Source organism: Lynx rufus, unplaced genomic scaffold (genome assembly GCF_022079265.1).
Source record: "Lynx rufus isolate CCGP_SWC_20201006 ecotype Redwood Valley unplaced genomic scaffold, mLynRuf1.p SCAF_1, whole genome shotgun sequence".
Classification (NCBI taxonomy): Eukaryota; Metazoa; Chordata; class Mammalia; order Carnivora; family Felidae; genus Lynx; species Lynx rufus.
Genome location: NW_025814823.1, coordinates 188,738,092 through 188,799,439, shown reverse-complemented (window position 1 = coordinate 188,799,439; position 61,348 = coordinate 188,738,092). Strand labels below are relative to the sequence as shown.

General features: G+C 45.4%; 1 long non-coding RNA gene across 4 annotated transcripts; it reads left to right on the top strand.

The window, feature by feature from the left end:
- Positions 1–914: 914 nt before the first annotated feature.
- On the top strand, positions 915–17,141 carry LOC124520694 (uncharacterized). 4 transcript variants are annotated; one of them, XR_006964377.1, is made up of 7 exons: positions 923–1,150; positions 4,431–5,001; positions 10,945–11,145; positions 11,331–11,443; positions 11,855–11,950; positions 12,464–12,896; positions 16,274–17,141. It is a non-coding gene; the product is annotated as an uncharacterized LOC124520694 (long non-coding RNA). The 4 variants fall into 4 exon arrangements; XR_006964379.1 differs by lacking the exon at positions 12,464–12,896; XR_006964378.1 differs by lacking the exons at positions 12,464–12,896; positions 16,274–17,141 and having other exon boundaries at positions 915–974; positions 11,855–12,440.
- The last annotated feature ends 44,207 nt before the right edge of the window (positions 17,142–61,348 follow it).

Here is a 61,348-nt window from a genome sequence, read left to right as displayed (position 1 = left end):
GTTTCCCCAAGATTTTCGTGAGTTGATTGATGGGTTATTATGGGCTCATTGCTGCCAATAATTGAAGGGTGTTGTCTTTGCTGGCTCGGCGAAGCTTCCAGATGTTAACAGAGTAGGCATTACTTGATGCTCACCCCACACCTGGCATTGGCTCCTGTAGTGGGTCCAGCCACTAATCGGGGACCTGGTGGTGTCCAAGGCAGACCTGTAGGTCACTTCCAGAGCTTTCTCTCTAGAGAGTGTACGTTACATGGCTCAAATGCCATCTGTTTTGAATCTTTTTCTTTCCCTCTTTGCCATTTTCTTTCCTCCTTTCTCTCTCTTTCCTGCCCTCTCTTCTCTCCTCTCTAGTTTTCTGGTGTTTTAGGATCAAAATAATGAAAAAGAATAGACACAATTTCAGCTCAGGAAATAACCCAAAGGTATAAGGAAGTCTGTACAAAGTTCACTGCTTGACTCTTCCCCATGCTGATACAACAAGTTTACAGCAAAGGAATCTTGTCTGGGGAAATGAGGCAATGAGAGGTTGAAGTAGCACTGTGGGGTGAGGTGTGGCAGTCTGCTGCTCCTAGATGTCACGGAACCAAAGAGAGAGGGAGAGAATGGCCTCTTCTGAGGCCTCGGGGATTACAGGTTTCAGGTCAACCACAGTCGTAATTCTCACATACATTGTCCCTATAAGAGGGATGGCAGGGAGACTCTGGGCCATAGTTTGTCCTTAGAAAAGGAGTGTGTTGGGCTTGGGCTTTCTAGATGCCACCACAGTGGGATGGGAAGCCAGAGTCTCAGCCTGTGCTAATAGAGGTCACAGCTCTTGGGAACAGGGCTTGCAACACAGAGGAAACTCCCCCTCCCTGCCCGTGACCACACCCTTGCTTCTCTCACATTTGGGCTTCCCAGTCAGACAGCTCTGGGGACGACACTGGCGTGGGATCATCGAGAAGACTGCTTGGGAAACCCAACAGGAAAAAGAGGTAGTTTGAGCCAAGAAAAGCCACCAGACTTTTCTTTTGGCTTGAGGCATTGTGTATACATTTGAATAATAAGAGCCAAATTAATGTTACAATTCTGATGTGACTGTTGAGCCACAGTGGTGTGCTAATCACAGTTTTCCAGGGATTATCTTCAGTCCTTATGCTAACTCTGCAAGGTAGGCTTAATCTACATTCTATAGGTGTTGAAATTGAGAATGAGAGAGGTTGCGAGAGTTGCCAAAGGCCAGAGTGTGTGTGGTAAGGTTGAGCTTCAAGGTCAGGTTCAGTTGATTTTAAAGCCTGTTTTCTCTTTCCCTCCCTCCTTCTCTTCCTTCCTCCCTTCCTTCCTTCCTTCCTCTTCTATTTTCTTTCTGCCCTGTTTGCTTTGTGTCTTTTTAAAAAGAAATACATTGTCGCATATGCAGCAGGAGTCCCTTTGTGTCCCTCCCCTGTCTCATTCTCCTCCCTTCCTCTCTGGAGGCAACCAGTCTCTCAATTGAGGTTGTCGAGTGGGAATATCCTCCCCACCCTTCATTACCTGTTCACAGCCATAAGCCATCTATAGCCTGGTGTGTTTTAAATGTTTACATATATGAAAAAGGGCTAAAAGTATTCATTTACAGAGGAAAAAAATACAAATGGCTCTTAACAAAAAAAATTCACAGTCTCATTCACTAAAAGAGCAGCACAGATTAAGATCACCTTGAGATACTGTTTTTTAACCTCATCAGATTGGCCAGTACTGACAATCTGGTAACTCACTGTGTAGAAGAGGCCACAGGGAAGAGGTAGTCCAATTTTGATTGTGAGTGAGTGAAGTGATGTCTTCTCGCTAGAGGGCGATTTGACAGTCTGCATCAAAAATGCAAATGCCCCAGGGAGCCTGGGTGGCTCAGTTGGTTAAGTGTCGACTCTTAATTTGGGCTCAGGCCATGATCTCATGGATCGTGGGTTAAAGCCCAGTATTGGGCTCTGTGCTGGCAGTGCGGAGCCTGCTTGGGATTCCCTCTCACCCTCTCTCTCTCTGCTTCTCCCCCTCTTTTTGTCTCTCTCTCTCTCAAAATAAGTTTTGAAAAAATGTAAATGCACAAAATTACAAGAGAAATTTCATTTCCAGAAATCTGTCTATAGGTATATGTGTACATCTTCAAAAGCACATGTGTTCAAGGTGATTCTTTAAAGTGTTGCTTGTAATAAAAAGACCGGGAATAATCCACACACCCATCAATAAGGGACTGGTTGAATACATTGTGGTACATCCCAACTAGAAAAAAGAATGAAGGTATTCTCTATGCCAAAGTGGAAATTTCTCCCACACATACTGACTAACAAAAAAGCAGAAGTGCAGAACACTATGTATAGTATGCTACCTTTGTGCAGCAAAGAGGAAAATTAAACTTATCTGTCCAGGAAGTTTACATATGAAAACTAGTAACAGTGTTGTATGTGGGAAGAAAGGAGGAGGATGAAAGAAGAAAGGAAGACTTTTAAATGTATTTTAAAATATTTTTTTTTTTTGAGCAACATGGATGGACTGTGTTACCTATCCCCAAAATTAAATTAAAAAACTAGAATGGCATTATACGGTATAAGTCATTCTGCATAACATTTTCCAGTCTGGTTTATGTTATTGAGGCCTATCCATGTGGTCATGACCTTGATCTTTCCATTAATTATGCTGCCTTGAACTGTAGACTCTTACAGCTGGACTGTAAGTCTTACTGTTGGAGGTCACCCAGCTCCCTACTTTCATGTTACTGGAAAGACACACGAAGGTGCAGGAATGGCAAATGACTCCCCCAGGCCAGCCCGGCAGGTTGGTGCCAGAACTGGGGTTGGCCTCAGATCTTGCAACCCTGGCTGGGAGTCTGGGGCTGCCTTTCTTCCTCCACCCCCAATGCCAAAACCACCTCCTGATTCTTACTGGGTGTTGGTAATATTATGTGTTATCCTTTCCTAGGGATGTTTGCCTTTTAAAAACAAAACAAAGATAAACAACCACATCAAACACAAAACAGTGATCACCATTTTATGCAATAGAGGTTATTTGGGGTGAGGGAAATGGAAGGGGGCACACGAATAGCCGTGGTGTTGTTAGCCAGGGTTGGAATAAATTTTGTAGTATCTCTTTTCCCATTTCTTCTCTGTAAATAAATAAGCAAATAAATAAAAGAAAAGAAAAAGAGAAAGGCGAACAAAACAAAACAACTAGGTCATCACTCTTTCACTTGTATGGTTGGTTCTGCCTTGAGCTCAGGAAGGAACTAATTTGTGGCTTGAACTGGCAATAACATTGTGGCAAATATTGTTAATGTAACAAAATGCTATTAGTCTTTTTGTTGCCATAGAAACAGTCAAGGCACTCATAAATCCCCTACAGTGAATGAGCCCTCTGCAGGTCAAGTCCCCTGGTCCTGCCATCATGCAGGACCCCATTAACCATCCTGACAGGGGAGGACCTTTCAGGATTTACCTTGATAAATAACCCCATTCCTTAGTAAAGCACTAGGTCACGAGTGGTAAGGATACAAAAATTCAGGTGGTTTCACTTCAAATCTAATAGCATAGATGGGTTTTTCCCAGAATTTTATACTAAAACATTTTAGCAGTGAGGGAGTCGGAACAATGTGAAGAGGTCCTACCTAAGCTTGGAATTTGGGTCACATTCGGGATTTTCAGTCACAATTTCATGCAAATGCTAGATTCCATTTTGCAAGATAAATGTGTTTGCTTTAAGGTACACATTTATATTTCATTAACCATTTTCCCCCCTCCCCATTCTTCAAATTGATGCTGCAAGAAGATACACTGTGGTGATCTGTGGCTTTGGATATCTTCTGTCTGGATCTTGGCAGGGATCTTTGTACACAGAGATCAAGTTTGAGAAGCATGGATTGGCCAGAAGTTGGAAACTGATTTTGTAAAGAGCCAGACAGTACATTTTTAGGCTTTGTGGGCCACGCTGTTTCTGTTAACAACGATTCAACCCTGACATTGTAGTCTTTTAGTAAAAGCAGCCATAAACAATATGTAAATGAACTGGCATGGCTGTGTCCCAACAAAACTTTATAAAAACAGACAGATTTGGCCCATGGCCTAAATCTGGCTTGCGGGTTATAGTTTATTAACGCCTTAGATGAGACAGTACATGCCCAGGGGTTTATAAAAAGGACATATTTTCAGCTAGAACAAATAAGAAAGAAGAATGGGAGTAGAAATTCCATTGACCATTGAAGGCCACCTGTTATTTCAAAGACCAGAGAGGAAATGATAGCATTATAGGCAGGAGACCAGTGTAATCAAAGGCAAAATTTTTAGGTTTATGTGTAGGTGGGGGACAGGGAAGACAGTAATTAGATCAGTTTGGCTGCAGGAAGGAATTCATGTCCAAGAGAAGCATGCTAAACCATTAGGCCTGGAAGGGACCTTTCTGATCATTTTCTTCTCATTTTACAGATGGGGAAATTGAGGTCAAGAGAGATCTCAGATCTGGAACAAGGCTGGAGAGCGGAGTGCCTTGAATACTAAACTAAGGGATCTCAGCTCTGCAATGCGGACCAGTGATGTTTCAACATTTCCTCATTTGAATGCTTATTCATTGACCCACTTCCTACATGCCATGTGACCAGATGTCCCAAGAAGAGTTCCTTTGGGATGAAGTTAATTCTCATCCTTTGTATACCATTGTGAAATAGCACTGCGAGATGGTGACAAGACACATCTGAAGCAATCACCTAGACGAGTGCCAAGGATCCAAAAGCTTTAGCTTCTCATCCTGCTGTTAACTTGTTCTGCTAGCCCAGACGGAATCCTGAGCTCTCCTATAGTTAAACAAGAAGGCTTCATCCTCAGAGCCAGTGGCTCTGGCCCCTTCTCCCACCATGAACTCGACGTAATAAATAACCAGAGGATACTGGAGTAAGAGGTGCCACAACCTTGTGTGACCCAGATACTCGTTCATTGATTTTTCCCTACTAATTATTGAGCACTTCAGATGCCCTGGTTGTTGAGGATAAGCAATAAAGAGGTAAGCAGGCAGGCTTCTGCCCTCATGGGGCTCACATTCTAATGGTGTGAGGAGGGGAACATAAACAACACACAAGTAAACAAAAAAGCAAACAAAAGAATTTCAGTTGTAGATAAGTGCTTCCAGCAAAATTGAACAGGGTGTCATGCGTTAATGGCTGGAGGGACTATTTTTTTGAGGAGAGACCTGAAGGTTGAGAGGAGAGCAAGCACAGGGCACTCCAGGCAGGGGGAAGAGTAGGAGGAAAGACCCAGAGCGTGCTGTTGGAGGAACAGAAAGAAGGCCTGAGTGTCTCCAGGGTAGTGGGTGGGGAAAGAGGGTTAGGAGACAAGGAAAAAGAGACAATGTAAAGAAATGGATGAATTTTAATCTGGTTGATTATGTGACTCAACTTGGTCTCTCTCTCTCTCTCTTTTTTAATGAATTCTCTTAAACCCATTGAGAGAAATGTGTGAAACAATATCTGCCCTTGTTTTTAAGAGGTGATTTCTGAGTATATCGTTCTTGGCTGTCGCCTGACTTCCACCAGCTGCCGTTGCCATCTCAGCTCTAATTGTCAGTCTTTTGTAGGTGACCTCTGTTTTCTCTGCCGCTTTTATAATATCAGGTCTTTGTTTTAGTGCTCCTTAGTTTATCTATAAATGTGCTCAGGTGTGGATTTAATCTTATTCATTCTATTTGGGGTTTGGTGGGGAATCCTCAGTCTGAAGCTTAGTTTCTTGAACCAATTTTGGAAAATGCAAACCTATTAACTCATTGAAAATTTCCTCTCTTTCCACTCTTTCTATTCATTTCTCCAGTACTTTAACAAGATGCATGTTAGTCCTTCTAAGCCTGTCATCCATTATTCTTGACATACCTTTCCTATTTTACCTCTTTTAGTCTAGTTACTCTGTGCTCAAGTTAGAATAATTTCAGATATATAGTCACATTTATCAATTCTCTTCAGCTGCACTTAACATTCTGGTTTCTATTTTTAAAAGAGCATCCAGGCTATTACTTGGAGAATGATTTGGAGGGATTATGAGTAGAAGTAAGATAATTGACAAGCCTAGTCCAGGTGGGAAATAATGGTGGCCTCTATCAGACAGTAGCAGTGGTGACTGAGAGCAGTGACTAGATTCAGGATGTATTTTGGAAGCAGAAGAAACAGGACCCGTTGAGTGATTGGATGTGGGGGTTTGGATGGTGCTGCTGGTGGTATTGGTGAAGTGAAAAGCAGAAATCAAGGATAACTCATCGGGGTTGGCACTTGAACAACTAGTAAATGGTGGTGGTTTTTTGTTGTTGTTAAGATTGGAACAGTGGGGATGAACAGTTTGAGTGGGGAGTGTGGTCAGTCCATAGGTCCATCCTGGGTGTGCTGGAGTGGAAGATGCATTTGAGGCCTCCAGGAAGGGATATGCAGTTGGCAACTGGAAGTACACTAGTTCTGCATCTCCAGTTAAAGGGCTGGCATTCTCTCTAACACCCAAATAACAATTGTTTATGACAGTTTGCATGACCACACATTTTATATCTCTTCCCCGGAATTTCTGGGGCTCCTTAAAGAAGATCTGTTAATTCCCTGGACCCATCCTGGTTCCTGCCTTTCACCTCCACTAGGCATTCTGTTCCCATCTCTCCTCAACCCTGTGACACCATACGACTTCTCTGCCCGAGACTGGACATGTTTAAGGGAACTGATACATGTTGTCAAATAGCTCTTCCCAGAGATTGTGCCCCTTATATTCCCATCAATAGAGAAGGCGTGTCCATTTCCCCACATTCTCACTGGTATATATATATATATATATATATATATATATATATATATATTAAAGTTTATTCATTTTATTTTGAGAGAGAGAGCAAGCACATGAGCGGGGAGTGGCAGAGAGAGAGAGGGAGAGAGAGAATCCCAAGCAGAGTCCATGCTCGCAGCACGGAACCAGACACGGGGCTCGATCCCACACACTGTGAGATCATGACCTGAGCTGAAATCAAGGGACGGATGCTAAACTGAGTGAGTCACCCAGGCACCCCACACTTTCCAACTTAATAGATGATAGAGGGTGACACATTTCAATTTGTATTGCAAACAAACAATAATGTACGTCTATAGATTTCAACACTCCAAATCATTCAAGCACTCATAATCACACATAATCATGCAGGAATTTTAGGGTGCAGATAACAGTGCTAGCTGAGAAGTGCCACTCCACACCAGGCTCTGCAGTTGTGGTACCTCTTTTATCCCCCATGGCATCCTGATGCAGTGTTATTATTATTTTTTAATTTCTTAATGTTTATTCATTTTTGAGACAGAGAGAGAGTGAGCATGAATGGGGGAGGGATTGAAGGAGGGAGACACAGAATCCAAAGCAGTCTCCAGGCTCTGAGCTGTCAGCACAGAGCCCGATATGGGGCTCGAACCCACAAACCGTCAGATCATGGCCTGAGCCGAAGTTGGACGCTTAACCGACTGAGCCACCAGGCACCCCATGGTGTGTTATTATTATCCCTCGTTTTCTACATGAGGAAACTGAGGCCAAGGGAATAAGTAACTTGTCCTAATGGTAGGGCTGGGATTGACATCTTAGGTCAGCAGGAATGCACAGCCCGAGCTCCTAAGCCTTGCCCTCCTCTCTTCTCCTGCCCTAGGAGGGATGCTGGCCCAGAACTGCTCCTTGCCCAGGACAACAGCATTAATCAAATTCCTTCTGGAAATTATTTTCATCTCTTAACCACCCCCTCTCACCTTCCTGCTTTTTTCTCCCAGGTTTCTAGATCCTTTTGGGGTTGACATGTGGGCAGTATAATCTTCTGTGATCCTACCTCAGCGAAAACATTCCCCTCATCTGTGGGCAGGGGTAACAAAGGCCATGAAACTTCTGCAGGTTTAGGGGTGGAGAGGGGCCTCCCTGCTGGGGGCCCATCTCCTCTGCCACCTCTTTCCTGTCATACAGCAGTGAGGTAAATTTTATTTTTTCCTGATAATAATAATGAGATAATATATATTTAGGGCCTACTATGTGCTTGTGTCCTGTTGTAAGCACCTTCATTCCCTGCAACTACCCAATGGCATACTTACCATTGTAAATGTTGTATGTGCTTATTACATAAACTTTGAATAATAGAGCACCTAAGGACTGCCATGGCTAAGATCATGGTGTGTTCCTTTCTCATATTCTTTCTTGGCTTAAGTAGTTTTTATATATTTTAATGGGCATCACATCACATGTGCAGTAAAGTTATACATGTTCAACTATACACTTTTGAGAGAGAAGAGGGAAGGAAACCAAAGAATTTTGGTGGATGCGCTGGAGTGAGCATGAGATGGGAACAGAGGGGGATTCTGCTGTTCCCTCCTTAGACCTCAGCTCCTGGGCCTCTTGTCATGTGAGTGTCTCACCACATAGGCTGTGGGCCTAGGTTTATTAAAGAGATGTGTTGGGGTTCAACATGGCACCTCATTGGGACCATCTGCTTCCGCTGATGGTCACACTAGGAGTCAAAGATCCATTGAGCATTTAGGGAAGCACTGGCTGATGAAACGTACTGAGAAATGTGCATCTCCCATATGGTATCATGCTAACGGGTTTCAACGGTATATCAACTTTTGATATTTCTACGCAGAGAACAAACCTGACAGGCTAACAACCCCTGTACAAGATGCCACTTTTTGGAGCTGAGTCACCCTGTACTTTGAGGTTTAAATCAAAGTGACTTAAGCTCTTTATCCTATTTTCTTTAAACCTTATCCTACTTGCTGGGATGTCTAATGTCCTCCCCCAGATTTCTGTCATCTCTGAAGTTGACATTGTTTTGGTTCATACTGGTTCCGGGTTTCTGCCTATGAGGAGCTCTGGGTTCACTTCTCCCATGAAAGGACCACACGCTGCCCTGCCCCCTGCATGGAGCCTGGCATGGAATTTGACTTCTACTTTTTGTTTTCACCCGGCCCTTCTCCTGAGGAGTGTGTGCTTAGTAGACTTAAATCAAGGTGTGCAGATTTGGGAAGGATTTTTAAAATTCCTAATAACACCAATAGATTAAAATTATTTTTTCTTTCACAATTTCTGAGCCATGAACCAGCAGAGTACCTGATGCTGTTGAGGCCTGGAGAAGGAGGCAGGAGATTGGGGCCTGTAGCCTCTCAGGTGTGACAGGATGCGTCTGTTCCCCCCCGCCCCGGGTTGACAGAACACCCTGGGAAGCAGGACTACACTTGCCATTATCCCTAAGTGGGTTCTGAGCGGATGAGATGATCATAGTAAAAGGGGATTGAGGGGTGGACTGTCTCTGATCGGGGAGAGAAAGGAGGGAAGCAACTAGAGCCCAAGCTGGTGCTACATACCAACACCTATGTAGGGGGATGGCCCACACATGTAGGGGTGGCCTCACAACACTCCACAACGAAACCAATGTGTGTTCCCCATGAGACGAAGCCTCACAGGGAGAGCCAAAGGCCAGTCCATGTCATTCAAGGAAACGACAACCCATGTAATGAAGAGGGCCAGTCCCTCACCAGGGGCAGCTAAGTAAGGGGACACCTCGGCCCTTCCATCCTTCTGTCCTGCTTCAACACCAGAGGACATGTGTGGAGGAGACAGGGTGGTGACAACAGACCCTACTCCCCTCCCTGCCAAGCTCCTTAGAGACACAGGTCCAGTGTTTGTGTATGTGTTTGGGGTTGGGGGCAAACACTGTCAGGGGATGGTGGGGAGAAGAGAGTCATTGCTTGAAAATAAGCTCAAAATGTGAAGGAGTAACCCCTAATAACTGGAGATAAGTGGTATTAGACTAAGATGATGGTAAGCATTGCTAAAGAGAGTTTGAGAGCACATGGTGGCACTTTTGTGTTTGAAACACTGTTCCTTAATAAACTGGATTCCATTGTAGTTATTGGGCAATGGCCTTTTAAAGATTCAATTTTCATAGCCAGTATGCCTTTCCCCAGCTGCTTGTATCTGCCCACTTCATGTGACAACTTTTTTCAGGCCTGGAGGGTGCCATCTCAATACATTGGCCATCGAAGGTAATGATCCAGGGGAGAGAAAGGAGGATGTCCCCAGAAAACCTTGCAGGTTCAGTAATTTGTATGGGAGTGAGCAAGAGGGTGTGATTGTCCCATCTTACCTCTAGGGGTAGGAAAAGGTTATGTTCAGATCTGGTGTGTAAGAATATCAGGCCTTTTTAACCCACATTTACTGCCAAATCCTTCCCTTCTGAGTCTGAGTCACGTTCCAGCCACCTGCTCCTTGTGGCCACCTGGGAGTCCTAAAATCATGGAGTCTAGGATGTCATCCTCACTCCCATCACCTAAGGCACAGTTGTGTCTGTAGAGCAGAATGAAGTAGAGAGAGAAAGTAATATTGAGGACTGAGAGGGAGGAGAGACTCAGGAAGATGGGCTATTTGGAAATGAAAACTGCCTTGGATTCCATCATAGCCTCTGTTCTGAGAACAAGAAGAGGAAGAGAGGCTGACAGGGGAGGTTAGTTTTTAGCAACTGTTTTAAAATTGACAACAGAGGAAGAGAGACCAGAACCACAGACAAAGTTAACATTTTGCACTTCAGCATCGTTTGATCTTTCAAAAAGTCCCCAATCTTCAGAGGGGTTGTCCCTGGATAAGAGGTTCTGTTCTGAACTGGAGGAAGATCTCGGTGAAACAGGGATGGAGTTTATGGTCCCTTCCCCAAATCACTCCCTATCAGCATCCCATAATATTGGAAATCCCCGGGGTTAACTTTGCTTTCCTTCTGGCCACACTTATGAAGCTCATTTAATGCATTCCATAGTGGTGTCTCAATTTATAGATGAGCTAATTGAGGCTTGGATAAATTAAACAGTGGAAACTCATACAGCTGGTAAACCACACATCTCAAGATTGAAGCTCAGGCTTGTTTGATTCCAGACTCTATCACACTAGTGGCCCCACTATATGTTCACTCTTATAGGATCGGGACCTGCTCTGTCAACTCTGTTACGTGGTTTACTGACCAAGGTAACCAGGAGATCAGCCTGTGGAGTTTGGGGGTCAGGAGGGCTTGAGTTTGAGTCTTGAATCCATCATTAATCAGTTGTGTGACTTTGGAAACTCAGTCTCTTCAGTTCACTCAAAAGGAGGCTGGGCTATGAGAAGTCCAACAAAGCACATGGTAAGCATTTTACTAGATGACTGTTAATTTTTTAAAGCTATATATTCTTTGGCCATGAACAAGCAATGAAAGAGAACAAACAATGATCAGAATGATAGCTAACATTTATTGAGTGCCTAGGATGGATTAGACACTGTTGAAAGATCTCTCCATGTACTAAATTAATTCTCTTCACAATCAATGAGGTCTGTACAATTAACGTCAGTGTACAAAGAAGAAGCACATCCAGCCACAGGTAGAGGAGTCAGGATTTGAACCAAGGTGGCTGAACTTGAGCGCTTGCACTCACCAGCAGGAGGTAAGCTTCGTGTGGGCCTTCTTGGGAAGTTGGAAGCAGAGGGTGATGCTTAGGGAGGGTGAATAGGAGGCTTTGGTCCTGGGGGCAGCATGTGGGCTTTGGGCTTTGGGAAGAGGGCAAGACAGGATGACCATGGACATGGAGTTGGGTGTTTGAGACAGCTGTCACCTGTGGGATCTTGAAGACTGAATTCTAAAGGTGAATCACACTGTCAGAGCTTCTGTTTCCTTAGAGATGGTCTAGACTCATCTCATGCTCTTTTAAACTGTGCCCTGTGGACCCTTAGAGTTCTCCAAGGAGTGGGTAGATGGGGTCCTAGGTGGGGGCTCAGCACATGGGTCTTTAAGACCCTCTTCCTTGCTTCAACTAGAGCGATTTCACTTTGCTTTTCACTTTTTTTTTTTTTTTTAGGTACAACTTACATACAGCAAAGCGCACAAATCTCATGAGAAAGCTTGATGAGTTTTTATATATGTATACATCCAGGTACCCATTACCCAGATCAAGGTAAAGAACATTCTCTGCTCCCTGGGGCAAGTTCTCTGCTGTCCCCTCCTAGTCAGTGCCCTCACCAAAGATAACCACCTTCTGATCTTTCCTGTTTTTGAACTTCATATAAATAGAATTATAAAGTTCATGCTCTTTTTGTGTCTGGCTTCTTTCACTCAAAATTATATGGAGACATTCATCCACATTTTGGAGTGTAGCAATGGTCTTTGTTTTTTCATTGCCATGTAGTATTACATTGCATGACAATATTACAGTTTATTGATCTTTTGTACTATTGATGCACAGTTGGGTTGTTTCTGGGTTTTGGTATTATGAACATAGCTGTTATGAACATTCTTGCACAAGCCTTGTGATGGACAAATGAGTGCATTTCTGTTGAGTGTATACCCAGGGATGGTTTATAGAGCTCTGGTGGGTAGAATAGCTGTTTTTGAATAGACATTTCATAAAGCGGGGGTCCTCATAAGATTTCACTTGGGACGTGTGGCTGCTTAAGATTTCTTTTTAAAGGAAAAAGTTTAACTTCCACGAGTTCAATCCTCTGCATTTGCCGATGATCAGAGGGAGATTCAGAGAAGACGGTGATTTGCTCAGACTTAAGCCACAGCAAAGCCATGCCTGGAACTCAATTACTAGATAGAAGTTTCTTATGAACTTCTGAGCTGTCTGAAATGGGTGCTATATATCACTCAACCTGGCTGCTGGTCAGATGTGGAAAGGACAATCTGAGTCAGAAGCCCTGGGTTCAAGCCCCACAACTGTTACCAGTGTGTGATGCATGGCAAGGTACTTGCTGCTGTGAACTAACTGGAAAGTGGATACCCCTGCTTCCCAGCATTGCCGGATTAAAGGAGATCACGATGCAGAGACACTCCATTGGTTGAGAAGCACTTAACATCATTATTATCATTACCATCAAAATATATTCTAAGGGGATGCTTTGGTTAGCATACTGTTTCCTTGTAATATTAATGCTTATAATAATTCACTACTTCACATTTTATTTTTTTTAGCCTGACTTAATAGTTTTTAATGAGAGCTTTCCCCCCTTCATTAAAAAGCTAGTGTGACAGATAGTATTTCCCAAAGATGGCCACACCAAAGTATACCCCATCCTATGTGCTGCTCTCTGATGGAACATTTTTATGTGACACATCTCCATTGAAGTTAACAGGGTCAACGTTCTCTCCCCTCAAACCTGCGCGGACCTTTGTAACTACCTCAACTAATGGAACTTGGCAGAAATGAGGATACATGAGGACAAATCCAGAGTTAGAAAGGAGAGGTCTACATTTTGGGGTGTTTCCTAGAGAGAACAGAAACAACCCCAGGAGGAGACACTGCATTGGGTTTTGCTTTTCTGATTTCACACTGTGGTCCTTTTCATTTCTCATGTCTTCATTTAAACTTTCCATAGCAAACACCCCCTTGAGTTAAACCTGAGATAAGAACTGAATTCTGAGTAGCTTCCAACTCAGATGGAATTGCAGTCGTTTGCAAGGAGCCTAGTGATTCCAGGAGAAAGGCCTGGAGGCCACATCCTCCTCTTGGGGATTGGTGGGGGTGGGGGGGAGTGGGGGGGTGGGTAGGGACAAGATTGTGGGCGAGAGCTCTCCTGGGAGGACGATAGCTCCCCTTAGCCTGAGAGGCAGATGGGCTCCTGGCACCCAAGCCCTAAAGGCAGAATGACACCTATGAGTATGGGTGGCTGGGAGAGAGAGAGCTTGCTTGTCGACTTGCCCCCCGAGAGGTCCAGATTTCTGTGAAAAAGGTCCTTCTGTCAAGACGGTTTGTATTACAAATGTAAAAATAGTATATTCTTCACATATGTAAATTGCTTCCCACATTGGAAAGCAGGTTCACATGCATTTCTTATTTGATTTTTCCAAAGGCCATGTAAAGAAGCTAGAGAATGTATCATCACCATCATCACCATCCTTCCTCCTCCTTCCTCTTCTCCTCTTCCTCCCCCTTCTTCCTCTTCCTCTCCCCCTTCTCCTCCTCCTGCTTCTCCTCCTTCCCCTCTTTCTCCTCCTTCTTCTCCTTCTGCCTCCTCCTCCTCTTCTTCTCTTTCTCCTCCTCCTTCTCCTCCTCCCCCTCCTCCTCCTTCTCCTCCCCCTTCTCCTTCTCCTTCTTCTTCTTCTTCTTTCTCTTCTTCTTTCTCTTCTTCTTCTTCTTCTTCTTCTTCCTCTTAATTTTATATTTAAAAGAACTGAAAGGGTAAGGGCTTTGCCCAAGATCACACAGCTAGCAAGCAGAAATGCCAGTGAAAGAATTGGGTCTTCTGGCTTCTGAGAAAATTTCCTTTACTGCATGGTAGACTTGATCCATGTGGGAGCAGGAGTTTTGGGCACCATAGCAGATCAATGGCAGAGCTAACTTGAGGCGGGGGTACTCTTCACCCTTTTGATTGCCCCAAAGCTCTTTTCTATATGCATAATACTGACTCTATGTGGGATAAAATGCCCCTGTGTCCCCTGATGACTTTCCTGCCTCTGTCAGAAAAGAACCACCCTATCAGTCATTTACATTTTAGTGAGAATATAAGGACTTATGTTTCCTCTAACAGAGATATTTGTGTTTTACATCTTATCTCGCTGTGATGATTGACCCTTGGAAAAGGCATTCCCAGCATCAGTAAGAAGGTAGAAGAGGCATTTTCTCAGGGGCAGGGGGGGGGGGAAGCTAGCAGGAGAGATTTTATAGACTCCCCCCAACCCTATAGCATCATGTCAGCAGATGCTAATTACTTCAGTCACAAAACTTCAGTTATCAAATATCTGAGAGCTGGGTGCTGGGGATACAATAATGAGTAGGGTGTGGTCCATGGAAAAAGTCACAGTCTGGTGGGGGAGACAGGCAAGGATGCAAGTAACTGTAATATATAGTAAGTGCTATCACAGATGTAAGTGTTTAGGGTGCTATCAAAGCATGAAGGAACCAGGGTAAGAAGCAGGACATATCAGAGGTTTTTGGAAAAGGTAACATCAGTTGGGCTGAGTCTGGTAACATCAGTTGGGCTGAGTCTGGACAGGCAAATAAAACTGCCATCTCTTGAATATCTTAGTCCGAGTTGTGTAGAAGAGCAAATCTGAGGGATTATATGCTGATACTAGGGAAGAGTGTAACCCTAGGGAAAGCAGGCATGAAGGAAAGGGTAGTGAGTGGGCAGAGTGGAGAGTAATATGATGGAGTGCATTATTGCACCGGCCGCAGCTCTGTAGCAAGCCTGGATGATTGCTGCCTCTCACTAGACAGCCTCAGAGAGGCTGCATGGAAGGTGGCCGATGCAGTGTCCTGTCGGGGGTCAGGGGATGGAGAGGAAATGTATTTTCTGGTTCTCTCCCATTTCTGATCCCCCAGTGGCTCAAGCTCACCCCAGGGAGAGTTAACTCTCATGTAATTCCAGTTCAAGTCGCATGCCCTGGGGCTGGCAATTTATCTGAGTCCAAGTCTGGGAGTATTGAGAGGTGCAAGAAATCGCTGGTGGCAGCTGTAGGGGCAAACGCTGTGGCCCGGGTGCTGACAGAGGAGATCTGAGGTAGCCTAGAGGGGGGAGCACGGGGGAGCTAGCAGGGCGTTTACACACACTGGATTGTCTAATCCTCATGATAACCCTGTGTGATGGGTTGCATTGTGTGCCCCCAAAAGACGTGTTGAAATCCTAATCCCTGTTACCTGTGAATGTGACCCTACTGGGAAATAAAGTCTTTGCAGATGTCATCAAGATGTAAATGAAGAGGAGGTCAAAATGGAGAAGGGTGGCCCTTAACCCAATATGACTGTCGTCCTTAGAAGAAAAGAAGAGGCATAGAGACAGCCACATACCGAGAGAAGGATGGCAGGTGCCGACCTAGACAGGCAGGGAGATGCCGTGTGATGAGGCAGGGAGGCGTCCAGGAGCCAAAGAGCACCAGGAGTGCTGACAACAGCAGAGGCAGAGAAAAAGGCACAGAACAGATTCTCCCCTCCAGGCTCTAGAGAGAGCACAGTCCTGGGGTGCCTCAGTGGCTCAGTCAGTGAGCATCCGACTTCTGCTCAGGTCATGATCTCATGGTTTGTGAGTTTGAGCCCCACGTCAGCCTCTGTGCTGACAGCTCAGAGCCTAGAGCCTGTTTTGGATTCTGTGTTTCCCTCTCTCTCTGCCCTTCCCCACTCACATTCTGTCTGTCTGTCTGTCTCTCAAAATTAATAAACATTAAGAGACAGAGAGCACAGTCCTGAAGACTGCTTGATCTTGGACTTGCAGCCTCCAGAAGAATGATGCAAGTGCATACATTTCTGTTGCTTTAAGCCACCTGTTCGTGGTGCTTTTTGCAGGAGCCCGAGATGTAAGGTAGAGCTGAACAGAGGCATGATGCACAGATAACTGTGGCTCAAACCTGAAGAATGAAGCAGGGTGAGGCCCACGGTGTGGAGGCTGGCCAGAGCGGACAGTTACTGAGAACATTCTACGCGGTGAGCGCTGCTCTGAGTGCTCTTCCTCTACCCTCCCATTTAATCCTCACAAAACCCAGTGAGGAACAACCTGTTTATGCCTATTTTCCAAAGAAGGACTTGAGGCACAGAGCACTTAAGCAACTCGCTTAATGTCACAGTCAATGGCATTGAAACCCTGGCACCCCCAAGCGTATGGTCTTTTCGTTCACCCTGCATTCATTCACCCAAGGCTGACACAGTGCCCCCTCTGTGCTAGGGGGCGGGGTGCAGAGCTGAACACTTTGGTTCCCCCAACCTCACAGCCCTCACCATCTTTGTAATCCAATCCAGTTGGCACTCTCCCACACTTAACTCAAGAACTGCTCTGAAATGTAGCTGGTCTGAGCTTATGTGCTATATGTGTAGAATACACACCAGGTTTAGAAGACCTAATACAAAAAGAATGCAAAATATACCATTAATAATTTTTAATATTGACTGCATGTTGAAGTGACTGTGTTTTGGATATAAACTATATCATTAAGGTTTATTGTACCTTTAAGAAAAAAAAGTGGCCACCAGAAAACTAGAGTCATGTGGGCGTTCACATGCTATTTCTGTTGGATAGCGTTGCTCTAGAATGTGAAGTCCTTGAAGGCAGGGGCTGTCTCTGTATTGTTCACTGTGGGTCCCAGGAGACAGAACAGGGCCAGTACACAATGGTCCCTCAATAGAGTTGTTGGATAATTGAATAAATGACCAAATCCCATGCACCTTTGCCTGCTCATCTGTTCCCTGTGAACACAAGGTCAGACCTCACTTGTACCTTGCTTTGTCTCTCTGGGAAATCCCTCAGTTATTCTGAGGCTTAAACAGAAAACAGAGGCTGCTTCATGCCAAGAAATGGAGAGGCTGCATATGTGGTGGAATTTGGAAAATAAAAAGGGTCAGAGTATTTCCAGCCACAATGGCAGCTATCACTGACTGGATGCAAATTCTGTGCCTGGCATCATTCTCAACAATTTGTACGGAGTGAGTCATTTAATTCTAACGACCCTATGACATCCATCTTGCCATCAACTCCATTTGATAGATGGGGGAAATTAAAGCTCAGATAGACTAAGTCACACCCCTGGGATTGCAGGGCTGGATTTGTAACCAGGTCTGTTTGATAATGACACTTGGGTTCTCAACCACTCCCACAGAGCATAGGGAAAATGGGACTGGGATTCCCCCTCCCCCACAGAGTGACCCTTCACCAGGTCCCCTTTGTGCTGAGGCCCCAGAGCAGCCCTAGACAGCGGACGTCCTGGCTCTCCTGGGTTCTGGGGAACCTATCATCTGTGTGGTGTATTACCACATTTTCTGGGCATCTAGGCTCATTCTGCCAGTACATCCAGCCATATCTTGTCATGTATCTTCTTCACCAGATGGCTGGGCTGTTTGTGGGCTGGCTCCCCCACCTTCTGTACCTGTGACGTGGCCATGAGCCAGCAGGTGAGTGAGCATCTGGGGCAGGGGATAGCCCCCACCTGTGCCTTCTGAGAAGCCATCCCTTCTTGTCCTTTGGGACCTTGGCTTCTACCGATTCCTGGAGAGCAGAAACTCGCAGAGAGGCCCCAAACCACTTGTTCCATTGCCGCTGAAGAATGTGTGCTGATCTTCCATGTGTTTGTGTTAGTCCAATGTCCCTTCAGGTCAGGTGGTGGGCCTGCAGGTCATGAACTCAGGTGCTGGGATCAGGCACCGTGCCCTTCAGTTCAGAACATCACCTCTCTCTAGCCATATTGTTGGAGAGCTCATTCTTTCTCTCTAAGGCTCAGCCTCCTCTTCAGTGAAATGAGGTCAGTAAGAAACCACTTACTTTGCTATTGTTTCCTGTCAAGGCATAGCTCAAAGTCTTGACCCCCTGTCCTCTAAACTCATACCGCAGTCCTGACTCCTGCATGGATTAACACCCATTCATTTGTAATGTCACCTGGTGGTGTGCGTGCATCTGGCAGGTATGGTTCCCATGGTCTTCAAAGAGAAAATGCTTAGCACATGAGCTAGCACTACTGCCCGGTTCAGGTCCTGAGCCTGCTCCTTCTTACTCCCTATGTGGCCTTGGTGAGGTTACTCTACCTCTCTAAACCTCGGTTTCCTTATCTCTAAGTGGCGATAGTAATACCCCTCTTGAAAGGTTGTGGTGGGGCCATGTGGAACAGTCCTGGAAAACGCATGTAAAATGCGGTCATGACTTCAAGAGGGGCGTGTTCATGTCCCTGTCCATCCACACTCTACCTGACACCTGCTCTTCCCATGATGACCAGCCCATCTCCATGAATGCAACTCAGCTTTCCCTTTGCTGAAGCCAAAAAACTTGGCATCACCGTTGACTCCGTTCTTTCTCAAACAGCCGTGAAATACTGTTGGCGGGTTGTCCCGCCTTCACCTGCTCCACCCCTCTGCTGACCCTGGTCAAAGTCGCCAGCATCTCCTACCTGCATCTCAACTCCTACCTGGTCTCCCTGTTTCCATCCTTGACTCCACAGCGTGATCCTTTGGTGGGATTAGCTTGTTTGTAGATCGTTTTTATTTTTTTAAGCAAATACTTAAATGGTGCTCCCTGGGTGCCAGGCACAAGTCTGAGTGCTTTACAGATTTCAACTCACCTGGATTCTTACAACAGCCCCAGGAAGACAGTACTTAACTGAAGTCACCCATCTAGTCAGTGGCAGGGCTGGGGTGGCCATCTGGCTCCTGATTGGTGCTGCCAACAGTGATCCTCTTAAAACACGTCAGATTGTGTCCCTGCTCTGCTCAGACCCTCCAGTGGCTTCTCGTGGGCTCGGAGTAAAAGCCAAATCCTCACCATTCTGCTCTAGCTACGTTGGCCTTAAACACCGCAAGCCCACTCCTGCCTCAGGGTCTCTATGCTTGCTGGTTTGCTTTCATGTCCTCAGCCCAACCAGCCCTGATTTTCTCAGGGCCATGAGCTCTGTTAATGTCCATGAGTTTGGACATTATCTGAAGGGAATGAAGAATCCACTAAGGAGCATGGAAAAAAAGTCACGTAATGTGATGTGCTGGAGCTTGTACTTGCTCACCAGGGCCAGTTGTTAAATTTTTAGGAGATTCGCAAGCTGAGTATTAAATCATGGTAGCTTGAAATTCAAAAACAGGTGAGAGAGAGCATTTACACCATGGAAGTTGGCAAGCACTACAAATCATGGCTCCCCTCCCACCCTGCCTCCCCAGAGAGCTGTCGTTAAGTATTTACCAGCACGCCAGTGGCTTTGACAAAGGTTTGTATGAAGTGCAAGTAAGGTGTTAACTTACTAAGTCAGGACAGGCTTCCCAGAAGACCTGGCATATAAACTGGGTCCTGAGACATCAGAAGGCACTTGCCAAAGGTGAGAAGGCATCCCAGACTGAGCAAACCAAGTGAGGAAAAGCACAAAGGTATGAAATTTCCCTTTGGGGTTATTAAGTACTGCAGGGTGGCAATGGTGTGTGGAGGGGAGGAGGAGGGGGAAGGCATGTTGTATGGAAAGAGAACAGCAGAGACAGGCTGGAGGCAGATTGTGTGAGAACCTCAAGACCAGGTAAGGGGCTTGGACTCTCTCCTGGGGTCCTCGGGAGCCATGGCAGGTTGTGGAGCAGGGGTAGGTCAAGGCATTGCTGAACACTGCATGTTAGCAAGACTATTCTGGTTGTCGTGTGGAGAATGCATCAGAGATGGGAGGTCAGGCGCTGTTTGGAACCAGTTCACTTTGCATGCTTATGGTGAGGATTAGGAGTAGATGATACAGACAGTGCCTGCCTATGGATATTCCCATACAGCTCTGTGGGAAGACTTGTCCCATGGAGGTGCCATGAGCCTCTTTTTGGGGAGTTAGTTCACTGCCAATTGCAAAGCTTTCTGGGAAACAAGAAAATTGCAGTGAGTCCTCCTTGTAAGGGAGCGTGTAAGAGGGTTGTCATCCATCTGACCTTGGGACCTCCCTCACTTGGGACCCAGGCTCCATGCACAGTCAGTCCCGGGAAGGCCATAGGAAGTGGGTGGAAATAATAGCAAGTGTGGGCACTTTCTAATTGTAGACTGTTCAAGGCTCTTTACGTGTGTTAACGCCTTTGGTTCCCCAGTGTGCCATTGGGGGAGGAACAGTTGTCATCCCCATCTTACAAATGAAACAGAGATTAGGCAACTTGTGCGAGGGCCAGCCAGTGCACAGAAGAGCTGGACTCCAACCCTAGGGACCATCCTCTTTACTGCCATCCTATGCTGCCTCTCTGTTTTCAGATACAATGGTTCTTATTTTTGCAATGGCCACAGCTCCTACTTTTATTTTCCATTTTGTACGTGGAGAAGCTGAGGTTCAAGGAGATTTCACGGTTGTCCTGAGCCAGTGAACAGCAGAGCTGGCCCTCAAACCCTGTAGCCTGAGCCCCGCCTTCCAGGAAGGAGGGAGACAAGATGAGAGAAGGTAAAGATGGGCCCCAGAGGGCAAGAGTGCCCCAGCCTGTGAGGTTTGGGTCCGGTGCTTTCAAAAGGATGAGAATTTTTGTCTTCATAGTTTGGAAATCCCATAGGAGGACACAAACATCACCCACAATGGCTCTTTTCCCGCCACACCCACCTCCTCTCTTGGCCAAGACTTTGGTTCTTCCAGGATGTGACAACAAAATCTTGCCTCAGAGTTGGAGGATGCAAATGTCAGGGCTTCCCTCTGGGTCTTAGAGGATAGGTGTTTCGGGGAGTGGTTTCACTGGGAGTGAAGAAAACTGCTGTCCAAACCCCATGTCACTTTGCATTTTGAAACTCTGCCCGTAGGCCTTGGTGTACATCCCTGATAGTTAACACACACCAAGTGGTGGAGCCTGGAGAGGTGCCCGGTGCCCATCACAGCCTGGGGAAGCCCCAAGAAGCTGGCACATGATGAATTAGGAGTTACCCGGTTTACTGAGCAGCAGCAGCATCAACTTTGGGGGCCAACTTCGAGGAAATCCAAGGAGCCTGTAACAAGAACTCCCATTTATTGAGCACTCATTATGAACCAGGAACCAGGCTAAGCATCTCACTGACTACTCAAACAATGCTATGACCTAAGCCTTGGTTGAAAGATGGGAAACTGAGTTTAAGTGTCCTGCCCCAGGGCTGAGCTGACATTTGAATCCAGGTCAGACTCCATGTGTGCAAATTAAACACCTGCACCCTGACTGCTGTGGGGGAGCGAAGGCAGAAGCAGCAGGACCAGTGAGGAGGTAGACACAATAATCCAGGTGGGAAAAAATGATAGCTCAGACTAAGGTGGTGTTGGAGAAGTCGTAAGGGATGCTTGGATTCAAGGTGTATATTGAAGGGTGTTGATGGTTGGATGTGAAACGTGAGAAAGATATTAATCAAAAGACAAGACCTAGATTTTTGATCTGAGCAACAAAGCACAAGGAAGTGTCATTTGCTAAGATGGGGACCTCAAGGGCAGGGCAGGGTTTGGGGGTGAAGACGAAAACTAACCTGGAGGGTCAATTCAACAACTGAATGGAAACACCATCAGGGGAGAGGTAGGGAGAAGAGGTGTACATTTGGTTGTCATCAGTGTATAGATGCAGTTTAAAGTCCTGGGCTCGATGAGATCATCAAGTAAAGGACTATAAATAAGAAAATGGCCAAGGGCGGAGCTTTAGAGAGTCTAGCAATTAAAGGGTGAGCTGTGTGTGTGTGTGTGTGTGTGTGTGTGTGTATGGGGGGGGGTAGCTAGCAGAGGAGACTGAGCAGGAAAAAGCAGTGGGTAGGAGGACAACCAGGTGAGGGTTAAAGAAAAACATGTTTTGGGGTGCTTGGGTGTTTCAGTTGGTTAAGTGTACAACTCTTGATTTCGGCTTAGGTCATGGTCTCCCAGTTGGTCCTGAGATTCAGCTGGATTCTGTGATGGGTGTGGAGCCTGCTTGGGATTCTCTCTCTCTCCCTTGTCCTCTGTCCTTACCCTGTGCACACACACGTGTCCATACTCTCTCTTTCTCTCTGTCTCAAAAAATTAAAACCGAAAAAAGAAGAACATGTTTCAAGAAGGAGAGGTGATCATCAGGTCATTGCTGCTGAAGGTCAAATAAGATAAGGAGAGATTTGGCCATTGGCTTTGGCAAAGCGTAGCCCTTTATTGACCCTGATACCCTAGTGATGACAAACTCTTTAGACCTATCATGGTGGCTGCCCTTGAATTTCTGGGTAAGGATCCCAAGATTATGGAGCGTAGAGATGACAGAGCCACCATTTATTTAGACAGTCTTCTAAGTTTGGACTCTGGATCTGCCAGTAGCTGTGTGACCTTGGGTAAGTTGCTAACCCCCTCTGAACTTCACTTTCTTCATCTGTAGATGGGCAAAGATAATGCCTGTCTTATAAATTATGGTGAAGCATGGATTACATGAAATCATATATACAAAACATCAAATGCCTAGTAGGTAGTTATTATTATAATTATTATAATTATTGGTTTTCTTAATATTGTCAGCTTAAGAGTGGTACCTATATTTCTGAGAAAATCAACGTCCTAATTTTGAATGGGGCTTCATTAATGCTAAAGAAGGTGATGGAAAGTTCTTTGCAGTTTCAGACATTCTTCTCCCTGTGCCACTGCAAATGCTCAGCACAGAATTAGACCTAATCTGATTATATCAATCTCTGCTTTGAGCAGTTTGTTGTGCTCTCTGGGAAGAGACCAAGACCGCTTCCTGGACCCACAAGGCCTGAGTAGTCCAGGCCCCCCACCTTGTCTCACACCAGGTCACTTCTCCAACTCCTCATGGTTTCCTGAGAGTGCTGTTCTCTCTCCAGCAACAGGGCATTGCTCATGCTGTTCCCTCTTCCACAAATTCCTTCTCTTCCCTCTTCCCTGTGTTAAATTCTCATCTTTCTCCTCCCGGGCCAATGGTCACTCCCTTGGGAAGCCCTCCCTGAGCTCCTGGGCTGAGTCAATTTCTTTGCTAGAAGTTGCCGGAGCTCCTGTGCCTCCTTCATGGCCCTTACCTTATTTCTGACCCTCCATTCTTGGCATGAACCTTGGTGTAATACCTGACTTCACTAGACTCAAAGTGCATGAGGGCAAGGCCAGGCCTGCTCTGCTCACCAGTGCTTGTCTTGTGTCAAGCCCAGGGTCCGGCACACAGGGAAAATAAAATACAGAATTGTTGACTGAGTGAATGAGTAGTTGTTTAACACAGTGAATACGTGAACAGATGGCTTTCCTTTTGCAGAGCAATGCAGGTGTCTCTGAAAGGTTGTTTGAAAGGCAAATATAAAACCAAATCTTATTCCATTTACTTTAATTACAATACTAAGGAGTGGGAATAAATCTTGCCCTTGAAATATAATAAAGCCATACATTAAAACCTGGACTGTCATTTCCACTCGTTTCCTTTCTACAATGATAATCTCCTGATAAGACATAACTAATGGCACTTAAAATAGGTTCCCGACTTGGCTCGGCCACTAACTAGCTGCTGATCATCGACAAGTCACTTAAGCTCTGCGAGTCACCATTTACCTCATAGGGTTCGTGTGAGGCTCTGGGTTGGTGGTGTGAAAGCTCTTTGCAAGCAAGGTCTTATTTATTATCCATTATTCTCAAGAATATGAATAACAAGCAGGACAGGCTGCGTGCCAGAGATGGTTGAGTAGGTTTGCGGGGCTGGGGGATGGCGGCCACAGAGAAACATGGAAAGGAATGAGCTTGGTTAGGAAATTTAAGATGGGGATAGAGGGGTGGGGGATCAGAGATCATGAAAGCTGGGGGGTTATGTCTACCAGGCTAAGCAAAAAAAGGGGGGGTGTTGGTGTCTAAAGCTGGGGAAGGTGACCTGAATAAAATCACCCTGGTGGCTGAATTCTTGGAAGCCACATGAAGGAAGGAAAGAATAACCCTCACCCTTAGGCTTGCCATGTGGTTGCACAGGAGAGATGCCGGGTGTCCCCCAGGTGACCTTGGCCTCTTAGGGCCGTGACTCTGCGGACAGGTCTGGGAGGCTGTCCAGGCAAATTCTGCTGCCCATTGCAGCCTGAGTTCAGTCCCCAGGAGCCGGCATGGAAGCCCCCAAGCCCTGGAGTGGGAGCTAAGCCAGCAGGGCAGGGAGAGGAGGGGTGAGCAATCCAAAGCCTCCAGGGCTGGGCAGGAAAGCAGTAAATGTGAGGATTAGGCAGCCCCTGGAAACTCGAGGAGACCGGTGTCATTCATTCATTCATTCATTCACTCACTCATTCAACACATAATATTAATTAAACATCTCTCTAGGTGTCACACACTGCTTGGTGCTGAAGATAGAGCATTTACATTCCAGTGGGGGAGGCTGACTACGAGAAGTAAACAAACACAGAGTAAAGTGTCAGCTTGCGATGGGTGCTATGAATAAAGATAATGCAGGGAGAAGAGAGAGTGATGGAGGCAGTTATTTTAAGTTGGAGGACCAGGAGAGGCCTCTCTATCCTCCCTCCTCCCACACTCTCAGTGATTTAACCAGATTTCACAGGGTTTTCTGGCCTCGTTCATAGGTGCTAATGAGCAGCTAGGGGTTGGCGTGGCTACAGTGATAAAAAAGGGTTTCCCTGCACCCTCTGTATCCCTGGCCTCTGAAGTAGGCTCAGCCCCAGCCAAGGGGAGCAGGTGCAAGGCTCAAATCCTGATTAAGAATAAGTATTCCCATGTGTCTCTACAGCTGGAAACAGCTGGCCCTCTGAGTCAGCCGAGAAGGAGGCTGCAGGCTGCAGGCCAGTGGGTGGAGGGGGCGCAGGAGGGAAGCTCCAGGCTACAGTCGTCTGTCTCCTGCTCCGACAGCCTTACTCAGAGGGGAATAGACAGACACATGGGATGCAGTAAGTCAGGGTAGGTCTCACTGCCCCAAATATGCACCTGCCCCACACCCAGTCTCTGACTGAAATCTTACCATGAGATAGTCACTTTTCTGGAAGGTGCAAGGGCATCTCAAAATCTCTTTTTTTTTCTAAGACAGATAATGGCAGGGCATGTGATGACTTTCCATCTCAAAGAGAAAGCTCTTACTGTGACCCACAAGGAACTACATGATATGCCGTGCCTGCTTTTGGGGGCTGGCTTTATAATTTGGGGGGGGGGCCCAGTACAAAAGGGCAAATTGGCCCTGCTACATTATCGTGAGCTCCCTGAGGGTAGAGATTCTTATCTTTTTGTTTTGGTTTGATGGCCATTCTGTTGCCAACTCCTGGCACCCGACAGAAGCTCATTATGTATTATTGTTGAGTGAAGGTGTTTGAGTCATGATGTGGATGTGTTGGGAGGGCTTCTTTTAACTTTTAGGAAGTATTACTGCGCATTAAGCACTGGTCTACGGCAGCGGTTGTCAACCCTGGCTGCACGTGAGTATCACCGCAGGAATTCTTGAAAATCCCAATGCCAGACTCCCCGGGACCAGTTCTGTCAGAATCTAGTAGGGTGGGAATCAGAATTTTCAAAGATTCTAATGTCTGGCCAAGCTTGAGGGCCAGGGGGCTGCTGTGTCCCCCTTGCTGTCAAAGGCTGTTGGACATCCAAATCACCTGGCCACCTTGGTTACTGATCAGATACCTGGGACCGTTTTCAGAGATTTTGGACGAGTAAGTTTGAGAAGGGGCTGTCCTGTTAACAAGATCCCCAGGGGATTTTGCTTACACCGAAGTCCGAGAACCTGAATTATCTTGGATTCTCTGATTGTGCCCATTTTATAGACAAGAAAGAATAGACTGAGAGAGGCTGTGTAGTTTGTCCATGGTAACTGGCAGAACAGAGATTCGAACCCAGGGCTTCTGAAACCATGATCTGAGCTTACCCACTAGCTCCCCTGCCTTTCCTCCATCACAAAAACTAGGTGTGCTCCAAGAGTAGTGGGGCGATCTGGTTGTGAAAAACAAAGGTAAGATTAAATAAAGATAGGATGCATCTAATATTGTCTATTTTGAAGATGGACAAGTTGGTTACCAGCTCTGTGGTGATGAAACAAGTCTGGCGGGGAACTGACCTCCATCCCAAGGATCACTTGGGTTGGAAGAGCTAGGATTCCAACCCAGTTCTCGAGGCCTAGGATCTAGGCCATTTTCCCTAGACCCTCCCTCAAGTTCCACATTAGTAAGCAAATTGTTAAGTTCTTAGGGCATCCCAGAATCCTCGATGCTTGTGCTTGGCACACAGTAGGCTCTCAAGCAATGATGGCCAGAGGTATGGCTGACTGGATGGATGAATAGATAGGGGAGGCTGTGAAAGCGTCTGAGTGGCACACATCTCTTTGGTGGGTTTACACTCTATTTTCAAGTAGAGTTGCGACCACTAGAGGGCGATATCGGACAAGAGAAACAAAAGAAATGCTTCACCGTTGTTTCTAGGACTGGGGAAAATAATACATTTGTGGCTGTGGATTTAAATCAAAAGGAGGCTCTAATTCACAGAGCAATTAAAGTGAGCATTGCTTTACCCTGAGTTTATAGGCTGATGGGAACCTTTCTCAAGCCACAGTAACACATGGGGCCATCCCTGACCTTTCTAGATTGAAAATCAACAGATTAAGAGGGGAGGAGGGGAAATCTTGGCCATCTTGGCCATCAAGGATGTTTATAGATAATAGCAGGTTAAAAAAAAAAAGACATTTTGTAGCTTCCCAGACTTTTACAACATTGATGGGAGTTAATGTTTCGAGAAATGGTATTATGATGAAGTTGTATGCTGAATTAATTTTCCATAAATAAAACCATACATTTTCACAGATTGTTTTTTCTGCCCTATCATGGAGGTGTGTGCTGTCCGTGGATAAAAGTTCTCTCCCTTCTTTCTTCTGACCTCTCTCCTCTCCATGAGCCTCGGGGTAAGAGAGACCTGGGTTTGTATCTGAGCTGTGTTGCCACTGGTTGTGTGACCTTGGGTTCATCATTTTACTGCTTTGAGGTCAGAGTTGTCAACTAGAAAATAGCTGGGGGGGGGGCACTGAAGGTTTGTCATGAGGTCCAAAGAGAGAACTTGTGGAAAAGGGTCGCATGCGGAGCCCTCAACGCATGGGGGCCACCTTCCATATTATGCCCCCTTTTCCTTGGAAGATGCTCCTTCCAGCTTCTCCCTGCCCCTTCGCTTCTCTCCTTTTGCCTCAGGCACCAAAAGTTCTGTTGTCAAAAGAATAGCTAAGTCTTTAGGGAGAGTTCAGAGCCAATTGTTCCTCCCTGGGGCCACCACTACTGACCCAAGATCACAGTTGAGAAGAAACTGAACTGGAGAGAGACCCAGAGGAATGAATTCCAAATGGCAGCCTTTCAGACTCACGTCTACTTAGTACTAACAATCGTTACAATTATAGTAACATTTCCTGGCATATATGATGTGATATGCTCTGTGCCCCATGTTTTGTACGCATTATCCCCTTTAATTCTTACCACAAACTTATAAGCTAGGTGTTTCAGCATGTTCTTTTTACGGGTGAGGAAACTGAGGATCTGTTGAGAAGGAGGCCAGGAATAAAATGTGTCCTTCATTCATGTGATTCCAAGGCGACTTCATAGAAGGGTGTATGTAAGCGTGTCAGCAAGGTTGAAAGGAAGGCGAGGGCACATGACAGAGAGACCTGGGAAAACATTATGGTGGAGGAGTCATTTGAACATGGCCTTCTGGATTAGTTTGGGTCTCAACAGGCAGAGATGAGAAGGGAAGAAAGCATTAGAGGCTGGAAGGAACCACCAGGAGCCACGGCAGAGAAGCATGGGGTTTGTTTTGGTGACACGGACGTGTTGGTAATGCATCACCGTATGAGGTAGGTGCTACCTATCATTATTTGCATTTTACAGAGGAGGAAAATGAGGTACAGAGAGGGTGATTAATTTGGCTGAGGTCACACAGCTAAGCGGTAGAGATGGGATTTGAACTGCCATCTGTCTGACTCCAGAGCCTTTTCAGGGTGGAGATCACATATGGGTCTCAAATCAGTCAGCAACTAAGGGAAGGCTTTAGTATTTGCAGCTTCTGGGAAGATTCTAGGCCCAGCAGCCACCCATGCCCAAAGCAGCATACCAGTGCTCCTCCCCCCACCCCCAAAATTTGTGGGGGCCAGGAGGGAGAGAATAGTGGGAACAGGACAATTTTCAGATTCTCAGATAACTGCAGTGAGGCTGTACATTTGCAGAGCACCTACATTTTTCCTCCCTCCTTCCTGGGATCAGGTTACTCTCTTGCATTCTTTTACATTTCATAATAATGGCTTGTTAACCACATGCTGGATCCTGAGATGACAATGAGGTCTGGAGTTGGTTTGGAAGCCTGCTGGAGGTCACGTAGCATCGAGTGGTGGATGGGGGTTTCAATCCCAGCCTGAGCCATTCACCATGGCTTTGCTGCACCCCCCCCCATACCCCCTCGCCATGCTTCTTTTGCTTCTCACAATGGCCCAAGACAGGTCTTTGGGCTCAGTAAATCTGACCTGCTTGCCATGACTTGAGGTTGGTCAGCTAGCCCAGAGGCCAGATCCTGACTCCTGGTCCAGTGCCCTCTCTGCTGCCCCCACCTCCCAAGTCTGTCCTGAGGCAGCAGGTGCTGATGGACCCCAAGTGTCCACTGTACCTCCACAGTCAGGGTCTTGGCCTCACATTTTTGTCCCCTGGGAGCTCTGCCCAGAGAGGGCAGGAAACCCAGGTCACTGGTGGATCTGTTCATGTGGGTTTTAGGATCAATGGAATCCTGTCTCATTTCACGTGTGAACAGAACCCCCCTTGGCCCTGGAGGGACATTTGTAGAACTGGGGCAATATTCACAGATGGACCAGGGAATGATTTTAATGCACATACTGAAATCTCATTTAGAGGAAGGTAAGGTATGAGGGGCACCAGAGGGGATTCCCCCTGCGAATTTAGGGGAATTTCCAAGGTGGCAGTGAGAGTGGGGGGAGGACAGAAGGGAGTGTGTACATTCATTCCTTCATTCAGTTTTTCATCTCTTCGCTCAGCACACACACCCTAAGCAAGCTGTGTTCTATTCTGTGCCAGGCTGTGTTCAAGGCATGAGAGGAACAGCAGGGAAGAAAACAGACAAAATGCTCGCCCTCACAGTGCCCTTATTCTATTGCTGATAGCGGTGCGGTGGGGTAGGGTGAGCAAATACAATGAATACACAGTAAATTAGGTGATGGTGACAGTGACTTAACAAATCAGGGAAGGGAGGAGGGGAGGGCTGGTGGAGTTGAATCTGTCTGCATACGGACCTTCATTCTAGTTCCAGGTGGAGCTAGAATCAGGTTGTTTTTGTTTTTGTTTTTCTAAACAAGCAGGTCATTATTCAGAAAACCCAGATTCACCCTATATGGGTTAAATGCAGGTAAGTCCAACACCTGGCAGGGGACTCTCAGAGCCAAGGAGGGACTTAAGGGTGAAATTATTCTCTGCTCCATACAGGGCCAGTTCACGCAGAGCCGGGGACCCCAGGCTCACCCTTGACTGGTGGGTTGGGAACAGCACTGACCCGGGTGGTCAAGACCAGTATGGATGTGTGTTCTGCTGCCACAGGCTGCCCTTAAGAGACAGAGGGTATGTATGTATTTATTAATAGGGAGAAAGAGAGGGCAGGAGAGGAGCAGAAAGACAGAGAGAGAATACTAAGCAGGCTCTGTGCTGTCAGTGCAGAGCCTGATGCAGGGCTCGATCTCACAAACCGCGAGATCATGACCTGAGCCCAAACCAACAGTCAGACATTTAACCGACCAAGCCACCCAGATGCTCCATCTTGCTGGCCGTTATGGAGATGGCTGGGAATTCTGGGATGGGCTTTCCCCGTCATGAGGCCATAAACCTGAAGTGAGATATAAGCTCATCATGTTACATGTTAAACGCGGGTTCAGGGGCTGAACCAAATCTTCATCAGCACCTTCAGTTTAAGGTCCACAGACACCCCCTTCTTTTACAGACTATCTGGAGGCCCAAGAATCAGATTTATGAGACAATGGCTCTCTTTTGCTTGGAAACTTAGGTAGTCCAAAAGGAGCTGTGTTGGGATCTGTACTAGGATATTTATGAACTTTTTTTTTTTGAATGCTAAAAGTAGTTTTGTATTTTTAAATTATTTTGAATTTTTTGTGACTTTTCATCCACTCATGAAGTGCCAGTCATTGAAAAGGATTTATAGAGCAACTTCTAAGGAACAGATGCTGTCCTGGATGTCGTGGTCCCTGTGCCCATGCTGCTAACAGTCTAGTGACACACACAGATAAATAAATCAGTGGTTGTAATATGAGGCTATGAGGGAGGAACTTGAGGGTTGTTTTGGGAGATACTTAAACATGGAGGTCAGGAATGGCTTCCTGGAGGAAATAATGCCACAACTGGAAGGAGGTGACTGGATAAAGAGGCTTGGGAAGACCATTAGATCCTTGAGAAAGAGCAGGGCCAAGCCCGGAGCAGAGAGCAGGAATGTGTACAGCTGCAGCTGTATGGGGTGGGGGGGTGGTGAGGTAGAGGTGAGCGATGGTGCATTAGACAGGTAGGGTGACAAAGGACCAAACTGGGAGGCATACACTGGGAGGCATCTTTTTTTTTTTTTTAAGTTTTCATTTATTGAGAGAGAGAATGGAGGAGGGGCAGAGAGAGAGGGAGAAAGAGAATTCCAAGCAGGCTCCACACTTTCAGTGCAGAGCGTGATGTGAGGCTCCAACTCACTAACTGTGAAGTCATGACCTAAGGCGAAACCAAGAGTTGGACACTCAACTGACTGAGCCACCCAGGAGCCCCGGGAGGCAACTTATAAGGACACTAGTCACGTTGGATTCGAGTCTACTATAATGATGCCATTTTGACTTAATCACCTCTTTAAAGGCTCTGTCTCCAAATACAGTCCCATTCTAAGGTACTGGAGGTTGGGGCTTCAACATGTGAATTTGGGGGACACGATTCAGATCATAACACATGGGCAGTGCCTAGATCACACAAGGCCTGGGAACCGTGTTAAGGACTTTATCTGAAGACGAGGAGGAGTCACAGCAGAGGCTAAGGCAGGGTGACAGTGCCCGTGTTTGCATTTTACAGATTCTTACAGCAGCAAGGGGAAAGAGTTGGAGAAGAATGGAGATGGGTTTGCAAGTGGTTGGGTGACCCTCTAAGAGAATCTGGCAGAAGGAGAGACTCAGGAGATAGAAACAATAGGATTTGTGATGGACCACCTGTGGGGGCAGGGCAGGGGAGTGTCAGGGTGAGCTGGATTTCTGGTTTGGGCCCCTGGGTGGGCCATGGAAATCGTCACCGAGCATCCTGGAGGAGAGCCTGGTCCAGGTGAGGGGAAGGAGACAAGTCCAAGGTGGGGGGCAGGCTGGTTTGAGGGGCCTGTGGGACTTCTGAGTGGAGGCGGGTATCCAGCTCTGGAAAGACATCTGAAAGTCTGGTTTGGAGATGTGAATTTGGGACTCATTAGCTCTGGATGGTAATTGAAGCCATGGGAACGGATGAGGGAGGGGTGCTGAGCCATGAGTTTGAATATGCAGAAGAGAGGTGAAACTCCTCTTATTAAAGCTGGAGAGGTGTGTGTGTAGAATGACTAACTTCCCTGCTGATATGGAGACCCAGGTCATCATCCCGCCCCTGTTCTCCTATCTGAGAGCTACCGGGAGCCTGGGGTGAGGAGAGAATCTAGGGTCTCCTGGGTGTTAGCTCCCTTCCTGAGGCGTGAGGACATTTAATCAGCTTTTGACACTTAATGAGTCACTGGACACCCTCCCAGCTGAGTCAGCCCAGGTACCCCTCCTGGAAAGGACACGCTAGGAACTCTTACAGGCTGCACCACCTGCCTTGTTGATCAGAGGGGAGGGAGGGAGGGGGTGGAGTGTCTTTCCTGGCCAGCACACTGCAGCGTCCTGTCTACACAGGGATAGACAAGAATAATGACGCCAATGAACTAAATATGTTTGCCGGGCTTGAGGATGTGTGACACATGTTTTTGCTAATAGCAATAGATTTGTCCTTTTAAGATGTCTTTCCTGAGCCACTTTTAAAATAATAACAGCTGACATTTATAGAGTCCTCACTAGATTCCAGACAACGTGTGGGGCCTTTGACCTGTGTCGTCTCGATTCGTCCTCACAGGTGGGCGCTGTGGTTATTCCCGTTTTGCTGGTGAAGACAGCGAAGCTTGGAGAGGTGAAGAAGCTAGGTTGTGCAGTTTGTGAGCGGAGGGGCCCGGAAGGGAGCCCTAGCAGGCTGATGTCAAGCCCTCCCACAGCTAGTCATTGTGCCACATGGCCGCCACCAAGTGTGTTCCTTCGTGGAAGCGGGACCTTCATGAACCTCATGTGTTTCCCTGGCCTCATAGTCAAAACACCTGGGGCTCATCCCCAGCTCCTCCACAGGCTGGTGTGTGACTGGGGTAAGTTGCTCACCTTTCTGTATCTCGGTCTTCTATCTCCCGTAAGACGAAATAATAGTGCCTACTAGAACAGGATTTGGGGGTGGGTATAATGGCAATACATAATGGTTATGAAGCACTTATCTCCATGCTGAGAACATAGCAAGTGCCTGTGGTACATGTATTGCCCAAAGCTGTCCATCTCAATATCGACACCATCCCACAGGCTCTTTTACCCGTGTGATGGTGACACTGCTTCACTGACCGTTAGGTTTAGAGTCCCTCCTTTTGGACCAGGATGCGTCGTGGTAAATGCCTTGGCCAACAGAGTACAATGGAAGTAATACTATGTGACTTCTGAGACTAGATCATGAAAGTGTCCGCCTGCCTCTTTCACTCAATCTTGAGACATGTGCCCCGGGGAGCCTTGTGTCAACAGGTAAGTGGGCTGGTTAACCGGCCGCCATTGTGTTGGAGAGGGCATGTAGTAGGGAGACCCTCACAGAGACGGAGTGATACCCGGGAGCCCCAGCTCTTCCAGCTTCCCGCTGTGTGAGTCTTCTCTCCCTGGGCACCAGCCAGAGTGAGTGAGGTGAAGGGCCCCACCTCTGAGCCCAGTGCAGCTGATGCCGAGTAGACCAGAGACGAACTGTCCCAACCAAGCCCTGCCCCATTGCAGATTTGTGAGCAAAATAAATGTTTTTCTTTTAAGCCCCTATGTTTGGGGGTGGTTTCTTCTGCAGGTTAGATAATGAGAACAATGCCCAATAAATGGCTTTTGATGTTATTACTTCTGCCTGAATTAGTGCACTGTCACTATACATCAGGAAGATAATGTCCTGAGGTGGGGTAAATTTTGCTCCAAAGTGTGTCAACTCCTATTGGCTGTTTGGGGGTTAATAAGTGGCTATAAAAGCTGATCGGATTGGAGCGCCTGGGTGGCTCGGTTGGTTGAGTGTCTGACTCTTGATGTCGGCTCAGGTCATGATCCCAAAGTTGTGGGATCGAGCCCCACATCGGACCCTACGCTGAGCGTTGTGGAACCTGCTTGAGGTTCTCTCTCTCTCTCTCTCTCTCTCTCTCTCTTTCTCTCTCTCTCTCTCTCCCTGCCCCTCTCTCTCCCTCTGCTTCTCCCACCCCACTTGCTCTCTCTCTCTCTTTCAAAAAAAAAAAAAAAGCTGATTGGATCATCTGAGATCCAAGGGTTTATACTATGCAAATGAAAGACAGCCAGGATGAAATCCCTGTATGTGGCAGTGCAGGGAAAGGGTTCTTCTCTGTAAGCCTCCATAAGCTAAGGCAATACATCCTTTGGCATATCATATTAACCATTTTCTAATATTTTCCTGTCAACAATATCACTTCAGCCACAACATATACTTCCTAGTTGGTGTAGGACAGGGGTTCTTCACCCCACATTCCAGTTGGGCAAACTGAGACATAGTGAAGAGAGGTGACAAGACTCAAGAACATACGGCCAGTTAGGGGCAGAGCAAAGAAAGTATACTCTCCTTGCCGTTAGAGTCTAGCTCTTCAACCTGTTAGCTGTGTGACCTTAGGCAAGCTAATTAGCCTCTCTGTGCCTAAATTTTCTCATCTGTCAAATAAGGATAAAAATGGTACTCCTTCAGAGGGTTGTGGTGAGGATTAAATAAGATATGTCATGTGAAGTGTTTAGGATGCTCCTGGCATATAAGAAATGGCTAGGAAGTGGCTGAATTGGGGTTTTAGATTAGGTGGTCTAATTCCAGACTCCAGACTGGTGAGCCTACATCCTGGTAATTCTCATCAATCCCCCCAAAAGCTAGACAGCAAAATCCCAGGTATCCCACTGTTCCCCACAGAGCATGATTTGAGTTCTCCCTGGGCACTCTTCTGTGTGCACTGTGCCTTGAATACATGATGCCCTAAATTGAAGGAAGCACCATTCCCTCCTCTTTTATTAATGCAGCCCAAGATTACACTGCTATTTTGGCAGTCACATCATACTGTTGACTCATCCTGAGCCGACAGTCAAAATCCTAAGTGTTCCTTCCACCTGTGCCAGCATCAAGCTGCATTCCTTCCCAGCTAGGATCGGTGCAGTTGGAGAATTTAAAAATCTGACTACAGAATTGCGTAGCTTGTTAGCTTATGCTCAGTGCTGTAGCCAGTTTGAGAAAGAACCCAGGTGTGCTCCTCCTCCCTGGGTTCCTGGACACACCCCATACGCCTTGAATATACCCTCCCTTTTGTTCCTTAGTTAGTTTGAGTGCCTTGCTGTTACTTGCAGCGGGAAAAGCAAGTCACGGACTGGCTTCTGACTGGTCCCTGTGTAGGAAGACAGGAGGCATGGCCTGGGAGCTTGTGCCATGTGCTAGGTCCAAGGCCCAACTCTGATGAGTTGCCACCTGAATAGGACAGAGCTGAAGACAGAGGCTGTGTTCTGGGAGGACACTCACTGGCATAATGAATCAGGCTTCTAGCATATTGGTTGTTCAGATGGCTCCCAACCGCCCTCAATGTGCTGTCATCTAACCCACGTTTTTCCAGTGCCCACAAGGATGAAATGATATTTTCGTCATGTCTCATTTCTGGCTGAACTACAAACTGGTCTAGTTTGGGCCAGGTGTCTGCCTGTCTGTGCTCTGATCGGCTGTTGCAAAGGGCAGACTCTTCAGTTCAAACCTGTCCTCAGAGAAGTGGCTGTGGAAGTTGGGCAGGCACCCCCAAACGCTCGCGTGTAGGGGGTTAATCACATTCATGTTAGGATATTTCTTTGGTAAATCCCCCCAATTTAACTTACAGTTAATTTAATTTGTACCATTTGAAATTCTGAATCAGTGAAGCTAAGGCTAGAATTACTTTAGCAGGACCAAGCTGGTAGTTCCTTTTGGGAATAATGCTCTGCTGGGCATCTCGTGCATTATTGTCTGACATTCTTGCTTAAGATGGTCTAGATCAGCCTCAGCGTCCCTTCTTGGGAAACTTTACTTGACCTCCCTATAGGAAACAGTGTTACCTTCACCCCAAGCTAATGGAGGGGACTTTTCCGAAGGTGTGGGCAGAATTAAAGGAATCCAGCCAAGGAAGGTGATGCCTTCCTGGAGCTAGCGAGAGCTGCAAGGCTTACCCCTGCTGGGCTGGAATAGGCAGGGGAGGGCACAGTCCTTGAGGCCAGAAGGGTCATAGTTGCAGGGATTGTAGGAAAGGGCACCTGGCAGGATCTGCCTTATGTAGAGGGAGGCGGCCCACCGGTAGTCACCCAGCAGGGAGGAGCTGAGAAAATAAATACCTCAGCCTCATTTTCTCCTCTCCCTCAATCTCCTGCCAATGTCTCAATTGGCTGAATCTAACTGGGAGCCAGAGGGCAAGAGATCCTGTGGAAACAGTCCTTACATGCTAGCCTACTGCGGGCACCAAGAAGGATGGAAATACGTGGAAAGTGGATCTGGTGGCAGGGTGGGGCGTGGGGGTGGGGTGGAATGGAAAATATGCAGCTCATCCTAAACGAGGTCCCTGCTCTTTGCTCCCCAGATCACCGCTGTTTCTAATTCACTGCAGTTACCAGGAGATTAGCTATGTGGTGAGGACTGCATCTGAGTTGTTCATTGTTCTATTCCCAGTGCTCGACACTGGGCCTGGTTTGCTGTGGTGTGCAATAGAGCTTGGAAAATGACTGGGGGGATATACGTCTGGGGTCACCACATGGGCCATACGTGACTGAGAGCAGTGAATCACCCAGAACCCTGCTTGCACATGAAAGGGGCTGTTCGGGGGATTGGGGGGATAAACAGGTGCACAACTGAGTGAACAGATGAATTATATGAGTGGAACACCTTCAAAATCCCATGCTGCCAAGTCTGTGTCACAATTTGACCCCAAATTCATTAAATTCAGCAAGACTTGTTCCTTCCTTAGAGGCACGGCAGCATATGCATCTGTCATTGTCTCTCGCCCTGTGTCCACACCATCCCGTTCTGATAGCTTCTCCTCCATTTCTTCTGAAGCAGACCAGGGATGGTCACCTTAGGTCACCTGTTCAACCCTGGTCTAGGGGTGAGCTGTGATGAGGCCGAGATGATCAGACTGTCCGTGAGAATTGGCTGCAAATCCCCCAATGTTGAATAATATGTTGCTTCTTATTTTTCACTTTTTTTTTTTTTTTTTTTTTTTTGCTTAAGTGTCTCAGAGATAATTGTTGTTTATAGTCAAAGAACTGATGCACTCAGACACCCAGAGGAGAATTCCAGACTGACCAGGCTGTACCGTGATGTGGCCATAAACCATCTTGGGCTTTATAGCTGCACTTTTGGGGTTTGAATCTCAGGGCTGTCACTTCTTAGCTGTGTGACCTTAGGCAAGTTACTTATCTTCTCTGTGTTTCAGTTTCTTAATCCTCGAAATGGGAGGGTTAAAAGAGTTAAAGCACGCAAACACTTAACTCCAGCACCTGCAACATGATGAACACTCATTAAATATCACCAGGATCCTGACCATCCAAGCAATTTGAGAAGGAAAAGAAAAATTGATGGAATTGTACTTTCTTAAATAATGGAAAAAAGAAATTCACACTCATGGAATAAATTGGAATGAATTAGCTGTTTCTCAAGGGCCACTCATCTCTTCCTTTCCACTCTGATGTGGGGTGGGGATAGAGAAAAAAGGATCTGAAGCTGCGTCCAAAGGGGCCGTTCAAAAATGAGCTGGTGCTTTTATATTTTTCAAGAAAATCTAAAGACCAATGACTGTATCTGGTATTCTCTCTTCCTTTCTGAGAAAGTTCATGAGTTCTTCGCCCTGAATAAGCTTGGTTCTCTACGTCTTCCCACAAGGAAATTAAATTTTCAGGTCCTGCACAAAAGTTTAGTTATCACTAATATAATCATTGGTGCTGTCACTGTAGGGCTGTAGGAGCGGGAAGGGGGTGGAGGATGGATGTGACAGTGATGAGGAAATATTCCTGGCTCCCTTTCTCAGACATGCAGACACGGGGTTGTGTGCACGCACACACATATAATACACAATGTGAAACACTCCCTCAAGTATGTACCAGCACAACCATATGCATCTGTTCACAAAAAGATGCACTTTCTCATGAGCAGTTATTATCCTGAGTGTTTTTCAACAAACTCAACCCAACCCACATTTTGGTGGGGGTGTTTACTCAGCCAGAGCTAGGCATTGAGGGAGGCAGGGAGAAGGGCTTGCTACCGGCATGATTATGTCCTGGTCCTGCCTTCCAGGAGATTTCAAAGCAACGTACTGGGAGACAGAGACACTTCCCAGCAGCCGATAAAAGGTACACTGCGATAAGGGCTACACGAGAAACTAAGAAATTGCTAAAGATTGCTTCCTTTCTTTACCTGGTTTTTTAATGGGATTCTGGAGTTTCATACATTCTCAGTGCAGTTTTGGAGTCAACCAGCCTCGTTCTGCATTGGTCTGGATTTGAATGTTACATTTACTACTTCAAAGCAGTGACACTTTTGAACCTGGTTTCTTAGTCTGTCTACAGGATATTAATATTACCTGTGTGTGTTATGATAGTGTTCTGCTGCAAATAACAGAGATCGAATGGTAGTGGCTTAACCAAGGAAGAGTGTGTTTTTCTCACGTTAACAAGCAGTTCAGGGGTGGGTAATCCTGTATTGGTGCCATTGTTCATGGGACTCATCAGGGACCCAGGCTCCCTCTGTCTTGCTACCCAAGCACCCAGGGCCACAAGGTGGCTAAGACATGAGCATGTTGCATTTGTCTCCCTTTGAAGAGCTTTCTGGAGAGTCCCACTAAGTGACTCCATCTTACACTTCATTGGCCACAACTATGCCAGGATGACCAACGACACCTGCAAAGGAAGCTGGGATCCTGAGTATTTTAACTGAACACAGTGTTGCCTGAAACAAAACCGAGGTTCTGTGAAGAAGGAAGAAAGGGAGACCCCAGCAGTTTCTAACACACTGTCTCAGAGTTGTTAAGACGATTCCCTGAGCTTATTCATGTCAAGCTCAGTCCAATGCCTGACATGAGGTAACTATTGTTATCAGTCGACGCTCTCCCCAATGTCTTCTCTGAGGATCCCCTGGTGAGGTGGCCAATGGACACTCAGTCTCCTCACTGTCCTAGTGCTCCCCCGACCATAACTCATGCCTCATGACTCATGCAAGCTCAGCTTCTCCAGAAAGTCTTCCCTCACCTCTTCTGATCACCTCTCAGATATCATCTGCTCTTTTGCAAACCTGTAGCACAAAATGATTATATCACTCAGTTGTAATTTAACATAAATTTCCTGGTGTAACTAAGTCTGCATTTGTGTGTTTATTTTTTCCTCCCAACTTATAAGGCAGAAATTATATTTTATTCCTACATCACTGCCTCAAAGCTCTCATTACTGTTCTTACACATCGTAGGTGCCCACACTGAATAGATTATAGGGCGTTCTGAAGTAGCCAGCTTTGGTTCCAGTTGCTAGGAGGGCTGGGATGTGGTAGGCCAGGGATTTATTCACATGTGTGCAATAATACATCAAGCCCTTTTGGGCATTTGCTGTTCTGTCTATGTAGCTAAGATAGCCAGGTTGTAATCTAGTAAATGTGCACTGTGGTCACTCTCTGAACAAGACGGGGTGGGGGGGCGGGGAAAGGTGAGGCTTTGAATGCTATCTGAAATCAAGAAATCATTCATTCCGTCAATTGAACCCCTGCTGTGTGCTAGGAATAGTGCTGAATAGGGACTGCTTGGTCCCATGTCATTTCCCCTAAGGTCTTTCTTTCTACCTTGAGGTAGGATGAGCTCGTTGTTCAGCAATACTCACTTTCTTCAGGTTTTGAATCAAGGGGACTTCCTGGAGCCTATCAATTTCAAAACCATTTCCTAAAGTAGACCTGTCCTCTTGCTTTCAGAGGGACTCTTGACAAATAAGGAAGAAGTACATAAAGGACTATCATGGGTTGGAAAGCCCCAGAAGTACTGCCCCTAGCCAGCTCATGTCCTGGTTCCTGTGGGGTTCCCACATGAGCTACCTTCTCTCCCAATCCAGTGGAAAGGATAGGATTTGTCCTCAAGCTGGTTGCATTTCTTCCCTTAAAGTGAGTGAATTCAGCAAATACTTTCTGAGCCCTTGTTGTGTATAAGGTACTGTGTTGGCATGGATAACAAGAACACAGATATTAAATCAATTAAGTGACTGATTAAACAGTTGATTAGGCTGTGCTAGCTAATGGGGATAGCTTTATCTTTTTAAGACTGATAGAGCACTTTCTGGGTCTATGCGCCTACTGCCTTACGTATGTTTTCTCCTTGGATCCTCTGAGGGTTTATATCCACACTCTGAGACAGGTGGAAAGTAGAATAATTATTCTTTACTTCCCCCACCTCCTGCTTTGTGTTGAATCCATGAAGGAGGAGGGCAGGTTGGAGATCTAAAAACAGGATCCGATATTCTGGGACAAGACCACCTTTTGGTTGAGGTGCCCCACGCCAATATGGGGCGGCTTCAATAGAGCAGGAGTGGCTGCATTTTTAGGTGGAGAGGGTCTTGTGCTGTCTTCCCCGCGCCCTGCCTCTGAGTCTCCCTCAGGTCTAGCCGATGTGGATGAGATCTCAAAATGCCCCTACACCCTATTTGATTGGGGAGAGAAATGCAGTTAAGAAGTCAGAATCTAGTGCCTGCTATGGGGTCACTGGGATGTGGCTTGAGGGGACATCCTGGCAGAGTCGTTAGTAATGGGCCAAAGGTGGGGCTCAGAGAGGACAGTTCTCAGGATCCACAGACCCAAGAAGACACTCAGCCATTTGGAAAACAACTTGTATTTACTGTACCACTGTTACATCAGGGGTGGACACTTTGGAAGCGGGTGGGACAAGGGGAGAAGCCCACACCCAGGCCTAGAAGGATGGCATATACCTCAGTGAAGGCCAGCCTGGACATTGGGTGGTACCTAAACCTACCAGGACGACAGACATATCTGGAACAGGGGACCCTCCCATCAGGCTAGAAGGCTAAGAAAAAGCCTTTTGGGGGGGGCGCCTGGGTGACTCAGTCGGTTGAGTGTCCAACTTCGGCTCAGGTCATGATCTCACAGTTTGTGGGTTCGAGCCCCGCATCAGGCTCTGTGCTGACCGCTTGCTCGGAGCCTGGAGCCTGCTTCAGATTCTGTGTCTCCTACGCTTTCTGCCCCTCCCCCGTTCACGTTTTGTCTCACTCTGTCAAAAATAAATAAATGTAAAAAAAGAAAAAAAAGAAAAGAAAAAGCCTTCTGGGAATTTAGCTTCCCCCTGGAGGAGACAAGATGAAGGGGAAGAGAAAGAAGTTTCAATTCAATTGAATAAATTACCCCCAAAGAGATGGGCTTTCACCAGAGAAGTGATGCCATTATCTTGCTGTGGAAAGAGCTAAGAGTTTTTTCGCCCCTTGCAGAAACAGTGGTACCAGAATTGTGACTGTGAACTTTATACCCACAAGAGGGGTTTAGGTAAAAACATCCTCCAATATTTTCTTTTCTAGTCTTCTCTTGACGTCCCCCTCAGACAGCCTTCTCGTAATCTGAAGTGCTTGCCAGGACCAAGGTAGATATTAAACCCATGAATAATGGCTGAGGCTTCATCAGTAGACTTCACGGTTTCCCTGAGGGAATGCATATTCATTTTCCTCTTTTAATCAATGGAGAAACCAGAAGATGACTCACCCCTCAGAGCTGAGGGGGAAGTCATGATGCCCTTGACTAGAGTCCCTCCAGCTTCTGTTTTTTTTTCTAGGTTGAGGTCAAGGCAGCCCTGTGAGGAAGGCAAGAGGGAAAAGAGGCAGGAGGTGCTGGGAAGAGAGGTGGTGGCTGTTTGGGACAAGGGGCTCTTCCTGTCAGAGGCTCTGTCTCTACCCAGACCCAGACTTCAGTTCTGAAGTGCCGTTCCCGCCTCAAACACCCACTCTGAAGTGCCGTTCCCACCCACTCAAACACCCAGTGTGATCCACACACTCACATGCGAAACTGTCCCTCACCACCATGGTGACAAGTGACCCTGCCCCGAGGCTGTTTCTTCTTCCACAGGCAGGATGAGGAAGGAATTATGGAAAAATAAGAACAAAAACAAAAATAAAACTGCTCTGTAGAGAGAAGGGACAGGGAGCAGCTTCGTGTCTCCCTTCCTTGGAGTATAAGCAATTCTACCTAATTTCTTTCTCACCAAATGAGGTTGCCAAGGGAGTCGACGTGGAGTGACCCCCACAGTGTGGGTTCAACTTACAGAAACTCAATATACTACCTCATAAACCAGATCAATTAAAAGGTGATTATTCACTTTACAGGCAATGGCTTTGCCTCTGCACAGGATTCCTTTAAGGAGTAGTTCCCTAGGGCATTTAAGAATTAGCTTGTAGATCATGAGTTTTTGATGGAAGGCATAGGGAGGCAGAAAAACAGGAGCTGTAGTCTGCTGGACATCCAGGAGGAATGAAGGAAAAAGATGAAGGATCTCTGCCATTATGTAAATCAACGGGGAAAACAGGATGGATTCCCCAAATTAAATTTACATGCAACTTTGCATAACATTATAAAATATTAGCTTTTTGCAAAAACCTAACATTTACTACTATGTGCTGAACCAGTTTATTTACATGAATCCTCATGATAGCCATAAAAATAGATGTTTTTATCCTTACCTGTAGATGAGTAGATTGAGGCCCAGGATGGGAATACACTTGTCAAAGGTCACAGATGTTTCAAGTTCACATTACTCTGTAAGTCAATAGTCATAAATTCAACTGTGTGTGTGTGTGTGTGTGTGTGTGTGTGTGTGTGTGGTGGTTTTGGGTTTGTTTGTTTTTTTTGTGTGTGTGTGAAGCACAAGGGGTTAATCAATGTTCATTCCTCTATTTGAAAATGTTCTTTTTTTTTTTTTTAAAGGAAACTATTTTGGGATAGAGTAAATTAAGGAGTAAACATGAGTCTCGCTGTTCGTTTATTTTCACTGAGTGCACACACTCCTCCAACGATAATTCATCCAGGATGTGAGCTGGAACTCATTAGAAGTCACTGGGCCTGGGGGAGAAGATAAAGCCACAGTTAAAGACATCTGAGCCTTTTAGGACAATTTGTTACCTTGGATTTCATTTTTAATAGGACACACTAATTCACACAAGGAGTCCCCAGGGCAAGCAAATGGTGCCCTGTAGTTGTTGTGGGTCCCTGGGGTGTCCAGGCATGAGCAGGCTCCTGCCACGCCTGGGGACCCTTGGAACCTTGATCAGCTTGGCGTGGTTGGGGGACGATCTCTCACTGCTCCATGAAACAACATGGCTCCAAGTTGTCCCGTTATGAGCTGCTATTTTTTTTTTTTTTTTTTTAAGATTTCTCCATTGATCCCAATGGATGGGTGAAGACTGGGCCCATGAGATCAGGTTCAAAGCAGTAGGGTAGGCAGAGAAGAGTGACTATTCTGAGTACCGGATTCTCCCTGATAGCTAAGTGGGTGATGATGAGCCACAGTGGGCCTCAGGTCCCTGGTCTGTAGAATGATGAGGTGATGACACAGTCTCTCAGGTCCTTTTCAAACCTGTGATAGAGTGAGAAGGGCGGAGTAGGAGAAAGACATCTGGAGCTCAGCTCCCTGCTCAGTCCCTTCCCAGGCTGGGATGCTGGAGTTACACTAACAGTGGCAGCACAAGAGTGTCGATTATTTACTACGCAATGACATGATGTGAAATACTCTAAATTCTGGGGCAATCCTGAGAAACAGGTCTGTGGTTATCTCTATGTCACAGCTGAGGGGCCTGGAGCACAGAGGGAACATATCCCAAGTCACACAGACCCAGGCTGACTAACTGCAAGACCTGTATTCCCAACTACTCTGGTCTTCATCTGTAAAATGGGAACAATGACAAGGCTTCTTCATAGGGTTACAGTGAGGATGAAGTGATATGCTGAATTAAAGTGGCCCGTGGTAATGGCTAGTAAAATAAACTGTGTTTGTTTAGCTTACAGAAGCTAATGGGAATAAGAGACTTAATTATTGTCTTCAAATGTATGAAGGACTTTTTAGGATTCACTTATGTTTCATGAATATTGAGCCCCTATAGAGTCAGACTAAATGCTTTGTATTATTCTTAAGTCTGTGTCATCCAGGAAGAGAATTTAATTTAAACAGGAGAAATTTAATTAGACATTAAAATGACTTGACCTTCATAGTGGTTATAAAATCCCAGAATAAATGACTGCAATTAGCTATGAAGGTTGTATTTGTGGTATTTAAATAAAGAATTACTCTTTGAAGAGCTTCCAGGTACAATTGTGTAGGTTGTGTACTGCTCAAAACGAGGGGCTGACATTTACACCATAATCTATGTGAATAGCACTCTTTGGAGTCATGGCCGTTTGTGGCAGTCCTACCTATTTGTTCTGAAGTGTTTAGGTGGAAGCTGGTCCTGTTCCAGCTGTAGGAATCCATGGCTTTGAATAAAAGTTGAAAGTCGAGGGGATTATCTAAGAAGGGTAAACATGTAGCTTGCACAATAAGAGTCACCAGTCAGGGTTCCATGGCAGTCATAGATAACACACCATGGCTTCAGAATCCCTCTCAACACGACACTCTGGGGAATTGCTATCAATACATCAGATCTGTCACTTCAGCTAAAACACAAAAGCTGTTTAGCACAGTAGCTTTCTTTGGAGTCAGAATGCCTGGGTTCAAGTCTGAGCTCTGCCACATATTATACTGGTGACCTTGGTCAGTCAGAAAAGAAGCTTTTGGCTGCAAATAACACAAACCAAACTAAAAGTGTTTTTTAACAATTTTTTTAAAGTAGGCTCCACACCCAATGGGGGGGCTTGGACTCATGATCAAGCGTGGCATGGTCTACTGACTGAGCCAACCAGGTGCCCCCAAACTAAAAGTGTTTTAATAGTACGAGAAAGTTACTATTCTTCTTCTTTTTCTAATTTTTATTTAATTTTTAATTTTTTTAATGTTTGTTTATTTTTGAGAGAGACAGAGACAGAGTGTGGGCTGGAGAGGGGCAGTTAGAGAGGGAGACACGGAATTTGAAGCAGGCTCCAGGCTCTGAGCTCTAGCACAGAGCCCGATGTGGGGCTCGAACTTATGAACTGCAAGATCATGACCTGAGCTAGAGTCGGACCTTAACCCACTGAGCCACTCAGGTGCCCCAATTCTTCTTTTTTTTTAAATCTAAGATGTGTGTGCATGTACATGTGCACACACACACATTATATATTTTTAGCGTCTCTCATATTGGGTAGGTCATACAGTTGTTGGTGCTAAGCATTGCCTGTCCTCATGCAGCAACCCTGCAGAATGCTGATGGCTTCCTGGGAACACAGCCCAGAGATGACAGAAGGGCACCCTTTTGAGAAACACTACATCATCAAAGTTCTTGGTGGTACAGAGGACAATCATATATGGAAAAACTTGAGCACTGAGGACTCTGGATGGCAAAGTGTGCAGATTCTCAACGTAAAGCAGATTTAGGGGGGCACCTGGGTGGCTCATTCGGTTAAGCATCTGACTTCAGCTCAGCTCATGATCTCGCGGTTCGTGAGTTCGAGTCCCACATCAAGCTCTGCACTGACAGTGTATCTCCCTCTCTCTGTGCCCTTCACCCACTCATGTTCTTTCTCTCTCCCCCCACCCTCTCAAAAGTAAATAAGCATTTTTTTTTAAAGCAGATTTCGGAATACCTTGACCAATTTACTTCCCTTAATATTTTTGTGAATGTACAAAAATGATATGTGGTATAAAAAAACTGGACATGATCTTTTGAACAAAAACTGAGGTTTTGCTAGCCAGGGAAAAACAAAGTCACGACTGTTGGTCAGTCAACCAGAAGTACCTGCCATGCTCAGCAAGTTGCTTAGATTTTCTTTGCCTCAGCGTCCCCGTGTGTAAAATGGCGATAATAAGAAACACCTCAAAGTCTGGCTTTGAAGATTAAATAATACGTATAAATACTTGGAGTAATGGCTGATATATGTGGTAAGGGCTCAGAAAGTGTTGGCATTTATTGATACTATTCTTATTCTTTGTTGTTATTATGATGATATTACAGTTGTTGTTATGACTACAATTATAATGCCACCTCGAATCTAGACAGACACTGAGGAGTTATGATCTGGTTGTAGAGGCAAGACTTACACTTGGAAAACAAGAAGAGAGTCCCTTGCTTCCTAGCCTTTGCACATATTTTTCCTTCAGTCTGAAACACAATTTATTATCACCTCTCCCAACCTCAGCCTGGAAAATTCCTATTCATTACACTATATCAGCTTAGTTGCTTCCCTGTCCCCATTCTTTATTTAATTATTTTTTTATGTTTATTTATTTTTGAGAAGAGAGAGAGAGCATGCAGGGCAGGGGCAGAGAGAGCGGGAGACAAAGGATCTGAAGCAGGCTCTGCACTGACAGCAGAGAGCTTGACACGGGACTCAAACTCGTGAACTCTGAGACCATGGCCTGAGCTGAAGTTGGACACTTAACCACTGAGCCACAGGTCACCCTGCCTGTCCCCATTCTTTAGATCACCTGTCTATGCTGAACACTTCCATAATCTTCATCATGATAGCAATATTATGTTGCAATTTCTAGTGCATAACACAAAGTAGGTGTGCAGTGGGAACTTGCTGAATAAAGAAGTGAAGGACTGTGTTTCACTTAGAACTCTTTCGGTTATAAGTGACAGAACACCCCAATATAACCAGGTTTAATCCAAAAAAGAAACTTACAGACCTCATAACTGAAAAGCCCAGAAGTTGGTTTGACTTTAGGTGTGGCTTGATCCAGGGGCTTAAATGATGGCTGTAATATTCAGTTTCTTTTCATCTCTCAGCTCTGCCTTCTTAAAAGTTGGCTCTGTTTTCAGGCATCCATTTCATTTTCAGGCTTTCTATGGCATTCCCGGGTATCTCCAGATTCTCATTTTTCCTATTATGTTAGTGGCAAAGAACATGTTCTTCTTTCCCACTAGTTGCACTAATCGTTTCGCTGATTCTTACTGGGTCACATGTTTCTGAGAGAATTTGACAATAAATTTCATATAAAAAAATAAAATAAAATAAAATAAAATAGTAAAAAAAAAAACCCATGAGGGTTGATGGGGGGTGGGAAGGAGGGAAGAGTGGGTGATGGGCATTGAGGAGGGCATCTGTTGGGATGAGCACTGGGTGTTGTATGGAAACCAATTTGATAATAAATTTCATATTAAAAATAAAATAAAATAGTGAAAAGAACGACTATGGCCAGGGGTGGAGTTGGGTAGAGGTTTCCTGTCATGGAGCTGGTGGACCAACAGTGACAGGCAGTGATTCCCAAGGGAAAATTTGGGATACTACATTAGAAGTGGGGCAATGGATACTGGACCACAAAACAATACATGTTCACTATAAAATGAATGAATGGAGTGGGTGAATAAAATGAATAAATTATACAGAGCCAAGTAATAAAATCAGGTATAGAGAAAAAAAATGCCATGGAATTTGTGGTAGAGCAAGATAATCCCCCCCGCCCTGAATGTCCACATTATAATTCCTGGAACCTATGAATATGTTACTTTACGTAGCAAATAAGAATTTAGGTTGTGGATGGAATTAAGTTTGCTAATCATCTGACCTCAGAATAAGGAGATTATCCTGGATTATTTGGGAATGCCTAATGTAATCATGAGGTTTCTTGAAAGGGGAAGATAGAAGAGGCAGAAGAGGAAGTCAGAGTGATGACATGTGAGAACAGCTCAGCTCACTGTTGCTGGCTTGAAGACAGAGGAAGGGGCTTTGCACTGTGGAACGTAGACATCTTCTAGAAGCTGGAAAGGGTCAGGAAGTAGATTCTCCTCTACAGCCACCAGAAAGGAACACAGCCATCCCAACACCTTGACTTTAGCCCACTGGCACTCATTTTGAACTTCTGACCTACGGAACTATAATAAATTTGTGTTATTTTAAGTCACTGAGTTTGTGGTAATTAGTCATGGCAGCAATAGAAAACTAATGGAGTTGAAACAGAATAACAGGTACTCTCTACAGAACACATGAATGAATGATACAGAACCATGTAATGAAATCAGAGAGAGAAAACTGCTTAGAATTCAAAGGAGGGAGACATCTTTGCAGATGTAGTCGAGAAAGGGTTCTTGGGGAAGGCAGGACTGTGGTTGTAGTATTTTACAAGCCTAACAAAAGGAGATTTCTGGCTGAGAAAAGTAGAATGTTCAAAGGCAGGAATGAATTGACATGTTGCAGTCACTGAAATTGCAAGGGTACAGTTGGAGGAGAGTATGAGGTGGCATTAGGTAGGTAAGAAAGGGCAGCTGATGGAGATTCTACAAATCCGGGATAAGATGTTTCTATTTGTTCCAGTTAGTCAAGAGAAGGCAGTGTAAGTTTTTGAGCAGAAACCTTTTCATGATGAAACAGTGGTGCCTGAGATGGATTAGGGACAACAGAGGCCAGAGGTGGGCCAGCCTGTCTGCAGGAGCAGTGGCTGTGATTCAGAAATTGCAGAGACATGAGGGAGGAAGCAGAGACCCCTGGAAGGCGGGGACCGTAGATGCAAAATTTGCGGTGTTTGTGAGTTTTCCTGGGGAGAAGGTTCACGTCATTTATCAGATTCTCAAAGGGCTCTGTGACTCCAGAGAGACAATATAACTGATGTCAATTTTTAATACACTTTATTCAAGAGTAAGTAATAAACATACATAGAATATATACATAAAGAAAAGTGTTCTTATTATAAATGTACAGCTTTCTGGATTTGCACAAACTGAGCATCCCTAAGTTATCAGCGCCCAGATCAAAACCCAGAATCCTGCCAGTACTCCAGAAGCTGTCTCTCAAGCCCATCCCACCGTGTTGCCTGTGCCTCCTGGCCACAGTGTCCACTACTTTGATTTCTGACTGCTGAGATAGGAAGGTGGGCTGCCTCACATGGGCACATGGGAATTGAACCACAGTTTCCAGAAACAAGTACAGGGTAGAAAACCACACATTGGAGTTTTCCTCCAGGGGTGTTTGGAGAGAATTGGATAAGAGAGACACTTTAGAGCTCTCCAAACACCCCCATGTGGCTTTAGCTCAGGGCAGGACCCCTCCAAGCAGACCTCCTTCCCAGGTTCCTGACCATCGCACTTGTGGCCAAGCCCGAGCTGTCCCCCAGGGCCTGAAATCTCCGTGCTTCCCTCCACCAGCGGCAGCTGTCACTGTAATCCTGGGGGCTGGGCCTTGGGAAGAACAAAATCTAATTTGTGCATTTCATTTTACGAGTTGATCCTTATTTGGTTTCTTTCCGGGTTTGCAATCAAGGGCCAAGAACACAGGCTCTTAAGTACACAGTTACCACGCCGTGTTTTCGAGCTGCAGCTAGTGGCTAGACCGCGTCCTGGGGTAAGAGGATTAGACTCAGAGCGGCAGCTGGTAAAATATTAATAGGAAGCCATCCCATCGGGGTGACGGAGCACATTCCAGCAGACCCGAGGCTGGAGGGGACATCGATGGCACATAATAGGGTTTGGAGCCTATCTGTTTGCCTTTTAAAACAATAGCCACGTGAATAACGGTAACTAGATTTCAGTCGCCCTCTGCCAAAGCCCATAAAAGCAGGGAACCCGATCAAAAGAAAATGAGGTGAAGGTTTTCATGGCCTCACCAAGAAGAATGGATGCTGGCAGAGAAGAGAACCCAAAAAAGAAAATTAGATTTCCTCAGAGAAACACAGAATGTGGGAGGGGATGAGCCGGCCATGCCTCCCTTGGCCCCCTTGGCCCCCTTGGCCCCCCTCCTTCCCTCAGCCACACAGCCACACCAGCAGGTGGAAGCCCATCACAGCCCACTTCCAGGGGCTGCCCTGATTCCTGAGTTCTGTTGAGATTTTGTGGTATTGATTTCTATTGGGTTCGGTGTCATCTGGGCTTCCGAACTCATTTTATGTAGGAGAGAGTTTGACCGTGATGCTGTTTGTTCTGCTGGGTAGGGCCCGATCTAGGAAGGGCTGTGGGGGTGAGGCACCTGTTTGGGTCCCTCCTCACACTCTTTCTCCTCTCCAAGCCCCTCTTTCCTTTGCGGATTCCTGCTGTGGCTGCTCCCACTCTTGCTCTTCCTTTCCTCTTTCTCCAACCTGAGTGGGCCCCACAGACCAGAAAACTTGAGCCCTTTCAGGGGCCTGGGCTGAGCTTTTTTGAAAAAAAGTTGTTATGGGCTGAGATGGTGCTTTCAGTGAACCCTCTGCTTGATTGCTTGTTTTTAGGGGAGGTTTGTTGTTTGTTTTTGTTTTTGAGAAAAAACAAGGTCATAGCTAATAAGATTTCAGAAAAGCTCTTTAAAATGTTAATATTTTCCTAATTATAATACGGAATAAAAATATATTTATTTGGACATAAAACAAATAACACAAAAGCTGCTGAAACATAAAAATAAAGATGCCCTGAGAACAACCATTTAAATGTGACAGAGTGGAGGCGCCTGGGGGGCTCAGTCCCTTGAGTGTCTGACTTTGGCTCAGGTCTGTAAGTTCAAGCCCCCCCTCAGGCTCTGTGCTGACAGCTCAGAGCCTGGGGCCTGCTGCAGATTCTGTGTCTGCCTCTCTCTCTGCCCCTCCCCCGCCTCTTGAAAATAAATAAAAATTTTTAAAAAGGCAGAGTGAATAGGTCTGTTAATCTGGATTTCTGCCCCAAAGTCAGCTAAAATGATACTAATTAAATGATGATGACAAAATCCATAAAAACAAACAAAGGGAAAATGAGAGAAGTCAAGAGAATGGAAGATGAGAGGTAGGAGTGATAATAAGGGCCTTTTTCAAGAGTGAGGGCAGTTGCAACCCAAGAGCCTGTAAGCGGAAGAGCAGGTTGACTTGGCCCACGGAGCCCCCGGGGCTCAGGGATTGGAGCAGCGGGCTCTCTGGCAAGCCAGGGTGCAGGTGGGCCCAACACAGGGTACGTTTTAAGTCTAATTAAGGAGCAGTTAGACCCTCAGGGCTCCTTCCCCAGGCTGAACATCTGGGCCATTCTGCCTTCCACATCCCAGCTGAGGATAGAATGTGTCTTCTCTGGAGAGGTTGAACCTGAGAGGTTCCGGGTTTGAGACACAGATGAGCACGGGGGTGGTGAGCCAGGGATTAAGAAAAAGGTTCTATGTCAAATGTGCGGGGCCCCTGCTTCTTTCCACCGCTCAGTTCCCAGAATGCAGCAGTCGGCCTCACACTTCTATACAGGTAGATTGGATGGTTGTTCTCAGGGGAACTGGATCAACACAAGAGAAAATCCTGTAAGTACTGTGCTTTGGAAATCCCCAGAGGAGTGGGTGAGTCAGTCTTGGTGAGTGCTTCCCTTGTAAGTGGGGGAATAGCCAAACCTATATCTTAGTCTGTTCTGGTGGGTATAACAAAATATCATAGACTGGGTGACTTATAAACAACAAATTTATTTTTATTATTTAATTAATTAATTGATGGATAGATTGATTTTATTTTTTTTAATTTTTTTTTTTTTTTTTTTTTTTTTTGAGACAGAGAGAGACAGAGCATGAGCAGGGGAAGGGCAGAGAGAGAGGGAGACACAGAATCCAAAGCAGGCTCCAGGCTCTGAGCGGTCAGCACAGAGCCTGACGTGGAGCTCAAACTTACTGCCAGATCATGACCTGAGCTGAAGTCGGACGCTTAACCGACTGAGCCACCCGGGAGCCCCTGATTGATTGATTTTAATGTTTATTTTTGAGAGAGAGAGACAGACAGACAGACAGACAGAGTGCAAGCAGGGTAGGGGCAGGGAGAGAGAAGGAGACACAATCAGAAGCAGACTTCAGGCTCTGAGCAGTCAGCACGGAACCTGATTTGGGGCTTGAACCCACGAACCGTGAGATCATGACCTGAGCTGAAGTTGGACCCCTAACCGACTGAGCCACCCAGACGCCCCTATTTTATTTTATTTTTAAATGTTTATTTATTCTTTAAAAAAAAAATTTTTTTAACATTTATTTATTTTTGAGACAGAGAGAGACAGAGCATGAACGGGGGAGGGTCAGAGAGAGGGAGACACAGAATCTGAAACAGGCTCCAGGCTCTGAGCTGTCAGCACAGAGCCCAACGCAGGGCTCGAATTCACGGACCGCGAGATCATGACCTGAGCCGAAGTCGGCCGCTTAACCGACTGAGCCATCCAGGCGCCCCAAATGTTTATTTATTCTTGAGAGATAGAGAGAGACTGGGGGAGGGCCAGAGAGAGGGAGGATCCAAAGCAGGCTCTGGCTGATAGCAGAGAGCCAGATGTGGGGCTCGAACTCACAAACCTCGAGGTCATGCCCTGAGCTGAAGCCAGATGCTCAACCAACTGAGCCACCCAGGTGCTCCTAACAAATTTATTTTTGAAGTTCTGGAGGCTGGGAATTCCAAGATCAAGGTTTTAGCATGGTTGGGTGAAGGCTGTCTTCTGGGTTCATTGCAGTGCCTTTTCTTTGTGTCCTCATATGGTGGAGGGAGCCAGGGAGTTCTGTGGGTCTCTTTCAGAAGAGCATTAACCTTATGCATGAGGGCTCCACCTTCATGATCACCCTCCAAAGCCCCATCTCCTAATACTATCACACCAGGCATTAGAGTTTCAACATATGAATTCTAAAGGGGATGCAAACATGCCATAAGAGCCTCCCCTCAGTATAGCTAAACACTGAAGATAGCTTCTAACTTGAAATACAGATACCAAAGTAAATTAGCAAGGGAAACAAAAATGGAGGAAACAAAGACAGTGCAGTGGTAAAAAGGAAGGTTTAAAAAATAGATTAGTATTAGCTCCAGAGAACTAAGACATTATATCTAAGAGATAAGAACAGAACATTGTAAAAAAAAGCACTCATGGTTTTTATAGTTACAAATAGGGTAACAGGAATAAAAGTTTCAGTAAAAGACTCTGTTAAAATAGAGGAAATCTCCCTGCCAGTGGGTAGAAAGAAGAGAGAAAAGAGAGAAAGTAGAGAGAAAAATAGAAGATTTATCCAGGAGGTCCAACCTTCAGTTAATAGGAGTTCAGAAAAAGGGAATAAACTAAAGAAGAAGAGAATATCAAGGTAATAATACTTCCTGTAATTGAAGGACCCGAGTGTCTAGATGCAAAGTGACGACCCAAGTGCTCACAACAATGACATTAAAAGGACCCTCACAAAGCACATCGTTGTTAAATTCCAGAATGCCAGAGACATATCTGAAAGCTTCCAGGGAGAACAGGTCATATACAAAGAAGGGAAATCAGGGGCGCCTGGATGGCTCAGTCCGTTAAGGGCCTGACTCTTGATTTCGGCTCAGGTCATGATCCCAGGGTCATGGGATCAAGACCCAAGTCAGGCTCCACGCTGAGCCTACTTAAATTTTTCTCTCTCTTCCTCTACCCTTCTCCCCCATTTGCTTTCTCTCTCTCTCTCCCTCAAATTAAAAAAGAAAAGAATAGAAAAGAAAAGAAAAGAAAACAAAGAAGGGAAATCAGAATGGCATGGGGCTCCTTAACAGCTACACTGGAAACCGGAAGTCAGTAAAGAAGTGCCTTTATGTTGCTAAAGGAAAATGAAATCCATTCTACGTTTGGCTTCACAGACAAACTATGAACCAAGTGTGAGAATTTAAAAATGGCACTTTCAGATATATAAGATCTTGAGAATGTTATATCCCATAGTAATCATTTTTAGTTTGTGTTCTGCCATATTGAAAGTAAAACAAGAAAGAAAATTCATAAGATATAAGAAATAGAGGATCCAACACAGGAGAGGACTGAAGGGAATTCCCAGGCAGATGGTGGAAGACATTTGCAAATGACAGCTGCTTAGCAGGTCTCAAGAGTATACAGTACAGGTTGGCACAAAAGGATGGAAGTCTCCGTGATGGATGTCCCTAAACAAAAATGTCGCTGAGAGATGGCTAATGGATGTGGGTATACTGAGAGAAATTCTTAGAGTTCCATGGGGACACTTGGGGATAAATTAGTGACAGGCACATAGAAAACTAAGACAATAATGTTAGTCACAACCATAACAAAAACAAGACAAGACAACTCCTGGAAGACCAAAGAGTTGTACAGGAAAGAAAATAATATGGTGTGGTCAGGGTGTGGTCACCTCTGTGAGCAACACCTACTCAGGTACAGTATTGTAAGTGCTAGATAATGAAATAAATATGTTAGGAGAGCGGAGGGAGAGAAAGAGTATATGGGGAACTGTGCGAGAAGGTCAAGGCCACAGTGGGATGTCAATAGATAATGTATAAAAAGGAACATTCAGGAAGTACTGGCTTATGAACATTATTTTAATATATCGAAGTAAATACCAGGAGAAACAGCCTAAAGAGCTGAACGTCATTGGCCCCAGGGAGGCAATGAGGGCTACAAAGAGTGTGATAAAGAGAGTGCTTGTTTTCCTGGTATAAGCCCTGTGGAACTATTTGACTTTTAAATTTTTTATACAAATTATTCTGATAAAATTAAACTTAAATTTAACAAAGGGATAAAAAGGGCATTTTCGTATTTCGCCTTCTGCATATTAATTGTAAATAGCTTGGTGAATATTCTTTTGGTCTTCATTTTCTATGTGTACTCTAACACAAATGTATATTTTTTATTTTCCCATGATTGGATAGTTATCTTCCCTTATGCAAATTGTCTTCCACTCTCTCTTTTTCACTTGTGTCTCGGATATTTTTTCCACATTAGAGAGGGTGTGGTGATACTTCTAAATGCATTTATGTTTTATTAGTCATAACTGCAACTCTGTATGAGAGAAACAGCATTACCTGTATGTGGGAGAGCGCATGGGGTTCCACTGGCTCTGGGCTTTCTCTTCAGCTGGTTCACCACTGGCTATCATTTGTCCAGTCTCCTACTCAGTTATTGATAGATGAGGGCTTAATAAATTATGACTTCTCCCAGACATATTTGCAATTTAAGACATGATTTCTGAAGATTAAATAGCAACAATGTAACATTAAGAGTGAGCTACTCCTGGGGTCCCTGGGTGACTCTGTTGGGTAAGCGACTGACTTGATTTTGGCTCAGGTCATGATCCCAGGGTGGTGGGGTCAGGCTCCATGTGGAACCTGCCTAAGATTCTCTCTCTCTCCCCCTGGCCCTCCCCCACTCATGCACGTGCACATGCACTTGTGCTCGCTCTTTCTCAAAAAAAAAAAAAAGAATGAGCTACTCCTAGAAAAAGAGATTAGACATGTGGTTACCAGAGTAGGGGGTGAAGGGAGGGGAACAGGAGGAAGGGGGGTCCAAAGGTACAAACTTCCAGTTATATGATAAATAAGTACTAGGGATACGATGTACATGATGACTATAGTCGACCCTCCTCTATGGTGATAAGAATGTTGTTAAGAGAGTAGATCCTAAGAGTTTTCATCACAAGGAAAAAATGTCCGCCCCCTGCCCCACCTTACTTTTTGCTTTTAGGTGGAATGCAGGATGTTAACTAAACTGATTGTTGTTATTGTTTCACAATATATGCAAAGCCAAATCATTATGCTGTACACCTTAACTTATATAGTGCCACAGCAATGATATCTCCATAAAACCAGGAAAAAAGAGAGTGAGATACTGATAGGAAAATTCACAGAAATTTCACAGAAAGTAGAAGGGTGTGTGTGTGTGTGTGTGTGTGTGTGTAGAGAATTTCTAATAGCTATATATATTATATAACATATATAATATATTAGACATTATATATATGTGTATATATATATATATATATATATATATATATATATACAATTTCTTAACTCTGCTTCCTATTTGACCAGAGGGAATTCCTCATTGTGTGCTCTGTCCTGCACTGTAGAACTTCTCCCTGTCTTGGGACCCACATTCTCAGATGTGCCTACAGGGAGAGGGAGACAGGCAGCAGAACCCAAGTTCATGGGCTTTTGCCCAACCAGAGACATGGGCAAGGATGGCAGGCTTGCCTTACCCATCCAGCCAGCGATGAGCCAGCGGGACCATTAGGGGTAACACTGTTAACAGTAAAAAGTCAACGGGTCATCAGTCATATTACCCTCTCCTCTTCCCATGTGGAGGGGTGGGCAAGAGGTGGAGAGGGATAAAAGTATGTACTTCCAGGAAGAGAAAGGAAAAAGGATTCCCTACAATACCTAACAGACTGGCACTTGCAATTGCAAATGACACATCTGATAAAGGGTTAGTATCCAAAATATATAAAAAACTTATAAAACTCAACACCCAAAAAATGAATAATCCAATTAAAAATGGGCAGAAGACATGAACAGATTTTCCCCCCAAAAATGACATGATGGCCAATAGACAAAAGGAAAGATGTTCAACATTGCTGATCATCTGAGAAATACAGACCAAAACTACAATGAGATATCACTTCACACCTGTTAGAAGGGTTAAAATCAACAACACAAGAAATAACAACTGTCGGTGGGAATGCAAACTGATGCACCCACTCTGGAAAACCGTACGGAGCTTCCTGAAAAAGTTAAAAATAGAACTACCCTATGATTCAGCAATTGCACTACTAGGTATTTACCCAGAGAATACAAAACTACTAATTCAAAGGGATACATGCACCTCCAATGTTTATAGCAACATTATTTACAATGGCCAAATTATGGAAAGAGTCGAAATGTCCATATATGATGAATGGATAAAGAAGATGTGGTATTTATACATGATGGAATATTACTCAGCCATCAAAAAGAATGAAATCATGGGGCACCTGGGTGGCTCAGTCGGTTAAGCGTCGGACTTCAGCTCAGGTCATGATCTCACAGTCTGTGAGTTCGAGCCCCGCGTCGGGCTCTGTGCTGACAGCTCTGAGCTTGGAACCTGCTTCGGATTCTGTGTCTCCCTCTCTCTCTGCCTCTACCCCTGCTCATGCTCTGTCTCTCTCTGTCTCAAAAATAAATAAAAACATTAACAAAAATTTAAAGAAAGAATGAAATCTGGCCGTTTGCAATGACGTGGATGGAGCTAGAGAGCATAATGCTAAATGAATTAAGTCAGTCCAAGAAAAACAAATACCGTATGATTTTATTCATATGTGGACTTCCAGAAACAAACCAGAAAAAGGGTAAAAAGAGAGAGGGAAAATGAAGAATCAGACCCTTAACCATAGAGAACAAACTGATGGTTATAGAGGGGAGGTGGGTGTAGGAATGAATTAATCAGATGCCTAAAACTAATATAACATTGTATGTTAACTAGCTGGAATTAAAATAAAAACTTAAAAAAAAAAAGAATGTCTGGTACTTGGTTGGTGTCTGGCCCTCAGTAAATGCTTATTAATGAGATGCAACAAATGATCAGAAGCTAATGAGAAGCTCAGAAGGAAGAGAAGCTCAGAGAATGCTTCATGGAGGACGGGGTTCTTAGAGTCACCTACCTCCATCTATGGCCTGGGTCCAGGGCAGAGCCCATCCGAGATTTTGTAATTAAAACATTTCCTGACGTGGCTAACACACATGGCGTGGCACGGCCATGGAGCACAGTTACTTGTCATCACTCTGGTTGCGTGTTGGCTGGAACTTTGGGATGAATTAGTAATTGTCATTGAAGTTGAATATAAATAAGTGGCATGATTCAGAAGCCTTTCAGTTTCATTCCTTAACTAAAACTACCTCATAAAACGTGGGCCTTCTGAGGGATTACTGACAAAAGGAAAAAATAAATCTCAATAAAGCTTCCAGGTACACTTGAATAACAACTGAATCATACCCAAAAGTCCTATACCAAATGGGGAGACCCTCAACCTACCATCCTTGTCAATAAATCACCCTGCAGCCGGCCTGCACCCACGCATGGATTTTGGATGCAGGTGGCACAATTGAAAAGACTCAGATATCCCTAGAATCCGTGGGGGAAAGGAGGAAAGACACTGAGGTGTGGGAACTGTATTTGCAGAGAGCTGTGCTTGAGACGTTCGGGGGCAGTGAGCACACATTTTTTGGCTGATCAGTTAATGTCCTCATCAATCACGTTTCCTCTCCGTCAAAACTCGAGTATCCCAGAGAGACTGTCTTCTTAAGGGAAGGAGGTTTACTGACAAGAATTTAGGGGTCCTTAGGGGATATTCCTAAAATTTGGGATGATCACATTTGTGAACTCCTAACAAGTGTGCCCTTGTGTACCTGTGAAAAACAAGGTTGGAGCTGACCCACTCACTCAGTCCAGGCCTCTGTTAAGAAGCCAGCCTTTCAAGCATTGAGTAGACCAGCTGGCTGTACCTCAGACCATCTGGTTAATAAACCTATATCAGTGACCTAGTTCTTTCTGAGATTGGTCATACCAGCCCCACTTTTGTTAGCGGGGTGAAGACGGGCTCTGGGTACTTTGGGATGAAGGAGTCTTTAGATTCTTCTAAATGAAGAAAGGATTCTTCATGGGGTGCCTGGGTGGCGCAGTCAGTTAAGCATCCGACTCTTGGTTTTGGCTCAGGTCATGATCTCACGTTCGTGAGTTCGAGCCCCACGTCGGGCTCTGCGCTTGACAGCTCGGAGCCTGCGAGAGATTTTCTCTCCCTCTCCCTCTGCTCCTCCCCTGCTCTCTCTCCCTGTCTCTCAAAATAAATAAATAAACTTAAAGAAAAATCTTAAAAAAATAAATGAAAGAAGAAAAGATTATTCTTTTAGAAGAATCAAAAGATTCTCTTGCCCATACTAAATTCAGAGCCTCCAATTTGCCAGTAGGACCCACCCACTGTAGCTCCCCCCCCCCCCCCATCTGTTTAGGAAGGCTTCCTTCTCTTCTGTTGTGGCTGATCTTCCACCCTGGGGCAGAAGGCATAGGGGGCGTGGCCACGGTCAATCCAAGCTCATTGTAATCGCACCTAGCCACCTTGGGAGGAAAGCAGAACCCTCCCAACCTATTTCAGAAGACTTAGGACTCTGGAAATGACTGTGATCACTCTATCTTGGGTCCCTCGGTCAACGTGGAACCAATTTCTCTAGCCAGGGGACTGAGGATGGGCCATATACTAATTGTTTCAGAGGGATGGGCAGGCAACTGGAATTGGCAGTCCTACCACCCTCACATGAGAAGCATAATGAGGGACGTCAATGCCCTAGATGGAGGCTGTTATCCGGTGAACCAGAGGAGAGAGATACTAGGTAAAGCAAAGTAGTAGATGTCCCCTACACTGGACAAATCAGAAAAAATGAGCAATAGGGTTTGGAGTGAAAAGAAGCAGAACTTGGAGAGACTCTGGAGTAAAATTTTTTAGAGTGCTGGGGGCTTTCGGTGTGGATGGAGAGGAAGCTGTTAAAGGCATCGGCCAGACCTTGACACTCCTGGAGAAATGACTGCAAGGGCCAGTCACGTCTTTTCCTTTGTGGAGGTCAGCAGATGGTGCCTGGTTGGGGCGGGGCCAGGATACTGACCCTTGGTGGCCTCTTGCTTTAAACTTATTTTCTCTAACTAAATAACAAAGATATCAGCACCTCTTCCTCATTGCTTTGGGAAGTTTCTTTCCCCTTGCTGGTGGTCATTGAACTGTCAGGAAGGCTGACAGTTTAGCTAAAGGAAATTTAGTGCTTTTGTTTAAGCTCTGGTGAAATTCATTGCATCCAGGCAGGTTGCATCATGGTACAGTGAGCTCTGATGGAACACCATGGATAGGAAGGGGGAGGATTGAATATTTAGAAACACAAAGTGAGTAAGAAACCACAGGGAAGATTGGGTCAGCTAAAAGGAAAATCTGCTAATTTCTTAGGAAGGGGAAGCTAATGAAAGTGGCAACACCCGCCCCCCCCCCCCCCCCGTTGTATCTCCAAGGCTGAATGGTAGAGGCTGCTTGGAGTATTGTGTTAAGAAGGATTCTGAGGCAGTGATGGCACCCAGAAACAGTGGTACATCTGATACAGCGAAGCATTCCAGTGTCCTAGAAATGAAGCATGGTGTATATACCCACTGCATTTGCCTTCTTCAGGGACTGAAGAATCTCACACTGAGGATTTATCCCAGGAAACAATTACAATGGGAGGAAAAAAAAGTGACATGCCACACAAGTGTTTTCCTTGATCCTGTTTGCTAGCTCAGCAATTTATCCTACAGAAGGGGAATGGTCACTTGTCAGAATTAAATTAAAAAAAAAATTTTTTTTTAATGTTTATTTTTGAGAGAGAGACAGAGTGTGAGTGGGGGAGGAGCAGAGAGAGAGGGAGACACAGAATCAGAAACGGGCTCCAGGCTCTGAGCTGCCCACACAGAGCCCGATGTGGGGCTTGAACTCACAAACCATGAGATCATGGCCTGAGCTGAAGTCGGATGCTTACCGACTGAGCCACCCAGGCGCCTCTGTCAGAATTAACTTTTTACCAAGAAGACCATGCAGAAACATGGGAAAGTGTGAGACATAATAATGTGGAGTCAAAGTAAAACATTTATATATGTGTAATGATTACAACGAGGTAAAAATAAAAGACAAGATACACAGACATTTGTGTGCATGTAGGCTATTTCTTTTATGTTCACTGACATGTGGAGCCCAGTTTGTATCACACAGTAGGTATACAATAAATTCTTGTTGACTATTCTATTGCTAGCTTTGTGTATGTTTACAATAAAAACAACTCTCAAAGACAGAACAGCAACGACAACAACAAAAAATCCAAACTGCCAAAAATTACTGTTTGTTTTTTCCTCCCTGAGAAATACCAATTTGTTCTGCCTCCTCCAGTCCCATTACACAGGCTCATCCTAGGACTGCACTGAGCAAGTCCAAACGCCCAAACTTCCATTAAATTCCTACAGGTGGTCTCACCTACCAACAAAGACTTCTCTGCTCCTCCTTTTCTTCTGGATTCTCAGGCTCAGGCCTCTGAAATTCTGACAGTAGCCTTGTTTATTGTCCTTCCAGAGATGGTTGATTGGCCCCAAAGGAAGTTTATCTTTCATTTTGTGTGGTCAGACAGGTAACTACAAGAATGGTCTCAATAGCGTCTCCAAGGCCAGCTGAAAACTTTTGATGGAATTCAAAATTCAGAGCTGGCGTCTATGCATATGGTTACTGGAGTAATTGACAGATTGAGGCCAGGTCTCAAACAGACCTCAGATGTTGACAAAACCTCTGTTTTCTGGAGCAACTTCTAAATATGTGGACAAGTGACCAATTACTGTGTAACTTCACTAACTTCAGAAACTCTCATATTCCCTAATTCCATCAAACAATAATTATTCTTTTTCTCTGAACCACACAAAGCATCATAACCCTCAACTAGGAAATTAAAGTTATTTTCAATTTCCTTGGGCAAGACAGAGGCAAGGGTAAATTAACAGTCTGTAGCTTGTCTGGAACTAGAAAAGCAGTGAAAATGTGGTGGGGAGTTACAATGTAGGAAAATCGGCCAAAGACAATGCAATATTTAGCTGATGGTAATCTCAGAAGATACACTCAGAGGACAGAAGCCGCTAGATAAACAGGCAATATCTCTGGGAGCAAAGTGACAATGGAGAGGGGAGGCAGTTATCACAGTGATTTAGACCAAGAAAAAGCCATGGTTTATCTGTCTACACCAATCTAATACACTAGACAACACAACATCTGTCTGTTTCACTGGGTCCAAAATAGTCAATTCACTGTCACATGTAATTTACTCATTAGAAAGTAATAGTTTTCTGTCTCTCTTTACTTCTCACCCGAATATCTTCTGTTTCTAGCCTTAAAAAAAAAAAAACCAC